Source organism: Lactuca virosa, chromosome 6, assembly GCF_052849685.1.
Source record: "Lactuca virosa cultivar CGN04683 chromosome 6, Lactuca_virosa_CGN04683_v6, whole genome shotgun sequence".
NCBI lineage: Eukaryota > Viridiplantae > Streptophyta > Magnoliopsida > Asterales > Asteraceae > Lactuca > Lactuca virosa.
In genome coordinates this window covers 20,343,779-20,415,867 of record NC_136431.1, presented here as the reverse complement: position 1 = coordinate 20,415,867, position 72,089 = coordinate 20,343,779, and the positions used below count along the sequence as shown (strand labels likewise).

General features: G+C 35.7%; 4 protein-coding genes across 4 annotated transcripts; 2 read left to right on the top strand and 2 right to left on the bottom strand.

The window, feature by feature from the left end:
- Window positions 1-3,443: 3,443 nt before the first annotated feature.
- On the bottom strand, window positions 3,444-5,530 carry LOC145118871 (uncharacterized). The gene is made up of 4 exons (XM_079054529.1): window positions 5,291-5,530; window positions 5,092-5,198; window positions 3,718-3,752; window positions 3,444-3,596 (listed from the first exon to the last, which is right to left on the bottom strand). Exons 1-4 carry the CDS (start codon window positions 5,291-5,293, stop codon window positions 3,529-3,531), a joined length of 213 nt encoding a protein of 70 aa, XP_078910655.1. The 5' UTR covers window positions 5,294-5,530; the 3' UTR covers window positions 3,444-3,528.
- Window positions 5,531-35,804: 30,274 nt separating this feature from the next.
- Window positions 35,805-38,320, top strand: LOC145120649 (Translation elongation factor EF1B/ribosomal protein S6 family protein). The gene is made up of 2 exons (XM_079056453.1): window positions 35,805-36,244; window positions 37,916-38,320. Exons 1-2 carry the CDS (start codon window positions 35,906-35,908, stop codon window positions 38,153-38,155), a joined length of 579 nt encoding a protein of 192 aa, XP_078912579.1. The 5' UTR covers window positions 35,805-35,905; the 3' UTR covers window positions 38,156-38,320.
- A 3,915-nt stretch (window positions 38,321-42,235) lies between these two features.
- LOC145119805 (putative E3 ubiquitin-protein ligase RHA4A) lies at window positions 42,236-44,527 on the top strand. The gene is made up of 3 exons (XM_079055547.1): window positions 42,236-43,396; window positions 43,468-43,550; window positions 43,953-44,527. Exons 1-3 carry the CDS (start codon window positions 43,148-43,150, stop codon window positions 44,296-44,298), a joined length of 678 nt encoding a protein of 225 aa, XP_078911673.1. The 5' UTR covers window positions 42,236-43,147; the 3' UTR covers window positions 44,299-44,527.
- Window positions 44,528-44,801: 274 nt separating this feature from the next.
- Window positions 44,802-49,205, bottom strand: LOC145119804 (auxin response factor 18-like). The gene is made up of 13 exons (XM_079055546.1): window positions 48,777-49,205; window positions 48,293-48,396; window positions 48,072-48,167; window positions 47,934-47,990; window positions 47,707-47,859; window positions 47,537-47,621; window positions 47,343-47,433; window positions 47,092-47,256; window positions 46,906-47,019; window positions 46,761-46,833; window positions 45,963-46,295; window positions 45,256-45,443; window positions 44,802-45,185 (listed from the first exon to the last, which is right to left on the bottom strand). The coding sequence occupies exons 1-13, from the start codon at window positions 48,811-48,813 to the stop codon at window positions 45,044-45,046; spliced, it is 1,638 nt and encodes a 545-aa protein (XP_078911672.1). The 5' UTR covers window positions 48,814-49,205; the 3' UTR covers window positions 44,802-45,043.
- Between the last annotated feature and the right edge of the window lie 22,884 nt (window positions 49,206-72,089).

The window sequence follows — 72,089 nt, the reverse complement described above, 5'->3', positions numbered from 1 at the left end:
TGAATCGACTTCCCAGTATAAAGATTTGCGACTTTTGTCACGGAATAGTTTTTGTTCGTGTTAATTTTCTACAAGTTGCCAAAAGAACCTTTTTAAAACGGAATAATTTGTTGATCAAATAAAGAACAATATTTCACGATCAGTTTTGATACATAATTTGTGTGTTACTATTTTCTCAAAACAAAACAAAGATGTGTTATTTAGTGCATCGAATCTTTTTGAGAAATCTGATATATGACCGAATATTGTAAGCATACGAAAAAAATAATCCTAACGTTTTCATAAAAAATCAGATCCTTGGATTCGATATTTAAAATATAAATTATTTCCAACCCATAATCATCTAGAAATTTCATTATCTTATGAAGATTTGAGTGTAAGGGGAAGGGTTTTACAAATGGTATTCACCCTCACCAGATAGAAACTAGCAACTAGTAAGTAGTAACCCACCTTCACTCATTTTTTTTTTTGTGTCATGATTCATCTATATTATATTATGATAAATTTATGTCCAATAATTATTTTATTAGTAGTAAGTAGTAACATTCTTATTCTTTATATATGTGCCGTGAATAAAAACATTTGATTACTTATTATTTAAAAAAGTATGTACTTCACGTATTTGTAATCATAAAAAATAGTAAACAACATCATCTGAGCGGTCCACATCAACCCGCTCACAATATATTTGAGAGGTCAATCATAAAACACTAATAATATTTTAGGTGTGTCACTTCTTAACCACTATGTTATCCATCGTAGAGGACATGATTTTTAATCATAATATTCATTAGTTTTTGATTGAATTAAATAACTATTGATATTGTCATATGTTTTTATTATTTCTCCGTTCATTTAATCATGTAACATAAGCCATTATATATATTTTGGCTATTTCTATAGTTTACCCACTGTATATCAAAATAGTTAAAGAAATTGTGAAAAGGAAAATCATTCAACTCTTACAACTATTTTTGTTCCGGTCATTTTAACATGTTATAGTCGACTTAATGTTACATACAGTTTCATTATTTTGTATTTGTTTTAATTAATTGAGGTTTATTATTCGTGTACGATATGCGAGGATCAATATGTTGGGACCGTGATAGAAAATTGGAGTGATGCTAAACTCGACATTGGTTTTCCTTATCTTATTAATTATGGAGCTCTTGTCGCCACACAAGCTCAACCCACTTGTTCTGTTGTGGTCCGAACAATGTAATGGGAACCACTTGTATTACCCATGCAATGTCATCCCAATATTCTTTTATTTATTATTTATTATTTTATTTCAATTTTTATATTCATTTTCATATTATAATGTTTTTGCTTTACCTTAATAAAATATTAAATGGAATAATAATCATGTCCAAATTCACCAACAATGTGGAGGTGTGACTTTTTTGTATGTAAAATCTATAAATATATACCATATTAATGTATAGATCATGGTAAAATGTAATATTATCATATACATCACGAGTAGTTTTTTTTTTTTTTTTTTTTTTTTTTTTTTTTTTTTTTTTGGTCGTTTTACATAACTTAAAATTATCGGAATATCAATATTTATTTACCTGGCACGATGCAGTGAAAACTTGAAAGTAATTATTTGAAAAATGGCATTGTACTTTTAATCAATATTATGGAATTTAATTAAAATATTGATTGGAGGCAAAATCAGGAGGTTTGAGATTATTTTATTAATTTGTCTAAGTCGTTTAGTATTTTATACGAATAAATAATTTTTTATTGAATTTTGTATTCTAGTGATATTTTGTACAGAGATTAATTACTAATAACTTACAAAATTATATTATTAAATTTACTGTTCATTCATTTAAACTTATATTATTATGTAGATAAAAATGAGATGGTTTCAATTATATATTTAGATTTATACGGAACACAATGTAATAAAAGTTATAATAGAAACTCAAACTGAAAAACTTGCGTTCGTTATAAAAATAAAAATGTTCATATATTAATATAATTTATATTATCAACTGGAAATTGTTAGTAATATATAAAAGGGGTAATTTGTAAAGATTTGTTTTATATTGTCTCTTCTACTTTGGAAAAATCATCAATTTTTCATGCTTGTGACATTTGCAACATTTGACTTGCATAATTTAAGTAAGGTTTGATTATTTATTAAATAGTTAATAACTTATTGATTAAATGCTATTTGGGTCAAAGATTGTAATGAAACGTTGTGTCCTCAAAAGCATTTATAAAACATACATATAAGTCTATATAAACGATAACGTGTATATGGATTTTTTTTTTTTTTTTTTGCTATCTTATCATATCGTGCTTCACTATTAAACCCGTATTATGTAATATTATTACGTTTATAAATATCATTTAATGCATATCATGCTATTTGGCATATCATGTTATGGATTTCAACTTTCAAGTATAAAACTAGTAAATACAAGGACCAAGTATAATCAAAAGAAGTATATAAAATGGTATGCGATAAGTTAATAAAAGAAACTAAACTAATATCGGTCATAATATAAAATTATACTAAGTAAATAAAAAAATGAACTAAATTAAAAAGTCAATAAAGTTTGGGTTTTCAGTAATTAAACCGAATAATGAAGGGCAATTGTAACATTCACTCATAATCAAATATATAGATTTCGAAAAAAATGTTGTTAAAAAACATCGTGGTTATCTTTTAAAACGTTTGTGAAAAATATGTTTTAGCAGACAAACAAGAAAATTATTGCTCACGATCATCATTTATCCATTTTTTTAATCAAAAGAACCAATAACAAAATGGGAAAATAACTTTAGGATATAATATTGCTAATGACAACAACTAATTTAATTGTTAAACTTTATTTAGACTAGTTAAACAAAGTTAGTACAATCCAAATAATCAAAAATTCAAAACCAATATAGAATCATAACCCACAACTAAAATTATAGATGATCCTCAACCAATCTCGAGATAAAGATACAAATAAAAGAAACAATTGTCGACCATAATTTATTAATGTTCTCGACCCACCCCTTAATTATTGTAATTAGTGCTTAAATTAAACTATATATAGTTAATGGCGATTAGCGCAATACTTATAAGTCAATGATGGCAACCAAATGCAATGACGTTTATGCCCTTGAAAAACCACTTAATTTCATTTTCCACGTTTGGCACCACCCCTAATATTTTTGTATATTTGTCATTGTTGACATGGCCTACTTAGTCTTTTTTTATGTTATAAAATCATGAGAAATATCTAGATTCCAGCTAGGGGTAGCCTGGTAATGTTGCATTTTTTTCTTTTTGACCTTCACCTTTCATTATATTATACAAGCAAATCTAGAAAAAAGATTGCTATGTTTGTATTTAATTTACCATTTTAATTGAACTAGTGGGTTGTAGATAGACTCTACCATTTCCATAAAAAGAAAAAACAAACGTATACAGTAAATGACAATGACATCAACTTTAATAAATCGTTGATTTCGAATTACAAATTAGTTTATGTAAAAAAAATAAAAATAAAATTTGACAGGTTAGAAAAATATGATTGATACGCCCATTGTGAAGCACCCAACCGCTACCCATGGGCTCAACCGTTCACCTGTTTCATGTATATAAATAAAAAGTTTAAATAATTTTAGTCCATCAAAATAAATTAAAATTAAAATCAATTTATAAACTTATATTAATTCAATCAAGAACAATGGCCATAACAATATTACCGATTCTTGCAGCCTTCCAAAAGAAGCCCCGAAATCTACAAAATGAAAACTCCAACAATTACGAAATTAGCCTTGATAAATAAGAAGAAAATGATCCTCAAAGATAAGGAGAAATGAATTCTGGGGACAAAAGAGTGAGTGTGTATTAATATTATCATTGTCTCTAGGAAATGTCTGATTGCTGACGTGGAGCGGGCTTCGGTCATAAATGCCATGTCACGTCACCTAACATGTATAACGTGACATGTGTACAAATGAATGAGTTGGCTTTTATTTTATTTTTCATTTTCTATGTTTAATATACTTTTAGTTATTTATACACTAACTACACTCTAATAACTATATAAGGCATAAGCAACTTTTAGCATGGTTGCATATCTGATTTCAATAGAATAATGTATTTGGCAATTGGCATTGGTTGTTATAAACCACTTGTAAGTATATAATTGAGTTGACCCATTTATATATATATATATATATATATATATATATATATATATATATATATATATATATACACATCCAACTTGCATCACAAACACTAAAAAAAGCATAATTAATCCTGTTACTTGCAAAGATCCTAACATAAACAGCAATAAGTTGCCAAATTAAGGCATCCATATGCAAAGAAAGCAACCAAGAGTATTTTAAGTTTTTTAATTTGGGCATTGCACCAAGTATTATTAACATTAGTTTGTATGCTCTGTAAATTGTAATGTGAAATGTTAATTATACTTTATACTTTATTAAGTGTGAAGAATACTCTAAATTAATAAGACACCTCTTGTGTGTTCTTTATTTTTCTTTGCATCTTATCTGACTTTAAGTGTCGATCATAACCCTAATAGAATATACATTGATAAATACACAGATAAGACACATTTACTAAACTTAACCAATAATGAATTGAACTTTTAACACTTTGAAAACAAATTTCAAGAAGTGCAGCTAGGGCCTAGGGCTATATATCAATATATCATCAAAAGAAAAGAGTAGAAACTTCATAACATAAAGCTTGAATAAATGATTCCATAAGGTGAATTGGTTAGCAGAAGGTATCACTAAGAATTCATAATGTCCACAGTTTTTAAGGGCATCATGTCATTGTCATGTGCAGCTACTCATCATCTAATACTACTGATTTCAGATCCTAAGTAGCTCATGCACAATTGTTCTTCTACAATGAGTATGGAAAACATGGTCGATCCATGGACCACGGGTCCTCCTCCTAAGCTTCAAAGATTGCTGATTTAGTTAGTGGTTTTAATTCAGATTGCAATCGCATCATACAAAAAGATGTCTTTAAATTGATTGTTAATAGACCAAAATTAGGGGTCTTGGAATCATCGGAGATTGGGTAAAAGAGGATCTAACCCAGTTTTCTGTTCAAGGATAGCAGGAAACTGCATCTTCAAGAAAGTGCAAGTGCAGATTACCAACAACACCACCGTCAGAAACGAATAGAAATTGAACAGCGCCGACTGTGCTCATCAAAATTAATCAGAGTTTTCAGTAAGATCACAATGTAGCACAACTGGAACATAAATTGAAGTTGATAATTTAACCAATTTACCATGTTTGTTGAACCTCGGGAACAGATATAGAGGGTTCGGAGTTCTTCCTCTTAGTCGGCTCTGATTCGGATTCGTTTAAGCGAAAGAGTAAAGGCAAGCTGGTGAAGATGAGACGACGGCGTTCCACGTCTGATCCCGAACTGCATACACTCCTCTTGGCTTTTGGCCTCTTGCAGAAGGAAGAAGGAGCGAGTCGAACCTGCGTAGAACTCTATTGACTCAATGAGACAACGACTCGTTTCTTGTTTTATGTTTTCAGTTCGATTTGTAAAGCCCAAGGCAAATGGGTTTGGTTCGTTCAAGAATCAAGATGAAACCAAACCAACCCTATTAAGGCCTTTTACTTTTCGGGTTTGGTTAAGTAATGGATTCCAATTGGGTCATCGATCAAAAAACCCTATTATTATCCCCAATCTCATAAATTTTTTTGTATTTCTTAATCTTTTCATATATTTGATTTGGTTTACGGCGAAGCAATTTTAATAAATTTGGTTTTGGGTTTCTATTATCTTTCTATAGTCGATTTTGTTTATTGATACTAGGTGTATAATTTATGAGTTAAAATAAATCAAAATCATTACATAGTTAGTTTTTTGATTTAGGACCAAAAATTGTTGTAAAAAATTTCGATTAGGTCTCGATTAGTCCTTAGGAGCTATCCGGCCAACTAAAAGACGTCTAGCGATTAATCATTACCTACAAAATGAGTGAAGCAGTAGCAAATGATGAAATTTTAACAATTTGAAAAAGTTATATCTCATTAGAAATTATTTGAAATTTATTATTGTTGTATTAATCATATTAACCTCTTTTGTTATGATATTAGTGGTGTTTACGAACTTTGTTATGATATTAGCATATTTAGTTTTTTAAAATTCAACACATTAGCAATTTAGGGCCTCCGGTTAATCCCTTAACCTCAGTTGGTCGACTAGCTAACATGAATATTTTTTACAACCTTGGCGTTTATATAGATTTTATTTTGGATTCTAATATTTTGCATTTTCGGGTGTGGTTAAGTTATGATTTCGAATGAGAAGCATGAGGTTTTAGATTCAGACAATACTATTATCCATCTTTTAGGTGTTAAAAATCTCTGTGAGACTGACTTTGTAAAACTTTGTTTCATAATATATATATTTTTACACACGTATACATACATACATACATACATACATACATACATACATACATACATACATACATACATACATATATATATATATATATATATATATATATATATATATATATATATATATATATATAGGGGATGATCAAATGAGAACACCAAAAAGGTTGAGAACACGAGAACACTTCTGGACCAATCATATTATAAGAGTATATTAGTAATTATGTATTTATTTTTAAATTAAAACAAATTAAATTGAAATCTTAAATTCCTAAAATTTAGCGATAATGATTATTTACCTAAAATAAAATATTAACCGATTTTTTTATTTCTTTTATTAATAGGTGATAAAGATAATTTATATTAATTTTTCTGTCAAATAATTTTTTTTCTAGTTTAAAATTAGTTTTTTTTCTAGTTTATTATTCATCAAAAAGTTTTTAATCATATATGAATAAAACATTTGTAATTATAAAATATATGTTTCTACTCTTAAATAAACTACTAATCATACATGAATATTCTAACAGATAAATAAAAATCAGTACATTAAAACTTATATTCATAAAATAAATTTTCCATAGATTGAGTTTATACATTTATATATTTACATTCATAAAAGAATATGCTAATACTAGTTTCATACATATATACATAATTATATTCAACAATGATTAACCCACTTCAAAGGAATTTTTTTTTGCAAAATTCATCCGTATATTAACCATTTTCTTGAATCGGTCGCAACCCCTTTCTTCTATTTGAATCAAATAACTTGCGAGCTTGTGTAACGAGCAGGAGCAGGAGCAGGAACAGACACTATACTAAAAAATTATGGCATTCCTTTTTCTTTGATCAATATCTACAAAAATGACAATAACATGTAGAGACAATAAAAAGATGAACAAAATATTAAAATGAATGATTAGTAGAAAAGCATGTGTTGTTATAATCAGAAATGATTATTATCCGTGTCTTTTTATCATATGTACAACCATGTTTATAATCATAAGTGATTATAACGAACACAGCCCAAAACCTACAAAATTGGGTCAAAATTCAGAAAGAAAAGAAAAAAGAAAACAAATACCTTGATTTATGTATGATGTCGTTATGTTCTCTATTTTCAGCCTTTCAGACCCACACAAATGAACACACAAGTTTCCTTTTTGACTATTCAGCTCCATCTACTTGAACTTAGTTGCGTGTACTGATTGCGTGTACTGATAATCAATCAATAGAAACAAAAACAAAATTATTCATTAATGAAGGGATAAGCAAAATATGATTAAATTAGACACCAATCAAGTGAATTTTTTTATTATTGAGTACCTACAGATAACAAATAACTACAAATAAAACATATTCATATGGCTTGGCTTTTGAACCAATAAACAACTTCTTTTTTTGTTTCAAAACCTGTTCTCCTCCGATCAATTATGAAGGCGGGCAAAAGAGGATGACTTTGAAGAATTTAAAGTAAGACCTTTGAGATTTCACCTTTACCACTTTTATACATTCGCACCATTCAATAAAGACAAAATCATTTCACAGAAAATAGGTTTCAACCATTCACAAGGAAAAAACGATATTAAACAACAAAATCGTTCAACAAACATCATCCAACAATAATCAAGAGACATCATTTAACGAAAAAAATAGAGAATAGAGAACAGAGAAGAAAAATCGTGATACAGATCAAGATTTGGAGGCTCCATTTCCTTCAGCCAAAGATCCAACTCTTTCATAGAACATATTTGAAAACTAGTTAGTTTATAAGGTAGTGATGACATGATTTGAAAGCAAATAAGAAGTTAACTAAGTAATCACCCATATTATGTTGGATTTCAAGAGTATTGTTGATGAAATTAAAGCAAGTAAAGAGAAAAGCCTAACCGATCCGTGTAAGTTCAAGGATTGAAGTAGCCAGTTATAGCCATTGGTTGAATTTAAGGGGATAGGGTCAGGATGGAGGTCCTTCTTCTGGTGTTCTCCACAGTATATGCAAATCAGTGACTGTAAGCCTCTCACGAGCTTCCCTTGACAATATTTGCATATCAGGTACGGCGAACACGGGTCTAAGGTGGATATAGACGCCTCAACGGTCGGGGAAGTCGATGTCGCTGCAACCATCTTCGGCGAAGCTTGCATTGGCGGGGCTAGCACATCAGAAGGAGGCGGCGGCGTTGCAGATTGGTGAGAGGTAGATGGATTGTTGAAGATCGAAGATAGAGAAGAAATGGGGTGCTGTATCGATGAGTAGAGAAAAAAAAGTGACTCCATCATCGGCCGTTATCTTCACAGCAGCTTGCAGATCCGATTAGGGCTAGAAAAATCGTTTGAGAGGGGAATGAATAGGAAGACGAAAATCTTTAATGGAAATAAAAGTGGGAATGAGAAATTACAGGATTGACCTAGAGTTTCAATTACTGTTATACCCTTATGCCATTTAAAAAGTTACACTTTACTACCGATAGTTTTAGAATTAACATAAATTATCCATTTGATAATAGCCTTAGATTTGAATATTTAGATGGGCCAGATGTGTTCTCGCGTTCTCAACCTTTTTGGTGTTCTCAATTGATCCTACTCCTATATATATATATATATATATATATATATATATATATATATATATATATATATATATATATATATATATATATATATATATATATATATATATATATATCTTTACTATATTATTAAACATATTGCCCCTTTCTTGAAAATTAAGAGGTACAACATGTATTACATCAGGTACAATAATATTAAACACTACACTCCACGCGGACCTTACCCTAATCTCCTAAACACGGCTGCCGTCTCATCATCTCCACCAAAGATGCAGAGATCTCCACCAACATCTCCCACCGAAGACCGAAGGTCCACGGCTGCCGACCTCCCCCACTGAAGACGTCCCTCTCTCTCTCGCCTCTCTTTCTCTCTCTCTCTCTCTCTCGATTGCCATCAGAATGAAATAATTTCAAATTATCGATGACCTTGGACTCTCCAGCGAGGTATCCAACGTCGGTGTCTCCACCCTTGCCCAACACCTTTATCACTTCGAAATCACTTCCCAGGTACTTACTACTTTCACTCTCAAATTAATCTATGGGTCAAAAATGTTGTTTACAAACCAGCCTTAGCATTGGAGATACTAGGGGTGAACATCTAAACTTGGTCCCCAGGTGTATAACCAGAATTGCTACAGAACCGAAAATTGGAGACCGAAACCTATATAAATAGGATTGGTTCCCTTTCTCAAATATTTGGAAATGATACCCATTGGGTATCCACTTTTATTGATTAAAAATAAATTTTTATTTTTTGTTATATATATTTGTTTTGTATTTATGTTCCTTCTTTAGTTTAGTAGTGTCAATGGGCTTTCCAAAAAAATTTCAATCTTTTTTAGGATATATGCAAAGTAATATCAATATAATTTCCAAGATTTGTTTGATATAACATTGTACTTTCATTTATTCTTAGTACACCATTGTACATTCAAAATGATTTTGTGTAAGGCTTTGTATCAACATACCTTCACCAGTTGGTTTTATCGGAACATAATATTTTCTTTCTTGCATTTGAAAGACATTGATTTTGACTATCTGATAACACAATTTACCTTTTTCGGTAAACACATGTCAACTTTTAGACTGTTGGAATCATTATCAATATTATTTACTATGATGATTCCCTGAAGTCAGGCTACAAGTTGGAAACTTGAAGAAGCCATTCAACTTTTTTATTTAGGAAATGATAGTTGATCAACCAGTTCCGTCATCTTGATATGTCATACCACTAGAAAGTATAGTTCTGATCTTCCTACAGTATGAACAAAATCAAAGTAGAAGATCATGTGGCTTATGGACTTTCAAAGGTGCTATGTTTAACTCCACATACGTGTATTAGTTTGTCTACAGGTCTTGAAATGGGTGATTTTATCTTCTTCATTAGAACGGTCTTGACTTGGTCATTTTGTCAAAAAAAAAACAGGTAAATTGGTTAATATAGGCATTTTTTAAACTATTATATGATTATGCCGGAAATGTGACATGGTGTCATTTAGGTCTAATAAGAAACTGTGATATGGTTATTTTCCAAAAAAATGTTCCAGCACTTTTCTATCAAAATGGTCATTTTAGTCAAGAGTACAGTAAAAATAGTAAAAGTTTGTTGAAAAGAAATCTCAAAATGGTCAGTTTTGAAACTATTATATGGTTATTTGGAACTATGATGTAGTGTCGATTAGGGACAATATTAAACTCCGATATGAACATTTATTCAAAAGCCTTTTGTCAGTAATAAAATAATAAGAAAACAAATTGAAAGTACAATGTTAGAATTTGGTGGATTTTCAAAGTACAATGGCTTAATAACTAATAATTGAAAGTACAATGGTATTGAACTTAATTAAATTGTAGCATACTTATCTTCTACATGCTTTCAAATTCCCGGGATTATTAGTGTAATTCATTTGGACTAGCTAAATGTGTCATTTTTAAAGCATATTGTTATGGTCCCGTGTGTGATGTGTATTATGAGTTCGTGTTATGTATGTGTATGTACTTATTTATGTATTTGTTCAATAAATTTTTACATTTGAATGTTGTCATCGACAAAGCTAGGTTGTCTACCAATGCCGAAGCATTTGGATGCTTTTGTTTCGCCGCATATCTTGGGGACGTGGAAGTTATACAACTAGATTATATTCAGAGGGAAGAAAGGGTCTAGATGGGCTATTTTTAATATTATTGGATTACTTTCTTTTAGTTGGATTTGTTCTATAACATATGCATTATCGTAGAATGGAATGATTTGTTAGTTTTGGTTTTTTGGTTTTAGTTATTTGAACACCCTAAATCTAATAAGAAACAACAAATGGATTTCTTTTGTGATTAACCGATGTTCAAAAAAAGTTTAATAAAATAAAGTTCTTTTTTGTGATTAAACCTAAAGAGATATTGCATAAAGCTTACCGTTTGCTACCAAACATCAAAATACTTTTACTTTTACCAAAACAACAACAAATTTGTATTTTAACATCAAATTTTAACATACTTGCATTTGTTGCACCACCCTTCACACGAGCACAAACTGTGGATTTGCATACAAATATCGTCTCTTTGGTCTTCAATTATCAAGTTGCAACGATAAATATTAGAGCATTAACTGATATATGGTTCTCTAACTTTCTATTACTTGTTGTTCATGGATTAGAAGAAACTGTGCAAGAAAACTTTATTCGCATCCCCGATGATATAGTAATTCCTTTCACTAAAAAAAATAAGAAGTCATTGAATGCTTTGACTGATGCAATCTATGTCCGTCTGAAGATGACATGTTCCCATCAAGCTAAAGAGAAAACAATTTTCAATTCGATATGTTTCGCGATGACAATTCATAAAATCAGGGATAAACAATTCCAAATGTTGGTATTTATCTTTCAAAACCGGTTTTACTGCATGACCAACTTTATGTGATATTATCCAGAGGGATATCACATGTCAATACAAAAGTATTAGTGAAGTCTAACAAACAATTCAACGACAGTGAAGTCTATACATCAATTGTGGTGTATAAAGAAGTGTTACACGATTAATAATACACAATCTATCATGTGGTCATGTACATTTGTAAATATTTCCAACTTTTCATTTTTTAATTCTTATTGATTTCGTTTCTATTAACATAACTCTTATTGATAATTATTTAAATGTAGTAACTATCTACGCAAAAAAAATTACATTTAGAAACAAATTCTGAAAGAAATTATTCGTACCCGTCACTTAGCGCGGGTAAACGGCTAGTATATATATATATATATATATATATATATATATATATATATATGGAAAGGATCAAATGAGAACACCTAAAACGTTGAGAACACGAGAACAGTTCTACACCAATAAATATATAAGGGCATATTAGTAATTGTATATTTTAATTAAAATAAAATTCAATCAAATTCTCTTAAATTTAGGATCACTTATCAAAAACAAGGAAATATTCAATTTTTTATTTTTCTTATTAATGGAATATAAAAAACATTTTTACTCAAATTTATTTTAAATCTAAAAAAAAAATCTTAAAAAAATTATTATTTTCTACTATTTCACGTTTTTGTTTTTCAAAAAAAAAATGAATAGAAATCTAATCACAAATCAATACACTTCCAATCATAAATGAAAACACATCAAATTACAAATAATTCAATGCATTTTTCATCAATCGAAAATAAAAATAGTGTAAAAATTATCATTTCTTCATAAAATGAATACCTCTAATCATAAATAAATACACCCATTCACATGAATACACTACTATTCATAAATAAATACAATCATTCACACATGAATACATTGCAATTCACAAATGAATACACTGTTATTTATAAATTAATACACATTCTATCATATAATGAATACATCCAATCATAAATAAATACACTCATTCACATGAATACACTACTATTAATAAATAAATACAACCATTCACACATAACTACACTGTTATTCATAAATGAATACACGTGCTATTCATAAATAAATACAACCAATCACGCACCCCCCTTCATGATCCGTTTTTTTCCTTCCTTGTCGATCGACTACAACGACATCAATAATGAATCGGTACTGTTGAGTTCATCGTAGCCCAAGGTGGATTGAAGGCTTCCTTCCCGTCACTCCCTTTACTGTCGTTGTCGTATTCATAAATCTTGCCATTGGATCACTGGATAAACAATGGACAGGAGGAGGACTGCCACCACCATCCTTGGACTGTCACCACCACAAACATCTCTATCCTTCTCTTTTCCGTCAAACAAGCAAGCCAAACACCGTCGTTCTTCATCTTCTTCCTATTTATTTCAAGCAACAAAACACCACCAAAATCTATTGATTAAGCTCATCAATTTCTGTTAAAAAGCAAACCCAAAAACCCACCTCAAACTCCACAAATTTCAGTCAAAACAGAAGAAAAAAAAGGGAATCAAACAAACACCCACTTGAGCCTATCGAGTTCTGCCAAATCAAACAAGAACAAAAAAAAGGAACCCTTACCTGTTGTTGAATCGTTGCTGCTCTTCTCGATCACCAAACAACCCAATGTCGGGGCTTTGTAACCGAAAACCAATAGCAAACCCCACATCCCGCTGCTTCCATTCTCTTTTCTTCTTCTCTTCGATCCAGCCAAGCACCAAAGGTGCCCCATCTTCAACCCCCGATCGCATTGTTGCATCCACCGAGACCGACGACCCACCCCTCGCTGCCTCCTCATTTCCTCCTCTTCAGCCTCGTCGACCCTGGAGACGCTCCCCTCGCCATCACGACGGTCGACCACAGACGTCGCCGACTGCCTTCACTTCCTTCCTACGTCATTCATCGACCTTGCTGCTTTCGATTCTTTGTTTTCTCCGGTCCCGTCAAGTGACGGATCAATTAGGGTTTAAAGGTTTGAAATTTGTATTTAGAGAGTGAGAGGCAGAAGGATACGTGAGTGAGAGATAGAGAGAGAATGGGAGAGAGATTCCAGCAACTTGACAAAAATAGGTTAACATGTAATGACCATATTTCCCTTTAGACTATTAAAAATTTACGATCTCATCCCATGACTTTTAGAAATTTACAATTTCATCTCATGACTTTTATAAATTATATTAGCCTTAGATCATAATATTTGAAGAGCTCAGATCTGTTATCGCGTTCTCAACCTTTTTGGTGTTCTCATTTGATCTTACTCCTATATATATATATATATATATATATATATATATATATATATATATATATATATATATATATGCAAAAAAATATCATTTTTTATAAACTTTTTAACCTTTTTTTTTTAATTTTTAGACTATATACAACCCTTCTTAAACTTTTTTTACAACCTGCACAATTTTTTTTTCAATTTTTTATAAATATTTTTTGTAATAAAAAGTTTGAAACGTTATAAACAAGCTTAAAGAAAGCTTGAAAAAACATCACTAAAAAAGTTTAAAAACGTGAAAAAACATTGATAAAAAGGTTTAAAAATAGTTGTATTAAAATTATATGAGAATGTAAAAAAAAATTAAAAAGTTATAATCCAAAATATTGTATTAAAAATATAAAACAAACTTATAACTTTTTTTTGTAAATAAGTACAAATAATAATGTCTTCTCTAAAAAAATGTTGTAAATGAATTATTAAAAAAGACTATAAAAATATTTTTTTAAAAGTCTTTCAAATGGTTGTAAAAAGTTTAAAAAGTTGTCAAAAATAAATTTGTAAAGTAAACTAAAATTATGATTAATCATAATAAAGTTTAATGTTGGATCAAATTTATAATAAAAATCAAAATTTGAGCCAAAAATATAAAATTGAAAAAAAATGTGGCATGTTCAACTTAAGATGACAGGTAAATATATAAAAAATAAATGAGTTCGTTACCTTTTAGAAAAAACAAAATACATTTGTTAACTATTTGAAGACATTTTAAAAAGTTTTATTTATCCAAATTCGATGATGAACTTAAAATTTACGGTTATTACAATAAAATTCATTAGTTTTTACAAATTAGTTTTACAAACTAGTTTTACGATCTAATGTGTTAGCTACTACTATCATATTTAAAATAAGGTGAAGAGGCATGCAATGGAGGGGAATCAAACCCTTAACATGTTGTGTTAAGGTAAGGCGTCTAACCGATTGATCTAACGTCTGGATTGATATTGTTAGGAATGACTATATTACTTAACATGTCCTTGAAAATTTAAAAAAGATAAGGCGAGATCCACTTAGTTATAATGACAGTAACAGTAACGTACTCGAGCCTATTTTCTCAATCGAGAAATGATATTTTTTATGCGCTTTCTCGCTAACAAGCCAAGCAATCCCTAGTATCTGCCATTAACTTGAAGAAGTGCAACAAGACCAATATTGAGTTTGGATTGTTTCTCTTTCAATCTTTGGAAGCTACTTTGTATCCTTTTTAATGCAATATCTTCAATCAGATGTGTACGAGTGACAGTAAGAAGTCAGCTAGTTGTCATCTGCTTTGTCCCAATCTTCGGTAAATGGTTGACTCTGAACTCACCTAAAACGACATAGAAGAGCAAATCTACCTAGTCAAAACTCTTGTTTAGAAGAGTTCCTGCAATTTTGAAAACTTCCTCGCCCAAAGTTGAAAACGCGAATTCAAACCCATGACCTTGAATTAACAAAGCATATATCATTACCAATGAACCATTAAAGGATCTAGTATAGATTATTCTTTATCTATTTATATAAAATGTTTAATTACGTATTATAATGTTTATAACAACAAATTATAATATATAATAACATTTATTTATTTATTTCTCTATATAATATATAACATCCTGAAAATTACAAAGAAAATTTGCATTTTTAAAATATAATAATTGTAACGACCCAAAAACAAGGATAAAATTTTTCATTTTTAAACAAGAGTTACAGTCATAATATTATTCCAAAACCATTACATAATATCAGTTTCAAATCATCAGAGTAACAATATCAATGAGTGCGGAAAATAGTGAGAGGAGAATGATGTGTCATCACGCTGGGCCGTTTCCCTTAGTACCAGAAGTACCTGAAAGCATAAATACAAACTATAATCAAAAGCTTAGTGAGTTTCCCCAAGTACCACATAACAAACATACATAAATTTGGGCTATGGACCAAACCATAGTCTTGCATGTAATTCCTGTCGGAGGCCAAATCCCGGTCTTCCATACAAGTGCCAAGGGTCAGACCCTGGTCTTATATACAGATGTCAGGGGCCACATCCTGGTATTTCATACAATTGCTAGGGGTCAGATCCTGGTCTTCATACATATATCACAAATAGATCTAGCATCCTATATCACAAATAATGGGCCGGCATTGGTGAATTCGACCCATTGATACAATGAGAAAACTCACCTCAAACTGCTGATAAATAACTGACTGCTCGGCTACCGAACCGGAAGATCTCACAATGAACATACACAAATTACCCTAATCATAAATAGGTTATAAAGCATAAATGTGGGCCTAAATCCCAAATCTATACTCCTAAGATAAAAGCCCATTTTACCTTTCCCATAATGGGCCCAACCAAACTTGGCCCATAACACAATAATGGGCCCAAGGCCCAAAAGACCCAACTCATGCAACTTAAGGCCCACTAACAAAAACCTGAGGCCCACCTATTCTAAATAGGCCAAAGTCCAAAAACTAACTAAGGCTCAAAGGTTCAAGGCCCAACCGAAGACCAAAAGTCCACTGAGAGGCGTACGCTCGGCATACTCGATCGCTTGCCAGTACGCTAAGCGCACTGAGCTGCTTTCCACCTTAAGCCATTAAGTGCTTAATCCTTTCAGCTACTCGATCCAACTTTCAGATCTCGAGCATTATAGGGTTCTAAAATATATAGTTGGCAACTTTATGCCTTAGCATGTCTTAATGGAACCCAACATCCATTTTTGTCCAACAAAGCTCATATTAAGGACTTCAACTCATGCATGGACTCATATCAACTACCAAGATTACATTTTTATGCATCTAAAACATCAAAGGGATTGAGATCTAACACCTCTAACTTCTGGAGTTGCCCAAACTCACAAAAAGAACCCATGGAACCAAATAAGCTCATAAACAAACCCTAAACTCTAATAATCAAAATGAATCATCAAGGTAAGAACTTTTTACCTTCAAAAGCTTCCAAAGTTGATGAAGACTCTGGATCTAGAAGCTCAACCTCAACAAATGCTTAGTCTCCAAGTTCATTCTTCTTGAATACACACTAAAATGCCACAAAATCACTTCAAAGCTCAAGAACACTCAAAGGGGGGTGAACTAGGGTTAGATGGGACGTAATGAACAGTAGAGACTGATGAGGGTGAGTGTCCAAAGGCCATAATGTTGTTTAAATAGGGCTCATGCCCTAAAATTAGGGTTTAGTCTTCTGGCTACGTACGCCCTGCGTTACCACGTACGCTCAACGTACGTTGCTAAGCTCCTCGATCCAAAAGCGTGCATGTACGCTAAGTGTACCTAAATGTATGCCCAACGTACGAGGGGACCATTTTTGCAAAAATTTCAAACTTCAAGGACCAAAAAGGAAAATAACTAGAATCAAATGTTACAATAACCAGTTAAACATTTGCTTCAAAAACATTCAGTAACATTTTCTTGATTGAAACCATACATTATCAGAGTTAAAGTTACAAAACTACGGAAACGGACATCTTTGATATGTGTGTAAAGTCCCACCGAGCTCTTCTCACGAACGACCTGCAAAATATTTAATGCACAACTGTATGCATAAAGTTTAGTGAGTTCCCCAGTATACCGCATATTTCATCATACGTAAAATTCATCCACACAAGAGTTCGGATCTAGCGCCGACCAGCCAAGATCTCTTATCCACATAAACATACGTAACAAAGATACATGAAGTAATGGGTATGATCCAACCGCAGGTGAATGCTATTTGCTACATCATAGTCTTACAGTTACATCTTTCCATGGTCCAATCATGGTCTTCTTTGCAATGCTGAGAGCCAAATACCGATCTTACATACAATTACCATGGGCCAGATCTTGGTCTTGCATATAATTGCCACAAGACAGATTCTGGTCTTCCATACGACTGCCATGGGCCAGATCCTGGTCTTGCACATAATTTCCAGGGGCCAGATCCTGGTCTTGCATATAATTACCAGAGGCCAGATCTTGGTCTTTCATACCATAAATAAAGTTATGTGTAGTCAATGATCAGATAACCAGTCGAACATATTACCCACCCGAGAGCGAACAATCAGACAAGAACATCACCATCAAACATTAGACCAAGAGTTCTCAGGCTATCCAACTTAAACTACATAAAACCGAATATATCATTACCACCTAACCATATATAATAGATACTAGCATATCCATACCCTTAGCAACTAGCCTTCCATAGTTACCCTCTCTTGGTCACTTCTCAATTAAATCGTTCGTTGGTCAGTCATACATAATCCTGATAACTGGCCTACCCCAGTTACCCTAACCAAACATAACTCCTAACAGTATCATACAATCAACAGGCAATACCCTACTAGTCTAGCATACCAAGACAACAAGTGTTCCAAACTACATACACATAACAAAGGAGGTATCATATCCAACTAGCATACTTGTACTCTAACAGTACCTCTAGGGTTGTAAACGAACCGAACAAACAAGAACGAGGCTTATTCATGTTTATTCGTTTTTTTAACAAATTATATTGTTAATGTTCATTCGTTTATGTTCATGAACATGCTAAACGAACATAAATGCACAAAGGTAAAAAAAAAACATAATTGAACATATATGAACATATGATATATCAATATAATCAAACACAATTAAGCATATATGAACATAAAAGGATGTTATATGAACGAACATAAACGAACGTAAACAATAAACATAAACGAACGTTCACGAACATAATTGAACAAACGATGCCATTATTCATGTTCGTTCGTTTAATTAAACGAACGAGAATTTGTGTTCATGTTCGTTCATTTATTAAATAAACAAACTTCCCGTCGAACGGTTCACGAACAGTTCGTTTACAGCCCTAAGTACCTCTATCCTACCATGTAAAGGATATACAACGGGATACATGACATAGTGAGAAACTCACATCAATTTGAAGACAATGTAATCCACGCACTTGAGTTGATGATACCGAGTCTCCTCACACTAAACATACACATAATAAACCCTAATTAGAAATTAAGGTAATAACTAACTCACTAAGAGTCTTGGTTCACAATTAATCCTCATTTGGTAAAAAAGACCATTTTGCCCTTCAAAGACCAAATCCCAACACAATTGACCAAAAGTCAAACTGGTCAAAAAGTCAACGATCCGGTGCTACGCTCGACGTAACACATAACTACGCTCAACGTAGCGCATCGCTCTACGCTCAACGCAGAGATCCAAGTGGAAAATGGGAGATTTTCATGCTATGCTAAGCGTAAAGAAAGCTACGCTTAGTGTAGCTCCCCTAATGTCCAAACTTTTCATTAAGCTCTTAACACAGAAGGCCAATCTCCCAAACTCTCATATATAAATCTAATGGATGTCTTAATCGATAAAATCTCTAACTTTATCCCTTTGCATGACCAAGAAGAGCACAAAACCAAAACCTAAGTCCATAATATCACATTTTTCTCAATAACTCATGCATGGATAAATAAGAGTGTCCAAACTCTCATTTTTATGACTCTTCCAACTCAAATACATCAGAAATTAACATTCACATGGTTTGGAGTAACCCATACTCACAAAAACCAAGATTATGGGGACAAAAGCTTATAATCTCAAGACTAAACTAGATCTAACATGAATAAGCATCAAGATAGAAACTTTATACCTTCTATAGATGGATGAGAGGATGTAATTTCCGTATCTACACTAATTTGAGCTCCCAAGTGGTTATACAATACTCCTTTTCCATCAAAAGTGAGCACAAAACACTCCAAAAGCTCAAAACTCGCAAATGGTGGCTAGGGTTTCAAGGAGATCATTTCGGGATGATGGAGGTTGATCATGAGGAGGATCCCAAAAAGTTAGAGCCATTAAATAAGGCTCACAACCTTATGTTTAGCGTTTTTGTCTAATATAGCTATGCTTAGCGTAGCCTAACCTACGCTCAACATAAGCCATTAAATTTGTGTCCAATATTCTTCACCTACCCTCAGCGTAGGGAAAATTTTCCAATTTCCATTTCAACTTTAAACAATAATAACTTCTTCGTTTCAACTTTGTTTTTGATGATCTTTATATCTATGTGAAGGTATTGACAGGCCACACAATTTATTCAATTATTTTTTACTTAAATATACCGAACTAAATTCATAAAATCATGCAAGAAGTCTGAAATATCACTTTTCCCATATTTCCCCTTTGGATCCAAAGCACAATTCAAGCCTTAAATCACTTAACCAACATCATCAACATCCAAAAGGGTCTAAACCATATTCCTTTGAAGCCTTTGCATGATCGAATTACGATCCAAAATCCAGAAATAAGAAACATTCAGAAACTGGGTGTTGCAAAAAGACTTATTTTATATATTTATATGTATAAAAACATTATTACACACATAAATACATATAATACATGGTTATACATATAAAATTCATTTTTATACATATAAATGTGTTTATTGTATTTTTAACATTTAAATACATATAAATATGTTATACTACATAAATACGCTTTATTATGTTCCTCTTTACCCTTTATACATATGTATTGTACCACATTTATATGTATTTAAATGTGAAGAATACAATAAATATGTATTTATATGTATAAAAAGTATTGTATTTGTATAATTATGTATTTTGTGTGTTTATATGTGTAATAAGTTTTTTATACATATATATATATATATATATATATATATATATATATATATATATATATAACAAATTTTTATATAAAGAAATAAATAAATAAACATTATTATATATTTTAATGGGTTTTTATAAACATGTAATTAAACCTCTTATATAGACGGTTAAAGAAGAATGTACATTAAATCCCTAAATGGTTATGTAATATAGTCATACCTAATAGTTTAGGTGTTGGATCAACCATTAGACATCTTGTACAACTGGAATCGTTCCACTCTTTATACAATTAGAGTTTTCTCTTATCTATTGATTAATTCATTATTAATCTCTATTGTTCCAAGGGTTAGTTTCTAACATCAATAATTTGGTATTGTAGGGTGTAAACCATTAGAGGCAATCTACTTTGGTTGATATCTTCATTGGCTTGTTGGAATTCGATCTACATCAAAGGTTCTTCAAACAATTTGGTTTTGCTAAACGTTAGTGTAACATTCATAAAATTCTGTAAAATTTTAAACTTGTTAAACAACCCAAAAATCATCATTGTTTACAAATTGTTTTCAAAATAAGTGTCACATCAGAGAAATCCCAAAACCATGAAATAAAATATGAGGAGCTGCACGATCACGCCTTCGCCTTCTCGCGATCCTCTGAAGTACCTGAAACATAATCCAAAACTGTAAGCCCAAAGTTTAGTGAGTTTCCCCCAAAATACCAATACATAGCAAACAACACAAATATAATAACATCATACAATGGTCCACATCTAACAAACTGGATTACCCCTGAGCCCACAACATAAGTCTGGCCTTCCCCCTGGGCCCACAACTTATGTCTGGCTTGCTCCCCGACCCTCAGTACGAGTCTGGAATGCCTTACCCGGCCATCAGCTTGTATCTGGAATGCTACTGAGCCCTCAGTATGAGTCTGGCATTCCCTACCCGACCCTCAGCTCATATCTGGCATACTCCAGGGTTTGTTGGCTACAACACAAAGCAGTACAACCTTAACCCAAACCATACAATATGTCGACATATAACAGATAATATCACAATCATATAAACAGACAATGTCACAGGTAGTCCTACATATCTACCAGACTAGCATATCAATAACTAGCATATTCATGCATATCTATTCCATACTCAACATATTAGCAATGTCATATTATCAAACCAAAGGGCCGACTTTGGTGCCTTCGACCCGAAAGTATAGTGAGGAAGACTCACATCACAAAGTCGAACTGTACTGAAATCTCCGACTGCTGACTCACAGAAAATCCGGAACTATCACATTAAACAAACACCCAATTAACAATTGGGACACCATTATTGACTAAGGCCCAAACATAGGGTAATTGTCCATTTAACCCTTTTCTGATTGGGCCAAGGCCCAAATCCAAATCTTTGATCCAAATGGCCCAACTTACTTCAAGGCCCATGATTGGCCCAATTTTTCTAAATTGTGCCAAAACCCCTTATTGGGCCTCATCCAAAGGTTCGATCCTCCAATTAGCCCAAAACACACTTATCGAGATGGTCCATTAGGGCCCAAGTATCAAATCCCAACAGATGGCCTAATACCCGAAGCCCAAAGTCTGAATCCATACTGAAGGCGTACATGGGACGTACCCCTGCGGTACGCTAGGCGTACTCTGCCTCACATTGACCACCATCGGGGTGGTTGACTCAGTACGCGAGGCGTACATCAAATTACACGGGGCATACCCTCGCAGGCCTTAAAATCCTTATAAGTGCTTAATGGATTAAGCACCTAAGCTTAAACTTTAGACCTATGACTCAAAAGCACTGTAGAACCATAAAGTCTCAAACTTTAAGACTTTGGTCATCCAAAAAGGGCTTAATGCATGGTCTTAATCCATTAAAACCTCCCACAAAGAACAAGGAACCAAACTAGCTCAAGGGGCATCATTTTTATGCCTTAGGACCTAACCTAGGGTCTGAAAGGACAACCCAACACGATCAAAACAAAGCATACACAATATTGGGACTCTTGGGACAAGAAGAATACCAAAAAGCTGTTGGGTTTTAAGCATTCTAACACTCCTAAGTGTACATGCAACCCTAATAAACCTTGGATCTATGTTTTCTCTAAAATACATGCAAATAATAATTTCCAAGGTTTACATCCTAACTAGCATGGCATGAAGAACTAGAATCATAAAACACTAGAAGAATGACATACCTTTTGATAGTGATTGATTGCTTGGAGTTTGAGAGCCTAGCACCAATAATGTGAATGCCTCAAGTGGAATCACAAATCACCACAAACCTCGGAATCTTGAGAGAATAATATATGTGCTCTAGAAATTAGGCCAACACTCTTGTTCACACACAACTAGTGTCATTTTAAGCATCATAAGCTCCTTTATATAGTGTGGAGGATTAGGGTTATATCCATGTAAACCCTAATACCCATGACTCTTCCTTTCCAAGGATCCATGGGTTAAAAGCTCCATGGACTATCCATGGATTCCCATGCATGCCAAGCCCATTCCAAATGAGTATTAGCCCACACTACATAAAATACAAGAGCCCATATTTAATTAGTCACCTTTTTTATCACAAAATTAATTTATGACCAATACTAATTAAATAATATGATTTAATATTAATATATTATAACTTATAATATATTAATAAAGCATGAACATACTATTCTCAAAAGATTATCCAAACAAATTGTTCGGGTGAAGTGCAACCCAAATGGACCATGCCGGGTCGGGTCAAGTACATCTCAAATATTATTATGGACTTAGACACCTTATCCAACAAAAGCGACCAAAACAAGATCTAAACAATCCAAGCATAAAGGTAGGAGGTTTATACCTTCTGAAGCTCCCCAAGAAGATGATAATCCCATATTTACAAGCTTGCTTCCTTCCTTGACTCCTTTGATGCAATAACTTCTCCTTTTGGCACACAAAAATGACACTATGATCTCAAGATGCTCACTATGGGGGTTAGGGTTCTCTCAAAACGGCTAAGGGACTTGGAGGCTGAAAGAGTGAGTCAATATGACCCATAATGATGCTTAAATACTCACCAAACCCTAAAATTTAGGGTTTCACCTGGACACGCGTACGCCCTGCGTACATATGTGTACGCCCAGTGTACTAAGGCGTTCCGTAGTACGCTTAGCGTACCCACATGTACGCTCAGCGTACAACTCAAGCTCCCAAGAATTACAAATTTGCCACTAGGGCTTCTTAGGGCTAATTCCAACCAATATCAAGGACCAAAATGACATATTAAAATACCAAGGGAAGAATTCGAAAATACCTGAAAAATCGGGATGTTACATCTCTCCCCCACTTGATCTAGAGTTTGTCCTCGAAGTCTGCTGCACCAAACAGATCCGGGTAATGCTCCCGTATCTCAGCCTCTGGCTCCCAGGTCCACTCGGAGCCCTTCTGATGCTGCCATCGCACCTTTACCAAAGGTACTTCCTTGCTCCGCAAAACCTTCACCTTTCTCTCCAAAATAGCTACTGGCCTCTCAACATAGTTCAGGCGTTCATCAACCTGAATGTCATCCAGTGACACAACCACATCCTCGTCCAACTCGCATTTCTGCAACTGCGAAACATGGAAAGTGCTATGGATCTTACTGAGCTCCTCGGGAAGGTCTAATCTGTAGGAAACCTTGCCAACTCTGGAAATAATTCAGAATGGTTCAAAATATATCGGGGACCCAATTTCCCATCTTCCGGAAGCGAATCACACCTTTCCAAGGTGGGACTTTCAGCAACACGATGCCACCGACCTGAAACTCCAACTCAGATCGGCGCCGGTCAACATAACTTTTCTGCTGACTCTGAGCAGTCTGCAACCTCTGCCTAATCTGTTGAATCATCTCTGTAGTCTGAAGGACCACCTTGGTCCGAACCATAACTCTATGACCAACCTCTCCCCAACAGACTGGGGTACGACATCTCCGCCCATACAAAAGCTCGAATGGCGGAGCACCAATGCTGGAGTGGAAACTGTTTTTGTAGGAGAACTCTGCAAGAGGTAGGTAGGAGTCCCAGCTCCCACCAAAATCAACAACGCATTCACGCAACATATCCTCGAGAGTCTGAATGGTCCGCTCAATCTGGTCGTTGGTCTGCGGATGATAAGATGTGCTGAAATGCAGCCTCGTGCCCAGTTCCTCATGGAACTTCTGCCAAAAACGGGAGGTGAACCGTACATCACGGTCTGAAACAATAGAGACCGGAACCCCAGTGCGAGCAACGATCTCGCGAATATACACATCGGCCAACTTCTCGGCCGACGAGCTCTCCCGAATTTCCAGAAAATGGGCACTCTTGATCAATCGATCCACGATGACCCAAATATCATCAAAATCCTTTGCCGTCTACGGCAACTTGGTGATGAAATCCATCAAAATCTTTTCCCATTTCCACATGGGAATCTCCAGAGGCTGTAGCTTTCCATGTGGCCTCTGATGCTCGACCTCGACCATCCTGCAAGTCAAGCACCTCTCAACGTACCAAACGATCTCTCTCTTCATGCACGACCACCAATAACAAAAACGCAGATCCTGATACATCTTGGTGGGCCCGGATGGATAGAAAAATGTGACTTATGAGCCTCCCCCATCATAATTTGTCTGACCCCACCAAACATAGGAACCCATACTCGACCGCAACGGGTCAACAAACCACGACTGTCCGGGACAAACCTGGTGATCTCGCCCCTGATCCTCTCAATCTTCCAATTTTCTTCCCGCACCCCCTCGGCCTGAGCCTCCCTAATCAACCCTACAAGCTGAGAATCCACCGATATCCTCATATATGACGCCTCAACAGACGATCCAGTCGACTTGCGGCTCACGACATCCGCCACCACATTCGCATTACCCGGATGGTAAGGATCTCGCAGTCATAATCCTTGACTACGTCCAACCACCTGCGCTGCCTCATGTTCACGTTCTACTGATCCATAATATGCCTCAAACTCTTGTGACATATGTACATAGTACAGCAGACCCCATAAAGGTAATGCCTCCAAATCTTGTGGGCGAAAACCACCGCTCCCAACTCAAGATCATGTGTGGGATATCTCGTCTCATGCGGCTTCAGCTGCCGCGAAGCATAAGCTATAACTCGTCCTCTCTGCATGAGATTTTCCCCCAACCTGGTGATGGACACATCACAGAAAACCACAAAATCCTCGACTCCCTCAGGAAGGGTCAAAACTGGGGCCTCGCAAAGTCTCTGCCGAAGGGTCTCAAACGCTAACTGCTGCTCAGGGCCCCACCAGAAATCCACCCCCTTCCTCGTCAGACGAGTGAGGGGTACCGCAAGCTTGGAGAAATTCTGAATAAATCTCAGGTAGTACCCTGCCAAACCCAATAAACTCTTGATATCCGAGGGAGATTTCGGAACCTCCCACTGCATCACCGCCTCAATCTTGGCCGGATCGACCAAAATCCTATCCTGGTTAACGAGGTGTCCAAGGAACTAGACCTCTCGTAATCGGAACTCGCACTTTGAGAACTTAGCATAAAGCCGTTCTCGCCTCAAAACCCCCAGGAGCTCGTGAATATGCTCCTCATGCTGCTCTCTGGTCTTGGAATATACTAAGATATCATCAATAAACACGATAACTGAATGGTCAAGCATCAACCTGCATACCCGATTCATCAAATCCATAAATATCGCAGGCGCATTGGTGAGCTCGAATGACATCACCACGAACTCGTAATGCCCATAATGAGTTCGGAACGCAGTCTTCTCCACGTCCTCCTCCCTCACCCTGACCTGATGGTACCCAGACCTCGGAGTCCCTGCAACTGATCAAAGAGATCATCAATTCGCGGAAGGGGATAACAGTTCTTCACCCTTAACTTGTTCAACTCCCGATAATCGATGCACATCCTGTATGAGTCATCCTTCTTCTTGACAAATAGAATCAATGCTCCCCATGGAGAACTGCTCAGACGGATGAACTGCTTTCCTAACAGCTCCTGCAGCTGAGATGACAGCTCCTGCATCTCAGGCGGTGCCAATCGGTACGACGCCTTGGCAATAGGGGCCACACCTGGCACAAGGTCGATCCTGAACTCGACCTACCTCACAGGAGGCACACCGGGTAACCCCTCCAGGAATACATCAACGAACTCCCTAACAACTGGAACATCAGCAACCGACACCTGCTCACCAACGCGCGTATCCAATACATAAGTCAAATAACCTGCACACCCGTGCTGAATATACTACCGAGCCCTGGCTTCTGAACAAAACCCTGAACCCATCTTGGTGCCCTCCCCATAAATGACCAGTTCTCCCCCACTTGGGGTTCGAACTACTACACGCTGACGCTTGCAGTAAATCATGGCACCGAAATAGCTCAGCCAATCCATACCCGCAATCACGCAGACATCCCCCATGGGAATAGGAATCAAATCGATCGGAAAGGATACCCCGAAGATCTCCAAAACGCAACCATGATAAACCGAAGAAACAGAAATCCCGTGTTCGTTGGCGATAGAAACTCGCAATGGACACTCCAACTCCCATATGGGCAAAGCGAACTCCCTACTAAAGGACTGAGAAACAAAAGACCGACTCGCACCCGAGTCAAACAACACTAAAGCAGGCAAGGAGTTCACTAGAAATGTACCTACCAAAGGTACAAATATATGAGCATAAAACAAACATAATAAATAAGATAAGGGATAGAAACATACCAGTAACAACATCCTGTGCTGCCCTGGCCTCCTCGGCAGTAAACTGGAAAGCGCGACCTCAAGCCCTCGGGGGCTCCGCCCTTCCCTGACTCCCGTCAGTGATCCTCAAAGTAACCGCATTGGAGCCTGCGCCAGTCTGGCATCGAGCGATGGACAGTTGGCCTTTACATGGCCAACCTGGTCGCAATGATAACAAATCCTAGAACTGAGTGTTGGAACCTGCTGGCGGCAATCCCTCGCCATGTGGCCCTGTCGGCCACAATTGTGGCACCCAGACGATGATCGACAAGCACCCTCGTACGCTTTGCCGCACTTCCCACAAGTGCGGCCCTTTCGGCCCCCATATCTGACATCAGCGGTCTTAAACCGCTTTGGTACAGGCTACGACTGCGTCGGGGCCGACCTCTGCTCTCTCATCTGCAAATCAATCTCAATCTCACGCCGCCTGGCGGCCTCCTGCGTCTCCAACAATGAACTATAGCATTGAGTAGAAACAAACTGCCTGATCTCCGTCTTGAGCATGCTCAAGTAACGGGTCATCTGAGCCTGCTTATATGCAGCAAACTCAGGGCAGAACATAGCTCTCTCCGTGAACATCTTGGTGATCTCCGTCACCGACTCAGAACCATGTCTCAAATCCAAATACTCCTGCGCTAACCTCTCCCGCTCCACCAGCGAAACATATTGGGAGCGGAGCATCTCAGAAAACCGCTCCCACGTCACAGTAGCCCTCTACTCAACAGACTAAGAACTAGTAGCAAGCATCCACCAATCCTTCGCTCTGGACCTCAAAAGGTTCAGAGCCCACCTGACCTTCTGCTCAGCAGGGCATGAACAAGTGAAGAAGCATCCCTCCACATCAGATATCCACCTCATGGTATGATCGGGTCTTGGACTCCATTGAAAGTCGGCAGCTTCGTATTATCGAAGTCTCGGTACTGAAAGACCCGCCCTGTCCCAACACCTGCAGCCGTCATGGCTGCGGAGGCTGCAACAGTAGCCGTCTCAACAATGATTGCATAGCGATCATCAAAGAACTCCATCATCGTGGTCTTGATAGACCCGAACATCTCCGGAATCTGACTCTGGACAATAGCAACCACCTCCTCGTGAATGATCTCCCTGACGCGGTCCTCTGACAATATTGGCTCACCCTGTCTGCCAGCTCCTGATCCCAACCCATTTCCGATATCAACTCGCCTCGTAGTCACCATACTGAAAATACACCAGAAAGATATCAGATAATCCACATATCATAGTGGGGAACCAACTCCCAATGAAGCCCTACGGGCTGTGACTTCCTTGCTACGCATACAGGTCTTGTGCTTTCAGTAGTACGGGCCCTTACTACCTTCCACACCTACCCATATTTGTCTCAAGGATCATTACAACGCCCTAACAATACTCCTATGCAAATATGAACACTCAATCCTCACTCCCTAGAGGAAAGGCTAAACATTTCATGACTAGCCGACTGACCCTACACGACTCATCCATGAAACTTACACCAACCCTACAACACTCGTGTATGTTAGCCATACATAACACTGGACCCTATATATATATATTTGAATATCTGATCCTACCCTAAGCCCTTCATCAAACAAGAACAGTAAATAAGACCAAACCAAACATTCTCAGGCTATAAGATCTTAGTTACATATAACTATGATGCATACACTAAGCAACTACAATAATGATGTCAATTCCATAAAAGAAAGGTCCTTGGCTATCAGGCATCATATAATCAGGCAATTCTATAATGCAATTCCTGAAGATCCCTAGCCTATCACTAGTATGTTGTTCTAACATATCACAATATCAAATAACAGTATGGTATTTTGGGGTCTACTTACTGGATCCGGCTGATCGTACACATCGCATCCTCCTTGAGTATTTTGAAAACCATTTTCAAAAAAACCATTTTTAAAAACTTTCCTTAGTTTGAGACTGGATTCACACAAGTGTTCCTCCAATTCACTCAAACCAAGGCTCTGATACCAACTTGTAACATTTATAAAATTATGGAAAATTTTAAACTTGTTAAACAACCCAAAAATCATCATTATTTACAAATTGTTTTCAAAATAAGTGTTACATCAGAGAAATCCCAAAATCGTGAAATAAAATAGGAGGAGGTACATGATCACGCCTTCGCCTTCCCGCGATCCTCTGAAGTATCTGAAACATAATCCAAAACTGTAAGCCCCAAAGTTTAGTGAGTTTCCCCTAAAATACCAATACATAGTAAACAACACAAATATAATAACAACATACAATGGGTCCACAACTAATGTACTGGATTACCCCTGAGCCCACAACATAAGTCTGGCTTGCCCCTTGGGCCCACAACTTATGTATGGGTTGCTCCCCGATCCTCAGTACGAGTCTGGCATGCCCTACCCGACCCTCAACTCATATTTGGAATGCTACTGAGCCCTCAATATGAGTCTGGCATGCCCTACCCGGCCCTCAGCTCATATCTGGCATACTCCAGGGTTTATTGGATACAACACAAAACAGTACAACCTCAACTCAACCCACACAATATGTCGACATATAACAGATAATATCACAATCATATAAATAGACAGTGTCACAGGTAGTCCTACATATCTACCAGACTAGCATATCAATAACTAGCATATTCATGCATATCTATTCCATACTCAACATATTAGCAATGTCAGATTATCAAACCAAAGGGCTGACCTTGGTGCCTTCGACCCGAAAGTATAGTGAGGAAGACTCACATCACAAAGTCGAACTGTACTGAAAATCCCGAACTATCACAATAAACAAACACCCAATTAACAATTGGGACACCATTCTTGACTAAGGCCCAAACATAGGGTAATTGTCTATTTAACCCTTTCCTAATTGGACCAAGGCCCAAATCCAAATCTTTTATCCAAAAGGCCCAACTTACTTCAAGGCCCATGATTGGCCCAATTTTTCCAAATTGTGCCTAAGCCCCTTATAAGGCCTCATCCAAAGGTTCGATCCTCCAATTAACCCAAAACACACTTATCGAGATGGTCCATTAGGGCCCAAGTATCAAATCCCAACAGATGGCCCAATACCCGAAGCCCAAAGTCTGAATCCACACTGAAGGCGTAAGTAGGGCGTACCCCTTCGGTACACTGGGCGTACTCCGCCTCGCATTGACCACAATCGGGGTGGTTGACTCTGTATGCGAGGCGTACATCAACTTACGCGGGGCGTACCGTCGCAGGCCTTAAAATCCTTATAAGTGCTTAATGGATTAAGAACCTAAGCTCAAACTTCAGACCTTTGACTCAAAAGCACTGTAGAACCATAAAGTCTCAAACTTTAAGACTTTGGTCGTCCAAAAATGGCTTAATGCATGGTCTTAATCCATTAAAACCTCCCACAAAGAACAAGGAACCAAACTAGCTCAAGGGACCTCATTTTTATGCCTTAGGACCCAACCTAGAGTCTGAAAGGACGGCCCAACACGATCAAAACAAAGCATACACAATATTGGGACTCTTGGGACAAGAATAATACCAAAAAGTAACCAAAACAAGATCTAAACAATCTAAGCATAAAGGTAGGAGCTTTATACCTTCTGAAGCTTCCCAAGAAGATGATAATCCCAGATCTACAAGTTTGCTTCCTTCCTTGACTCCTTTGATGCAGTAACTTCTCCTTTTAGCACACAAAAATCACACTATAATCTCAAGATGCTCACTATGGGGGTTAGGGTTCTCTCAAAACGGATAAAGGACTTGGAGGCTGAAAGAGTGAGTCAAAATGACCCATAATGATGCTTAAATACTCCTCAAACCCTAATATTTAGGGTTCCACCTGGACACGCGTACGTCATGCGTACATATGTGTACGCCCAGCGTACTAGGGCGTGCCCTAGTACGCTTAACGTACCCACATGTACACTCATCGTACAACTCAAGCTCCAAAGAATTACCAATTTGCCACTAGTGCTTCTTAGAGCTAATTCCAACCAACATCAAGGACCAAAATGACATAATAAAATACCAAGGGAAGGATTCGAAAATACCTGAAAACTCGGGATGTTACAGTTAGTAATTTTTATCCCTCTTGTAGTTCTTCATATCATTTAGGTTAAGATCCTTGTAGGTTTTAGTTGTTTACTTGAATTAGATTAAAATTGTTTATTTCCGCCGACATACTCGACCGAAAAATCATGGTCCGTTTACACATAATAGAATGTCCTGCCATGTTTAAGGCATTCTATTTTGGTGCTTATGTTAACATGTCGATAGTTGTAGAAAGTCACCCTTTACTATATCATTACCTTATGTGCAAGGAAGCTACTACTTATCCTCGGGTTGACCCGGAGGATCTTTTATTTCCGGTACACAACTGTTTGGTTTGCTTTGACATGAGAGCTTTCTGCTTTGTTATCGACTTGCAGTTTGGGGAGTAATTCTCGGCTACTTCATCTCCGACACAGTTCAGAAAACGTGTATATCCATTTGTCTTAGCTTTAGAGTTGGTGAAAGTTGCTAACGTTATTCAAGTGTTCAATAATCCACTTCATTTATTATCAGATGTAGATGTTGTGCGAGTCTCTCATTGTATATATATTAGAACATGGATTTTGTGGTAGATACCCTCGACATCCAATTCAAGATGAATATCTTGCACAATCTCTGATTTGGACGAGTTTAACAGGTATAAAGTTATTTATATTATATCAAATGATTCTTTTAATTTATAGTTATTAAATGCTATTTTTGACACAGGTACCCCATGGGGAAGAGCAATATGAGATTTGACTTACAGATAGTTGTATATTGTCTTTGATAAGATTGAGGAACATTTGAACCCCAACCGTCCAAGACTCGGCAATAGACCTACGTATATTGTGTGAGTCTCTCTATTTTGTGTGTGTGTGTGTGTGTGTATATATATATATATATATATATATATATATATATATATATATATATATATATATATATATATATATTAGAACATGGATTTTATGGTAGATACCCTCGACATCCAATTCAGGATGAATATCTTGCACTCTCCTTATGATGATGTAGCAAAAACAAAGTTTATCTAACTGAAAAACATTTTTTTTAAGATTATTTTTTAGAATTTTCTAATTTGGTACAAACATGACTACATGTAATTTAGATCTACTTGAAAATTCATTTTTTTACTAGTTTTGACATTAGATCTACTCTTAGACTTACCCTTACTTTTGACACTCGACTTATTCCTACTTGAAAATTCATTTTTTTGTTGAATATGCGGGGAATTGAGCATTATAATTTCTTCTTGTGTACCCGATCCTTTTACAACGACTGTTTTTTAATAAGACATTCACCTTGGAATGGGATACAGTTATGGTTTTGTGGACATCTTCCTTTTTGTTTGTCCATCAATGGTGCTAATACAACCATGACTTCATCTGGTTGTTCGCATTCAGATGGATTTGGAACATGAAAGACAACCTCTCTGTATGTTGCTCAATATGTTTCCAATGTGAAGTAAGATGACACCCATATATTGTAGTGTTGATATCTCAATTCCTTGAATACCGCCATAGCATGAGAACAAGGTATAATGGATAATTGTCATTTCCCACATGTACAAAACCGAGATTCCAAATTGACTATACCATTTTTCATTTGGTCAGTCACTTCATATATGTTCGTATCAATCTGGTATGCCCCGAAACCGAAGGATCTGTTGATCCTCCTTTTGATAACCTTCTCAGCATACTCAGTAACTTGTTTTTCACTTTGAGTTATAAAAAATACAAACATATTGTCATGAATAATAAGTTCTGGTCTAGTAATTTGAAAGTACTATAATTTATATAAGGGACCTCCAACATTACGTCGCTGACACCACCATTGTTGCATTTTTGCTCGAAAGAAGTCAATCTACAATTTTATTGGGAGTTTTTGTGCGTCTTTTGATAACACATTGATGGACTCAAAAATGAATGATATCAATAAATTATAACGAACCACATTGAAACATGACCTTTCCTATTTTTGATTACCAGTGATGTATATCCATGTACGACAATCATCAGATAGTACACAATGTAGCCTAGCCAATCTTTTTTTGAAATCGGACTCTCGACAAGCTTTTGCAGCCTCCCAAAACAAAATTTCGGTTCTGTCTTGTTTTCCAATCTTTGTTCTCATATTTATCAACAAATTGCAATAGTAGAGTACGTGATATGCATTCAGAAACACGACTTAAATGACCATTTTAATGGAATTGGCTCTATCAAATATGATAGCCAAAGAGTCTATGTCCTCAATACATTCTTTGAGTCTTGATAAAAACCATATCCATGAATCCCCACTTTCTGTTTTTACAACACCAAATGCTTTTGGGAGGATTTGGTTATTAAGGTCCATGCCTACTGCTAGGAACATTGTACGTAAGTATTTCCCTTTAATATGTGATCCGTCAATGATAATAATAGGACACAAACATGTGTGAAACGCTCAAACATACACAATAAAGTAATCGATTAGTCATAAAACCGAATACATGTATAAAAAGAATTGTAAGTACTCATTATATAATAAATATTACCGCACAACCGATAGCCATAAAAAAGTATTCAAATTTGTTGTTGTGACCTGTATTTATATGTGTAACGGTCCCTCGATTCTTCCTCTCTAAATTGTAACAATATAAAGGAAATCTTTGAAAGCTTTCTTCAGGGGTCGCTCTCAACATATTTAAAGCATGCATTTTTGCACTCCATGCTTTCCAGTATGAAATATGCACACTAAGACGATCATTTTATTAGGAGTTTTTGGTTACAATCAATTTGTACATGCGAAATTTCACTTAACACTTAAGGGTACATGCCACCGGTTGTAACCCGTAATCGCCATTTACAAATTTTCGCAAAGCAAACAACTTTAAACATGTCTTTTGTAGAATTTCTCACTCCAATTTGAAATCTTCGGTAACATATTTGAATCCTAAATTAAGCTTTAGTTCTTCTTTGCTTTTGAATAGTTGATAAAGCTTCACATAAGAAGTATAATTGTGGGCCATGTCACTTTTACGTTTTTTGTTAAGTTAATTCGAGCAATGGTTAAGGTCCAGGCATCCCCCAATGAATGGCTTGTGTTTCTTCAGAGTTAGAATAAATAATAAGGAAACTTTTCCGCTTGGGCTTTTCGAGGTTTTAGGGACTTAGTTTCCTCCTCTTCAGGTTCAGTATTATCCCCATCAAATTCAGTAAAACTCTGAAATTGTTCAACTGGCTCTCTATGTGGAATTCTATTACCATCATCAACTAACAACATTAGTTTTGTTTGATCATTTGCAGATTCATAACATCATATGCTGGAGAAGCATCATCAATAGTCTTACCTTTATACCTAAAATCATCCCCATCTACAGGCCCATTGTAAGAAGAAACATGATTGAATGTCATAGGTAATAAATTACAAATTTGGTTACTTCCAGCACCGGAAGACCTATTGCTACCCAAATGATTTTCCCCGGGAAATCGCTGAATACCATTTTCTATAACATTATTAACAACAACAATTATAGTGTGTTAGGAGGCATACTACTAATCAATCTAAGAAAATATCTGACATCATTATCATTAAGAATCTATTAAACTAAATTTGATCAAGGACATGAAAAGATAGACATATTTGATTAGTGTGTAATCTGAACTTGGAAGCAACCAACATGATTAACCCAACGAAGTTGATATCATTGCTTATATTACACCAAAACATGTGTAGTTTGAAACAATATACTACATAAATTCCTCGATTCTGCCATTGCCCACCACTAGAAACTGACACTCGATAAAATTTCTTATACCACTACGGAATCTAATAAACACGACACAAAACCAAAGAACCTTCAAATAACCCAAATTTACCACTCCGGAATGATCGTATATTCCGGAGTACACTTTTCAGTTCGGGGCGTACGAGTGTCAGATTTCGGACTCGAAACCTAACAACCATCACCAACTCCAGAATGGTTATAAATACATTGAAATATCATATTTCGAAGAAAATAGTTATTTTACAAATTTTATAAATGTTGGTTATTTTCTTAATACTTTATTTATATGGATTATGGATTAGTTTACTTAATTTCCCTTTAAAGTATGCAATTCTGGCATTAGAAAAAGGAAAATAATCGATTATAACGAACGAAAATCAAAATATACAATCATAAAAAAAATTCATTACCTAAAATAAAATTAGGTTTAGATATAAAAATAAAAATAAACTCACCGCCACCGGCCAACGGCCCTTATCCACTCCTATCATCTCTTTCGGTCCTCAATACAACACTTCGCGCATCATCAATCGCATCTTTACACCTTAACAAACGACAATGGCCTCTTCTTACTTACTCACCTCATCTCCTTTACTACAAACCCTAGCCCCTTTCCCCAAGAACAAACCTACGCCAATACTTCACTGCCCACATCAAATTGGAAGCCAGGGTTTCTCAATCAAAGCTCAAACCCTTGATTTCTCTGGGACATTCTTTGAAGGAGGATTGGGAGGCGAAGATGACCTCAATAACTCATCCGGGTCGGTTGCCACTGCAATTGAAGAAAAAGAAGAGCCCCAATGCCCACCGGGGTTGAGACAGTATGAAACAATGGCTGTTTTGAGACCCGACATGTCCGAAGATGAGCGACTCTCTCTTACCCAGAAATATGAAGAGGTATTATTACTTGATTTTGCAATTTCATATCGGTTTTATATACATTTCTTCCATCGACGGATTCCAGCACTCAATTGTAAGTAGATTTTTGTGTGTTTCTCATACCTCACTTCCTTCAGTTCTGATACCCAATTTTTTTATCTGAAAGTATTCCCAATGTGACTTTTGTTACTATAATTTATCTGATTTGACTCCATCCGTTTTAGGAATGCAGTTCCAATATGATAAATTTTATGTTTTCATAGACGTAGATAGAGAAGCAATTGCAGTATAGGAATGTATCAAATTGGAGGTGATTAGAACCCGATCAAAATATCTGTTAGAGTAAGAGTCTAGATAGGGTTTATTGCTCCCTCAAGTCTTTTGTCTCGTTAGGGCTAATTGGGCCTTGAATCATATTTCTCTTCAAGATTCATCCTGCAATTAGTTGGGCTTCTTAGCATGATCTTTATGGGCTTTGGCCTTGTTCATTTGATCTTCTCCCTTCAGGCCCAAAATCCCCAATCAAGGTTCATGTTCCTTGTCATTCCTCTCTTCTCAGTCTATGGTTTTAGGATCACTCTCATAGTTTATAGTTTTGAAGAAAGCAAATCTACATGATCCAAATTACCTGGTTATTGATTATCACAAACACACCTTATAATTCTCCCCCAGATTTCTAACAAAGAAATTTTGTTTGGTGCAAGATTCACTCATTCATTTTAAAGTCTTACTTGACTTACTTGCCTGCTATTTTGATTTTTGAAATGTTTCATTTTCAGAGCTTTACTTTTTTAAAGCTTTTTACTTTATTTTGATAAGAATGTGAAGGAAATTGAGACGTAGAGTTTTGTCTCAAAATCAATAAGTAACAACCGAACAACTGATGTAATGAACTATTTTGATAAGAATGTGATGAACTATATCATTTACTAATTACTTGGCTCTTCACTTCTAAACAATTGATATAATTCTATAAATGCAAAAGAAAAGAAAAACACTCCAAGTGGTGAAAACAACAAAAAGAAAACTCCCAACACACCCTTGAGAACATAGAAACTCATTTGTTTAGCATTTTCATTTTGTGGGTCCCATTTACACAATGTTAAAACAAAGAAATATGTTAATCATGATTCCAGATTACTTGATATAATAATGTAAACTAAATTTTAGGTCACTCATATTTGTCTTTGCTGACATCAGCAGTGGCACAATTCAATTCAAACATTCACAGTTGCCTTCTCAAATCTCTGCTAATTGGATATCATAAAAGGTCCTTGCTTTTGTTGTCTGTTTTGGCTTACCATTTTCACTTCTCTTTTTTTTTTTTAATATATAATTTTTATAAAATTTTATTTTAAAAATCATGTTCTGTATGCATATGACATGGATTCCTTTACACAAATCTGTTGGTTGGTTGGTTGGGTTTACACACTTCTGAGTCAAGAACACAATATGAGGACGATGATTCAATTGACTTGCTACACTTTACATCTTAAATAATAACTTTAAATATATATAAACCCAATTAAAAAGTTTAGTGCTTTCTGATGTATGCCATGTAAAGGGGAAGTGGGAAGAACAAATCTTGAATTATTAAATCCATCTAGTGGATTAATTTAATGTGTGTGTGTGTGTATATATATATATATATAATTAAATGAATTCATACTTTTTTTATTTTATTTACAGTTGCTTGTTGCTGGAGGTGGCATGTATGTGGAGGTATTCAACAGAGGAGTAATCCCTCTTGCTTATAGCATCAAGAAGAAAAACAAAGCTGGTGAAACCAACACTTATTTAGATGGAATTTATCTCTTGTTTACCTTTTTCACAAAACCAGAATCTTTGGAGGTTCTTGAGACAACTTTGACCATGGATGATGATGTCATCAGATCATCCACCTTTTTAGTAAGGAAGAGGAAGTATTAGTTCTATTTCTATATATCTTTCGGTATAGGAAGGTTTATAGAGTCGTTTATAAGGAGTTGTTGAAAGTTTGTCATATGAAAACTATGATGTTGCAAGAGAATATGTAGTGTATTTTGTAGAAATTTTACATATATTCATCAACATCAACATTGGCATTCTATTGAATTCGATGTTTATTAAAAAATATATTTATCTTGATAGTATTTAATGAGTAAAAGGAGACATGGGCTAAAGGGATTATCACAATCTTTTATATACAAGAAGACTTGTTGGGTAAGAAAACCAACTTTCATGTCAAAGAGCACTACTCATAAAACTAATAATAATAACACCAAAATTACAAAAGGAAAAGAAGGTGAGACCCATGCCAATGAGACTAACAAGTTCCAAACTCACTTTATGTTAGATTTGTAGCCACACAATGTTGTCGTACTTTATAATTCTTTTTGGTTCTAATAGATGGCTAGAGACCAACCAATCAATTACCATCACTTTAATTTCACATGCCTTGAAAAACCATATATGCATATCATGACTCTAAGGTGGTATTTTTGGGTTTGGGAGCATGGTACATTATGCTCGAGTTCAACAATGGTTGTGTGGGGACTCTTCTAATTGCAATCTTACTCCTTGATGATCGGTCATTTTTCCGATTGGAGCAAACTGTTGAGTGTTAGGGTTAGTCTAATAAGATGCAAAGAAAAATAAAGAACACACAAGATCTGTGTGGTTCGCAGTCTATGGATGCTCAAAACAACTGAACAAAAGCCTTGATGAACTGTATGGAACAACTTGAAATTATGAAAAAAGCATAGCACCCACCAATGGTTTCCAAAGCCAATTTTTAGATCTCGTAAAAAATAAAGAAATAAAGAATGCAAACATTTCATGGACTGTATTGAACCTTGGCACGAGAAGATCTACCCATTGATTAATAGCATTCAAAGTCATTGCTGTCACTTTACACTTCAAAACAAATGATCTAATTCTTCGGAAAAAGTACATAAAACTAAAGGAACACCCCCCCTCCCCCCTCCCCCCTTTGAGGTTTATTATAGTTGGTATGCGATTCAATAAAACCCTCCAAGAGATAATATAAAGTCATCAATACATTTTCTAGTAATATTTGTCGTAAATGCTTCTGAATTATCCAAAATCCCACATCCATTTTTCACATTTACAGCTAGGTTGAAAATCTTGAGGTAAAAGTAACATTCTCACTGGTTGTGTATTTTTGGTACTAACTCTCACTTCACCCCACTAATCCAACGACCACATGTTGTCTATCTAATGTTCTTTAACCTAGAAAACGGGTTTTTAAGGGTGAATTTCATATCGCACATCTTTTCAAAGCATCATTAACCCACCATCTCCAACTCGTTTTCTCGAATTTGAATGAAGAATTATACATTTTTGTGCATCTTGTTAATCAAGCCAATGATCCTCGATCAAACCATGTGTCCTCAGAGCTAACCAAGCCCAAATTATATCCATGTATGGTCACCATGAAAAGAGTTGATAACCTTTATCCAAAGAGCTTATTTTTCATTTACAAACCTCCTTCTTCTTTTTTGGATAACCACATGATTAAAAGCTTTCAACCTACGTAAATAACTAAATATTATGTTACTAGTGTGAGATTCATGTATTATATGAGTTTATTCAAAAGATAAATTAAATATGGAATTTTAAACATTTAAAAAGTTTGAATTTATAAAAAAAATAGTGAAAAAATATTGAATTATTAAAATTAAAGTTTTTTTTTCTCTCTAAAATTTAAACAAATAATTTAGATCAATAAATAAAGGAAACTAATAAGACTTTAATTTAGTAATTTTAAAATTAGAAAGAAAATCCATTAATAAAATTGATATGCATTTATTATTATTTATTACATTTAAATACTATGTAGAATTTAATAAAACTGAAAACCCATAAAATGACATGTGGAAAAAAATAAAATAAAAATAATAAGAAAAAAATAATGTGACATAATGCATTGGAAGATGATAAATGACAAAATTATTTTTATTTATTAGAGATTATTTTCTACTAGGTATGGGACCCATGTATTACATGAATTAAATAACAAATTAAATATCAAAATGTAAACATTAAGTATTTTTTAAAATTAAATTTTAAATAAGGAAGGAAAAAATATACTTATTGCAATTTATGATCATATTTATTACATTTAACACTTTACTTATATATCTATATGTATTATGTGACTTTTTTATTTTAAAAATTAAAAAAACCTAAAAATTGACATGTGGATACTATTAATTTCAAAAATACCATAAAATGACAAGTGCAAAACTTATGAGATATTGACATGTGACAAAATTGATCTTCATTTATTAGAGTAAAGATTTCGTGGTTAATTGATAATTTGTATCGTTCCATTATTATTATAAGAAATAAAGGACATAATAGAAACTACTATTTATATTTACCACAAATCCCATAAATGATTAATTGTCATCTCAGAGAGCGAAACTTGATCAAGAGCACAAGAATCATGTGATTCATCCCCTGCAGTTAAATCAAGGGGAAGTTGATGAATATCTCATAATGTTTAGAAGATTATTGAAGTACGTAAAAGACGACACAATTATTTAATTTTGTTGGTTTTTTTGAAGATGTTTGTTTAAACTTCAATTTTAAATTTATTATCTTGACATTGTGGAAAAATTATATAAAAAAAATTATTCCTATTTTGGAAATTAATTATGAGTTGTTAGTTTTTAAAAATATTCAATCAATTATAAAACGGTTAATTGGTCAACCGGACAATTGAAATGAAAAAATAATTATTTACTGTTTTTTTTTTCAGACTTAGGTTTAGGTTTGGGTATGGACATGAGTAGGAGTGGATGGGTACGTAGGTGGGGTAGGGCGAATTGGTGTTTATATTTCAAAAAAAAATTGAAATTAAAGAAATATGGAAAACAATTATTTTCAGTTTTCTAAGTTATTTATAATTTAAAAAATTAGAAAATTTCTTTTATAGGAAAAATTATATATATATATATATATATATATATATATATATATATATATATATATATATATATATATACTAAATAGAATCTTTTAAAAAACTTCATTTTTTAGGAAAAAATTCTGAAATCCAAGGTATTTTTCCACAACCAAATAAACATTATGGTTTGAGAAAAAAAAAAACAAATTTCAGTTGTATACAAATTTGTTTTATTATTATTATTATTTTATTTTTACAAACGTACTTGAACATTCATTAAACTGTATCAGAGAAATGATTTTTGAAAATTAACAATTGGTATTTAAAATCATTTTAACAAAAGAGTAATTATGAGTTGTAAAGAAAAGGTTGGAGCACTTGGTTTTAGTATATAAAGTTATAAACAAATCAAATATGAGGAATTTAAGACACTCTCTAGATTAAAATGCATGTAGAGAATCTTTATTTGGTGGCCCATTTTGATACAACACTGTTTGAGAGAGACATGACATCAAGTCATACTTCCTTTACATACTATTTTATTTGTCTAAAATTAAATGTGAAATCCGTTTTAACTTGGAATTGTGTTTTTCTTTAATAACAATCTTTACATGTGATTTGATAGAACTTTAATTCATTACATTACTCTCATGTCACAATGGAACTAGTAAATGTATACGACCTATGTTGTTATACGCAAACAACAATTTGCAACATTATATAAACATATTTTTACTTAAACTTGATATGACAACATATATTCAAACTACTGAATATAATACATCTAAAAAAAGGGTATAAAATCTTTTGTCCAACTCGCACAAAGTATGCCAAAAAGAGATTGCATGCTCTATTATATTGCAAATTAAATACCTACCCAAGATCAAGCCTTTTCTAGTGAAATTAAGCATATTAGTTTAGTGCACCAATATGAATGATGTGATGTTTGTAATTAATATATATATATATATATATATATATATATATATATATATATATATATATATATATATAATGTGTGTGTGTGTGCAAAGTGTTGGAGGGTCCCTTGGTCCTTAATGCCATGTTATAATGAGCTTGTGATGGGAAGGAATAATCATAATGTTTCCCTTTGATCAATTCTTGCTTCATGTCAAAAGCCATTACTTATACCGATCATATTTGTTTTTGCTTTTTTCATTGTCGTTTTCATATCTAACTCACAACCCATGTAATCTCCATCAAACATGATCCACTATAGTTTGTTCCATATATACACCCCATCCCTTGGTTACTCACTCAATTAAGTAATCCACTAGGGATTCGGTTATGTATTTTTCATATATAAAACCAAACAAGCTAGGGCCGGGTCTTTCAACTATTCTCATATGAATTGATCAGTTGGTTACTAGAAACAAGCACAGCCTTCTTTATCTCCCAAAAGATTCTAACTTTCACTTTCTCATTCAGCTTCATTTATAGGCTCATGTCTTGACTCAATCAAGTAATTTGACATCCACTAGGGTTTCTTTATGTTTCATGCATAAAAACGGAACAAGCATCTTTTCACTCTTTTGCTTGTGAACTCTGAGTTGGTGTTTATAAACACAAACCCGTCTTCTTTTCCACTAAAAGATACTAACTTTCACTTAACTTGCATCCGTACACTCGGGTTCCCATTCCATGAAGAAGCAATCAATCCACTAGGGTTTCTTTAAGTTTCGTGTACAAAACCCATAAAAGTATCTTTTCTCCCTTCCTATATAAGCTTCGAGTAGGTGTTCGAAAGCACAAACCATAAGACACCCTCCTTCTCTTTCTGTCAAAAGATTCCAACTTTATCTGTTTACATTCACATCCATATAAATTCAGATCCTAGCTTGATCAAGAAATCAAGAAAACACCACAAGGGTCTATTTTAGTCTTTATAATAGAAACCGATCGAAGAAGGATCTTTCTTTTCACTCTTGTGATATATCTAGACTAATTTTGGTTGGTGACCAGAAGAAAATTAAGTAGTTAAAAAGGCAATGGGGTACCTTCAATCTTCAAGTACAAGTGGTGGTGTTGGCTCTCACTTGTATTCTCAAGCACTTCAAATGAAATTATACCAAGCATTCATATTTTCTATCCCAATACTCTTCTCCATAATACTTTTCCTCTTGTTTTACTTGTTCTACCTCAAAAAAACTTTTAGCAACACCAACTCTTCGTCTTCTTCATCTATACTCCATCTAAGAACCTCAAGGAATCAAGATTCTTCAACTCTTCATCAATATGTATGTATAAGCCTCTCTCTCTCTCTCTCTCTCTCTAATCTTAATTCTTATGGTGTCTATTTTTCTTATAGAGCGATATGGGATCGAAGATAAACCTTGAAGACAAGCTCAGTGTGATCTTGTTTGATGAAGATTTATACACAAAGGATTCAATGTACGTATCCCATACTTGAGGCTAGATTTTTGAGTGATCGACTAGTTCTTGAATCATTGCATATAGTTTTTTATTACAAACCAACCATAGTGTCCTTAAAGATGTGAAAAACACTAATTTTGTAAGTGATAATTTGAAAAGTAACACATTCTTATAAACTAAAAAAGGTAAGGCCACTCTGGTCCCTGGGTCCCACCCACTCTTACTACCAACATGAGATACTAAAATCACAATATTAAGAACATTCTTGTGGGAATGAATTCTTAATATGAATTATAAACTATAGTATATCTATTCATTTCCACAAGTATATCAAAATTCTTCATAAATTGTTTTAAAAAGTCATTCATCAATGGATTGTAACAAAATCTAATGGAAACTCCATGAAAATTGAATTTGAAGGTGTTGTGTTTGTCTTGGAGACTTTGAGATGAATGAGAAGCTACATCAAATACCATCCTGCCATCACATGTTCCATGGTGATTGCATTAGAAACTGGCTCCATTCCAACACCACATGTCCACTCTGCAGATGCTCAGTCGTCAATGCCGCCAAAGACAGCCACCAAGAGCCGCCAGTGGTTCCTGAACCAGCCACCATGACCAACATGAGTTCGAGCTTACAAAGAGTTCCTTCAGAACATAGTGTGATCATAATATTTGATGAAGGGTCATCATCTAGTTCAAGTATGGACAACAAGTCACATCCAAATCAAGAATCTGTTGTTATTAATGTTCCTTATCCATGATGCTTGGATTTGCATGAAAGTAATTTTGCTAGAAGGGTAGAATAGTCATTGCTCTTTAGACTAGATCAATAATACATGCATCAATGTTGTACCAAGTGTCATCCAAGTTGTATGTACGTACAAGATCACTCATGACATTGGTACTAATAGTTAGGCTTTAATTACAAATAAACTGTGATCCATGAACTACGATAGAAAACAAGATATGAGATTTGGCCACCTTTTGTCACTTTTTTCATCTTAACTATTAAGTCAATGCAAAATGACTATTTTGCCCCTATCTTCTTTGTCTCTTTCAAGAACCCCAAAATTAAATATAATTACAAAAAACATGGATGCGTTTTTTGTACTTGAATCATTAGACTTTACACCATCAGCTGGTCCTGTTAAGTCTACCATTTTGCCCCTTGTATTTTTTCTCTTTTAAGAACCCTCAAATCAAATATAACAAAAAAAAAATGACCAATAAGATGAAAACCACTTGAACAGAACAAGATCAGACAGAAGTGAATTTTTCGTCCCCGGATCATTAGACTTAACAGCTGGGCCCTTAAGTTCATGCGAAATGACCTTTTTGCCCTTGTCTACATTTTTTTATCTAGACAACACCTTATCCAACATCAGAGGAAAAAAAAAGTCTTAAGCAAATAACATAAATTACAACCACAAGAAACTACATCAAACACCTGATTTCAAGAGACTAAAACATTAATTAAAAAAAAAAAAAAAAACAGGGGCAATTTTGTCAAAGTTCAGCAGCCTCCAAGCTAAACCCAGAAAGCTCATTGTCTAAATAGGAAGAAAGTTGCAGTTTGCTTCCACAACTCATTTTTTTCACATCTTGACACGAACATATTAAAATCCTTTTCACCATTTTACAAAACTCCCTGCATTTAAACTTTCATTAATTAGTAAAATTATATATATAATAATATAATAACAATAATGGTTACTTACTGCCATGGATCATCACCCATGAGCATCATATCTCCTTCATCATCAGTAAACACAATTTCCCATTGACTTTTTGACCGAAGCTTCCCTTTGATTTCAAACATCTCTTCAAGTTCATCTATGAGATGACTGTACCCTTTTAGCATCGTTAAATCCACTGCACGACCCACTGCTACTCCTTGCATTTGAACCTTCAATCATTAACAAGTAAATTACATTTTTAGTCCCTGAGTATAGCTGATTTCTGCAATTTTGGTCCTTATTTGACGTTCTTGTAACGATTTTGGTCCATGTTCGGAGTAAAATGACGGATTTTTGGTCTCTGGGTATAACTGATTTTTGCATATTTGGTCCCAAAAATAATCATTTTACTTAGAACAGGGACCAAAAACGTTATGAAAAAGCTCAAATAAGGACCAAAATCACAAAAAACAAAATATGAGACCGAAGATGTAATTTACCCTATACATCTATTTTACTTGGAACAAGAAGCAAAAAACATTAGAAAACATCAAATAAGGACCATAATTGCAAGAGAAAACTTTTTCGGACCAAAGTTGCAAGAGAAAACCTTTTGGGAGCAATATTGAAAAAATCAGCAATACCAAGGGACCAAAAATGTAATTTACTCTACATACCCATTTAAATTTTAAATGCAGGCGAAACAAAAACATACTAGCATATAAAAAGACTTGAATTGACAACTGTACCTTAGTGCGGGTCCGGGTGAGGGTCAAACCACTTTGTTTGCAATCTTTTTGGTCAGGTTCATGTCTTTCAACAGATGGGACTACAATCTTTAAGTCAAAACCAAATAATCTACAAGTAGAAACCTTTTCAGACTTGTTTAATAAGTCAACATTAGGGAGAGGGAGGTTGACCGGAGGTCGAGGCCTTTTAGTTTTGTTGGGTCCCACTCCCATGCCCACGGGTTGACCCGAACTTGTTGGAATAAATGTGGTGGCGTAAGTTTCAGTTTCAATCTCCCATGGTGAAACCCTGTCTGGTCTCACTATTGATGTGGGGGGTTCAACCCATTGGACCTGTCATGCATTTAAGTCAAAGGTCAAATCTTTGACTAATGTACAAAAACTGAAATTTACAAATTTGACCAAAATGGGTGGGGTTTTTTTTTTTTTTAAACAAAATGACATTCTCTTTTGTATTTTTTTCACAAATTTCTCAATGCGGAAATCATTTTATGCTGCAATATTGCTTTTGGAATGTTGCAGAGTATATGAAGAACAATTTCACAATATATATATATATATATATATATATATATATATATATATATATATATATATATATATATATATATATATAAAGTTATATTGTGGTGGACACCATTAAAAAACACATTTTGCAGCATAAAACAATTTTTGTAGTGGGCCATTGCACAAAAAGCCAAAAAGTTGGCCATTTTGTTAAATGTCACCTCTAAAAGTGGTTGTTTTTGTGTTTTATTCTAAAAAAACAACATTTTGAAATGATTGCAATTAGTTTACCTTCAATGAGCGCCATTGAGAACATTCCCATTGGTGAGAGAGGTCTTCTACTCCAGTAATCATACCCGTAAACCTAATAAATATGAAGAAATTTTTCATGGAAAAGTATATTTTTATATCAGTTGTTTATAAATATAATGTTTACCTTCTTTCTGGAGAGTCTTCACACTCAAACCGCATACTAAATCTCATGCCAATGCTAAATTTATTTTTTATAGATTCAATATACTTGTTCAAGCCTATGATAAACTGACTTGTCCTGTAAAAATGTTTAATACAGTAAATATTCACTTTTATGGAATCAAGTAAAAAAAAGAAAGAAAAAAAAAACCTCGGTTTGTAGTAAACAACAAATCTGGTTTGTGTAGAAACTGCATGTGAAGCAGTTGCAAGAACACCAAGGCGCATGCTTCTGCTTGAAATCACTGAAGATGGCATGGAATTATGTTGTTGACCAACACGTTTGACTCCAACACGTAATTCGCCATTTTCGCCCCTATAAATGATCACATAGTAAAACAAAGAAAAGGGTATGTTAGTCTTTTAGATGTTTGAAAAACATTTAAACATTGCAATTAATACCTAAGGAATACAAATGAATCCCCAGCCACCAATCTTTTAGCAGTAACAAAAGTACTCCATCCTGTTGTAAGCAAATGCCTTCGCGGTTGACCTGGTCAACCAAAAAAATATCTTACTTTTAAATTAAAAAAAAAAAAAAACACAAATATATATGTTTTGTACTAACATATAAACATGAGAGCATAATGAATGACCTCTGAATATATGCTTAAATCGCCACTCAGTCCCATGAAGATCTTTAGCTACAAGTTCTTGAGTAGGAGTAGGCTGAGACATGTCCTGAACAAAAATACTTGAAAAAAATTAGAACATTAAACTGTTGAAAACATATGAAATTAGAAGAAATGAAGGAGAGTGAAATTACCAATGTAGGAAGGCATTCATTTGCGTGTTTTCTGAGCACTGAAAAACCACCATGAGTGCTTGTGTCTGAAGCTGTTAAGACTTTGCAGAAAGAGTGAACAGTTGCCTTTGGAGGGTCATCAATGCATTTATCAAGACTAGTAGGATCACTTTGCTATTCATTATTACAAAAGAAAAACAGTTACAAAAGGTAATAAATTGTACAGAATTTAAGATATGAACTCTTACATCTGCTTCTGGAAGTAGAGTGATTTGAGCATAAACTTCATCTGTATCTTGTTCGGCCTGTAATGGTAACAAAATCTAGATTCTAAAACTTCATAATCCAAATCACACACTGTAAGAACAACATGTTTACATACTTACCAGAAGCTGAGTATAAACAACACGACAGAGAATCTTTGATTTGAGATTGAAGTGAGGAATACTCTGATCGATTTCCTGATTGTTGGATTCCTCTAACTGAGCAAAAACCGTATATAATCAAGATTTAAGAAGAAGAATAGAAGTTGAAGGTCAAAAAAATGTTGGAAATATAAACGATATGAGAGATTTTGAAGGAAAATTAACAAGTTTATTATACTTACTTGCTCCATGTGACCTTGAGGAAAGTAGAAAACTCTTTCTACATCTCTTGGAACATCTACTAGTGGACCCGCACATGCCTTCCATAGCTCCTTATACAGCAGATCTTCCATTGCTCATAATCGAATCAAACGACAAATCCACAGAGAATATAACACTTTCAGCATAATAGATTATAATAGAAAACGATATATCAATATAAAACAAAAATCATTGAATCTTCCAACACATTATCAGAGTCCAATTTTGATTTTGAAATCGTATTCTTATTGTTCAAGATTTCAACCTTGAATATTGATATTCAAAATCAATTCATTGAGGATTTGAGTCGTGAGTCAAGAAGACCAAGTGGATTCGTGACCGAGGAGAATCATCCCCATGAACACGTCAATAACATATTCAAACAAAAACTCGAAGAATAATATTCAACAAAATTATCATAGCCCTGAAAATTATCAAAAGAATAAATAGGCGAAGAAGTTTCACCTTCAGGAGAGAGTGATGCTGACCCCCGATTCTCCATGGTCAAAACGCAAATTAAACGACACAAGCAACTCAAATTCTTGTATTACATAAATCTCTATAAACATAAACCTCCAAAACCATTAAATTCGCCACATTATATGCATACTTACGATCATAACATCCCAAATAAATATATCAGTTTATAACACTTCAATCAGCTCAATCGAAACCCTGAACCGCCAATCTTCAGTTACAAATAAACAGATTAGAAAACCAGAAGAACTGATGATGCTGCTGCTTCAGGTTTCAGCTCCAAGACTCTCTCTCTCTCTCTCTCTCTCTCTCTCCAGAGTCCAGGATATGATCGAAAACGCCGTTACTTAACCCAGAAATTGATTTATATACTACGCCAGTAGACGGCGCGTAATGAATTCCTGTTCCACGAGCAGGCAACAGGATTGGCCACGAAAAGTCAGGTATAGTGTCATTCTCCTTTTCTCTTGTCTTCATTATCTCTCCTTTGACCTTCTAATTGCCATTAATTACGGATATGCCACTTGTAGTTTTCGGTTTTGAGTTAACATAAAAGGAAAATCTACAAAACTTTCAAACTTTTAAGAAAATTTTCAAAAAAATTTTAAATTTTTTTTGAACAAAAAAGTATTATTATTTTAAGAAAAATCAAATAATCTGTCTGTACAAATATAAAAAATAATTTTTTCGTTAATTTGGGCAAAATGTTAAATAATCGGGACTTTTTTATTCAAAAAAAAAAAACTTTACGACTTTATTAAAAAATTTCTCAAAATAAAGAGACTTTTCTACATTAATTCCAACATAAAACTTAATCAAATGTGAAACTAAATAATCATATTTGCTGCGATAAACAAAATTACAAAAGAAAAAAAATCATATTTGTACCATATAAACCAACAAATATGATCTCAGTTAAACAAAAAAATTTGGTTGGTAATATTGTATCCAAGGCCGTCCTGAAGCAGACGATCTCATTAGGTTTCGTCAAATTTCGAAGCCCCTAAAAGTTACAATTAGTGTATATATAGTTTTGGCCTTTTAGATAATATAAATGTAAATATCTTTTTTAATAAATGAAGGTTTTTTTGCCACATGTCATCTTATCCTTCATTTTGACATTTGTCATTTTGTGAGAATTTTAGAAATTTTATTTTCCACTTGTCATTTTTTAGGGATTTTCATTTTCTTAAAATAAAATTCATAAAATTATAATGGGTTCTATAAGGAAATAAAATCATCTATTAATTTAGCAATAAATTCTCATAAATACTTTAAACGATCTAATTTCTTTTGCAAATTTTTAAAAGATTACATTATGTTATGTAAAGTATTACATTATAAAATATTTTATATTTATATATTGATATTAGATTTTTATTTTTAATAAACCCGTGTAATACACGGGTCTCGCACCTAGTACTCTTATAAAATAAACTCACTTGGAGTTGAGATGGTAAGACTTTAAGTGTTACAAAAAAGACTTGTGTTCAAACCTTGTAACCATGTTTTTACAAAGAATTTTTATATTTTACTTATTTTTTGTATTTCTCTTCCTTAGTCCCCTGGTATGTCTTTGCCGTTGTTTCTACTTCCCCATTAGGCTTCTCCTACCAATTGTTATCATTTTTACTCTATATTTTACTTATTTTTTGTGTTTCTCTTTCTTAGTCCCCGGTATGCCTTTGCCATTGTTTCTACTTCCCCATTAGACTTCTCATGCCAATTGTTATCACTTTTACTCTCGTATAATCGGTATCAAATATTTTGTTCTTCATAATTTTGTTCATTGCAAAAAATATGATTATTTAGAATTATCTTATTTTGATGATACATTTCACATTTGATTAAGTTTTATTAACTCAACATCTTTATAAAAGAAAATGAAAAATACAAGTGGAATATCTGTAATTAATGGTGATTCGAGGTCAAAGGAGTAATAACGAAGACAAGAGGAAAGGAGAATGACTTTATGCCAGAGTTTTCCTGGCCAATCATGTTTCCTGCTCGTGGAACATGAATTCATTACGCGTCATCTACTAACAGTAACGACAAGTGACCACTCTTGACTTATTAAAAAATATCTGAATATTAGGCATCATCTGCTCACAATAACGACAAGACCCCCATTGACTTATTACTAATGGTAACGACATTTGATTAAGTTTTATGTTAACTCTCTCTCTCTCTCTGTGTGTGTGTGTGTGTGTGTAACATCCTGAAACTCCAACCATAATTTTTTTTTGAAAAATTAGAGTGTATGTTTTACTAAAAGGTTTTATTCATAATCATTAATAAATCCTAAAATCATATTTTCACATCACATCTGTTGAATTAAGTGTCTAATGTCATAATTAAATTAGTATAACTTTATGGAATAAAAGCAAAGTCCTTTTTGGGTTGCCCTCAATAACTAGAAATATCTAGAAACGACTTTAAGAGAGTGAGGAAATGATTTGTTAATTTATTATATGATTAATAAATTAGTTAGAAATCGTTTAGAATTAAATTAGAATTAATCATAATTAATTAAGAATTAATTTTGGATTAATTAGAATTAATTAAAGGTAAAATGGTTGAATTGTAATTATTCATAACTGAACCAGGAAGGCAATTCTAGAACCATCCTTAGTATGGATGGTTCTAGGGGTTCCAGAAGGTTCTGGAAGCCTCCTGGTAACTGATAATGGTAACTATTTTGAATAGATTAAATTTTATTATTTAATTATTCAAATTAGGGTTTATCATATAGATTTACTAGCTATAAATAGGGACCATTGGGAAACAAAATTCGACCCTAGCCTTTTAAAGGCAAAAATCAAAATTTCTCTCCTCCCTCTTTTCTACTATTTCGTTCCTACTTTTCTAGGGTTTAAGGTGTGAGCCATTAGAGATATCCATACTATTGGTGTTTGTTTTCCAATGAAGAATTGAAGATCAAGGTTTCCTATATTTTATTGTAGCAAAAGGTATGTATTCTAATCTGGTTTATTATTGCAAATAAGTAGACTAGATCGATTGTTTCATAGTATGTTGCTACAATGCGAAAATGCCATAGATTTCTAGGTTGCATGTGTCCATAAATAGTTTTATGATTCCGCTACGTAGATCTAATTGTTTCGTAAACTAGAAAACCCATCAACATTAACATAATCATAGTAAAAATGTGGAAGCTAAGTCTTGTTTTGAAAACCATAAAGTAACATAGAATGGATAAACTAGATGTCATTCCCCTCCGAGAGTGTCCAGATATCCCAATCATACCAGCTTCTTGCCCTTCGAAGCTGAAGGACCTGCAACTAAAAACATAAAGTAACAACTATAACCCTAAGGCTTAGTGAGTAATCACAACACTCACCCATTATATAGATCATATGCATTTAAGATCATACACATAAACATCAATAATAATTTCATACAATTTCACATTTAATCACATAACATATGCTAGCACATGTAACCCAATATAACTAGATTCCCTCCAAGAGGCGTTTCTTCAGTTGACCTAACATTGACCACCTCCCTCCAAGAGGCTTTTCGTGATCTTACATCCTTTTAATCCAACTAGATTCCCCCTGATATGTGCATATTTAACCATATATTTCATACACATCTTAATACGTTTACCTATCTTGCGGGCGTTACAATCTAGTACTTAATAAATTAAGTACTTAATCTAAATCTTCATTTGTTAACATGTAGGTATTTACCACAATACACTTAGCAACTAATCATACATTCATATTCTATCTTCATCTAATATAATGTGGGTATTTAATACAATACCACTAACATCTACCGTGCATACATTCTCATGGAATAGATTATAATTCATGTAATAATACTCTATCTTCATCTATTATCTTTGAGGTATTTAACATAATCCCACTAATATTAAAACATGCATATATATATATATATATATATATATATATATATATATATATATTCCTACATAAGATTGTATTACAGATAATCATAATCTAGTGAGAGAGAAAGTTATAACTCACCTTATTAGTTAGTGAAAACTAACTACCCTTGGCTTCAAATCTTCAATTGATGCTCTTGATCCATCTTCTTTGCCCAAGACCCATTAATACATGTAACTTTTGAGAATTTGATATGTTTCCCTTTTAGCCCCTTAATGCAAATTCATCTCATTATAGTCCCTAGCTAGTATGTGGGACATACTCCATGAGTACGCTGAGCGTACTATCCCGCTTCCAGATCGTGCATGCACCCATGTATGTTGGGAGTACCTTGGAGTACGCACGGCGTATGCAAGGCAGGGGCAAACCCTCATTTTTAGGGTTTACACCCTATTTAATCAACTTATATCATCTTTGAACATTATATTGATCAACCTCCATCACTATCTACCCTAAAAACAAAACCCTAAGTGTCATTTCTGAGTTTTGAGCTTGAAAGTGAGTTTTGGTGGTGTTTTTGGTGAAGTAGAAGAAGAAGAACACTTGGAGATTTCTTGGAAGTGGCTTGATCTTGTAGATCCAGGATCATCTTTATCTTAGCAAGACATTTGAGGTAAAAAGCTCCCATCTTGATGATTCTTTATGCTAGATCTAACTTAAGGTGTTATTTATGCAGTTTTTGGGTCTTTTGAGCTAAAGTTGAGCTTTTGATCTACTCCAGAAGCCATGGATGTTAGATCTTCGCTACATTGAGGTCCCTTGTCCATAAAAATGTAGTCTTTATGAGAGATATTGGTCCATGCAAGTGTTAAGATTCTTATTAAGCTTCTTTTGAGTGTTGGGTCCCATTAAGTCATGCATGGGTGTAAAGTTGCCAACTTTACGTGTTAAGTCACCTTCTAGGATCAGATCTGAGAGTTTGGCATGTTGGCTTAACCGAATAAGTGCTTAATAAGTTAGGTTGGCTGTTTGCCGAGTACGTGGGCGTACTTAGCTCGTACGTGAGCGTACTGGCCTTGGAAGGAGTACGCTAAGCATAAGTCTGAGTACGCTCAATGTACTCAGCTGTTTGACTTTTAAGTTAACTTCCTCGAATTTGGGTCATATTTTGGGCTTTTAGGGTTTGGGATTTGTTGGGCCATTGGACTTCTGGCTTTGGGCCATGGATAGACTATGGGCTTTCTTGGAATTAGGTCCATGATAGTTTTTGGGCCCAATTTGGATGTTGGGCCTTATTGAGCCTTTGGGATGTCATTTAGGAAATTGGGCTTTTGAGCTTTTGGGATGGGCCTTAGTTATGGGCTAAGTAAGCAAAAGGGTAAAATGGTCTTTTAGTCTGGATATTGGACAAGTAACTTGGATTCTTAATTATGGGTTGAGATTCAATTATTAATTGGATATTTATTTGATGATATTAACACGGGGATTTTCCGGACCAGCAGACTGAGATTTTATCTGAGAGATTCTGCAGCTTGAGGTGAATTTCTTCACTTTGTTTAGCGGGTCGAAGGCACAAATGTCGGTCCATGGTTTATTATGTTTAGGCTTCTAGTTGGCTGCGTGACTCTTGCATGTGTTATGTGTTATATGTATACCGGGCGGGGCCCGATGTTGGGCGAGGCTTGATGATTATATTATATGCTCTTTATCTTTGTGATCTTTATGCATGTGTTTATATGTTTGTATGTATACCGGGCGAGGCTCGATGCCAGACAGGGCCTGATGACTGACAGATCTGTTCCGAGCGGGGCTCGATGCCGGGTGGGACCCGATGACGAGCGGGACCCATTATATGTTTGATATGTATGGTATGTGGTATTTTGGGGAACTCACTAAACTTTGTGCTTACGGTTTTCAGTTTATGTTTCATGTACTTCTGGTTCGAAGGGGAAGAGCCCAGGATGATTGCAGTGCACACACCACATCGTTCCTTATTTTATATTACTCTGATGTATTTGGATGTTATTGATACTCTTTGATTCACCATGGTTTCTATGCTGTTTTGGATAATGGTTTTATTAATTTAAAATTTGAAATTTTTAGTCTTAATTTTTGGGACGTTACAAGTTGGTATCAGAGCCTTAGTTTGAGGGATACGGGGATACTCTCGGGTGTGTCTGAACTCAAACTGATGGTTTGGTAAAAAATTTCAAAAAGAGATGTTTTATAAAAAGGATTTTCTAATAAAAGAAAAATGGTGTGGTGCATGCAATCAACGGAGCTCAAGTAAGTTTTCCCAAAATACCCATGCATGTTTTATGGTATGCTTTGATTTGTGAATCAGTGAATCAGTGAATCACATGCTAGTTAGGGCTAAGGATCTGCTCAGGATTTGCATGATAGAATGCTAGGAGAGATGCCTTTATATGCCTACTGTATGAGCTTGTAAACTTGCATGCTAGTACTGATCAGTCAGTGATAGGATGGCATGTCTAGGTTATGCTTGTTTCGATTACTTGATGCTCGATTGCAGCTTGATTTGTTCTTTTAGGAGTTCCCATTAGCTTCAGCTAACTAGTAAGTGAATATACCAAGTTACATATTGTTGATATTAAATAATTTTAAAAGGTTAGGTTTTAACTCTATTGCGCAACTCTTGTTTGAGTCCAACCGTTGTGTGAGACCTTTCATTCGAAGAATTATCTAGTGATGGCGATATGTAATTGTATTCGTGAGCTAGTTAGAGGATGATTGGGGGAGTTCCTTCTGCAGCTGATGGTGGGGGAGTAGTGCGATGGTTGCCCTAGGAAAACCTAGGAAGAGATTTAGTGCTGGGAGCCTTGTCTCGTTGAGGATTGTATGTATGGATAAGGAGTGACTTGGGGGATTCAAAGAAATTCTTGAGGAAAGTACGGATAGATGTGAAAGGTAGTATGGGACCGTACTAGTGGAAGCAAAGGATCCTTACTCGAGTCAAGGAAAGTTGCAATGAAACTAGGAAGCTTGTAGAGTGTGAGACTCCTCGATATATATTTATGTGTGTTCTGATGGTCTGTATGATCTATTATCAGTATGGTGACTCTTCGAGCTAGACCGGTTAGTGTTTATGGTGCTGGTGAGGGTTTAGGCTCGGGTTCTGGAGCCGGGCAATTGGATGATTAGACCCGGGAGTTCATTTCATCTGAGATTACTTGCAGCATACTTGAGCAGACCCCTGTGATCTTTGGTACGGTCAAGGAGGGCATTCTGGAGATTTTGGATGAACGCTTGAGTGCTTTTCGGTCTGAGATGGTGGCATTGATGGGAGCTCGCACATTGACCTTCTGCGAGTTTCGGGCATGTGGGGCTCCAGAGTATTTCGGGGTGGAAGGACCCGATAGCGAGCAGGCGGTGGTTAGCGAATGTCGCTAACGTCTTCCACACTAGCAGTTGTCCCGATGGGGGCAAAGGTCAGACTTGCATCTTGTCTTCTGAAAGACAGAGCTCGGGATCGGTGGAAGGAGGTTGGGCGCTCCGTGGGTGATAAGGTGGTTGATTCGATGACATGGGATGACTTTGTGACCAGATTTTAAGCTGAGTTTGCACCGGTGATCGAGGTGCAGCAGTTGGCGAGGGAGTTCTAGGACCTTTTCCAGACTACTGAGACGATAGCTGAGATCACCGCTATGTTCCATGAGAGGGCACTGTTGGTTCCGCAGTATGTGGCGGATGAGGAGACGAAGAAGGCGAGATACTATAAGATGCTAAGGAGTGATATTCGGCAGTTCATGAGCCAATCCAGTTGCAAGACACTGAGGATATGATTGCGATAGCCAAATAGAGGGATATTGATCTAGAGATGGAGAGGAAGAGGAAGTTGGATCAAGATCAGGTTTCAGGGGGTTCGGGAAAAAGGCCCAAGGTATTTGATTCGAGATCGAGAGGGCAGCAGGTCCGGAGTCGTTGTGGCAAGTGCGACAAGACGCATGATGGGGGGTGCAGGGTGGGTGGTTCTAGCTGCTACAAGTGCGGCCGGACGGGTCATATTAGCAGGTATTGCACTGTTACTACCACCACCACCTTGGTATCTTATGTGATTTGCTTCCATTGCAATCAGAGGGGCCACAAGAAGACCAATTTTCCGAGTTTGACAGCAGCAGGACCAGTGGTAGCACCCGCTCCAGCGACTCTACGGATTACTGATGGCCGCCAGGGCAAGGCGGATGCGCCTGTGGTGAGGAGCAGGGCTTTTCAGCTGACAACCAAGGAAGCTCGCACAACACTTGATGTGGTGATGGGTATGTATCTTCTCTTTTTCTTTTTATTTATATTGAATTGTCTGCTTATATTTGTGTGTTTTATTTTCGGATCGTTCCTCGTGAATGATATCGCTGCATTGATATTGTTTAATTCGGGGGCTACCCAATCCTTTATATCACTTGTGCTTAGCAAGAGGTTTGTTGGAGCTCCAGGGGAGCTGGATTGCCCCTTAGATGTTGAGATTTCAGATGATCGATTTGTCTGGGTATCGAGGGCTCGTCGGGATTGTGTTCTTGATATGTTCAGTGAGCAGTTTCCGATTGATTTGGTTCCCATTCCTTTGCGGGGGAACAAGGTTATCGTAGAGATGGTCTGGTTGAGCCCCAATGGGGTCGTGATTGATTGTGAGCATCAATTGGTACGTATTCGGACCCCCGAGCGGGGGAGAGTTAGTGGTCATGGAGAGAGAGCTCAGCATGGGCCGATTCTATGTTCAACAACTAGGGCCAGACACTACCTTCATCAGGGTTGTTCCAGATATGTCGCCTATGTAATGGATACCCAGGATAAGGGTAAGGAGACTGTGGAGGATGTGCCGGTTGTACAAGAGTACCCGGATGTGTTTCCGGAGGATTTTCCTGGGGTACCTCCAGAGAGGCAGGTGGAGTTTAGGATTGATTTGGTCATAGGTGCGGCTCCGATAGCTAAAGCATCGTATCTGTTAGCTCCTCCAGAGATGCAGGAGTTGTCTACACATCTGCAGGAGCTGTTAGACAATGGGTTCATCCGAACGAGCAGTTCGCCATGGGGAGCGTTGATCCTATTTGTGAAGAAGAATGATGGGTCTCATCGGATGTATATTGATTACCGAGAGCTGAATAAGCTAACGGTGAAGAACCGTTATCCACTATCGACGATTGATGATTTGTTTGATCAGCTTTAGGGTGCATCTTGGTTTTCCAAGATTGATCTTCATTCGGGTTATCATTAGATGAGAGTCAGAGAGGGGGATGTGTAGAAGACGGCCTTTCGGACTCGCTATGGTCATTATGAGTTCGTGGTGATGCCCTTCGGGCTCATCAATGCTCCAGCCGTGTTCATGGACCTCATGAACCGCGTATGCAGGCCGATGTTGGATCGGTCTGTGATTCTGTTTATTGATGACATCCTGGTGTATTCTAAGACCCAGGAGCAGCATGAGGAGCACTTGAGGGAGGTGTTGGAGACCTTGAGGAGGGAGAGACTTTATGTGAATTTCTCCAAGTATGAGTTCTGGTTATGCGAGGTGTAGTTTCTGGGGTACCTTGTCAACCAGAATGGTATTCTGGTTGATCCGGACAAGGTGAGGCCATGATGGGATGGGAGGTTCCGAAGTCTCCATCTAAGATTCTGAGTTTCCTTGGGCTGGCAGGTTACTATCGGAGGTTCATTCAGGAATTCTCCAAGATAGCCGTTCCTCTGACTCGGTTGACGAAGAAAACAATCACTTTTCGCTGGGGGCCTGAGCAGCAGGCAAATTCTGAGACCCTAAGAGAGAGAGACAGACTGTGTGAGGTGCCGATTTTGACCTTGTTGGAGGGTGTTGAGGATTTTGCGGTTTATTGCGATGCGTCGATCACGGGTTTGGGTGCAGTTTTGATGCAGAGGGGTCGCGTGATTGCTTACGCTTCGAGACAGCTGAAGCCTCACGAGGCGAATTATCCGACGCACGATTTAGAGTTGGGGGCTGTTGTGTTCGCCCTCAAGATTTAGCGACATTACCTCTATGGGGTCCGCTGTACTATTTACACGGATCACAAGAGCCTGAGGTATCTGATGGATCAGCCGAATCTGAACATGAGGCAGCGCCGATGGTTGGTTGTGGTGAAGGATTATGATTGTGATATCCTTTACCATCTAGGGAAGGCCAATGTGGTGGCCGATGATCTTAGCCGCAAGGCGGTCGTGGCTCTGATCATGGATATTTTTTAAGGATGACCGTGATTACTCCACTCTTGGAGCAGATTCGAGAGGCTCAGGTTGAGGATATGAAGGAAGATCACCGGAAGAGTGAGCGCATAGTAGGTCAGGTGGATTCCTTCGATTATCATAGTCGGGGGTTATTGACTCTCCATCGGAAAGTGTGGGTCCCTTATTAGGGTGGTGCGCGTCAAATTCTGATGGAGGAGGCGCACAAATCGAGATTCTCCATTCATCCCGGGGAGACGAAGATGTATAGAGATCTTCGTCCTGATTATTGGTGGCCCTGTATGAAGCGGGATGTAGCTTGGTACGTGGAGAGGCGCTTGACTTGCAGGAAATTCAAGGTCGAGCATCAGCGGCCTCACGACAAGATGCAACCGTTAAACATCCCCGTTTGGAAATTGAAGGATATTACCATGGATTTCATTACGAAGTTGCCTCAGACTGCGCACATAGTGGATTACATTTGGGTCATCGTGGATCGATTGACCAAGAACACGCATTTTATTCCGATTCAGGAGAGTATCTCTGCGGAGAAGTTGGTCGAGATATACATCAGGGAGGTCATGACACGACATGGGGTGTCGGTTTCTATGGTTTCAGATAGGGACGTCTGGTTTACTTCCAGATTTTGGAAGAGGTTCCACGACGAGTTGGGTACATGTTTGCATTTCAACACAACCTTCCACCTGCAGAATAACGGACAGAGCGAGCGGACTATCCAGACCTTGGAGGATATGCTTCGGGTGTGTGTTTTGGATTTCGGTGGGAGTTAGGATACGTATCTCCCTGTGACAGAGTTTTCGTTTAACAACAGTTATCACGCCAGCATTGATCGACCTCCTTTTGAGATGCTCTATGAGAGGAAATACACGACCCCAATATGTTGGGGTGAGGTCGGTCAGCGAGTCATGGGGAGTACCGAGGTGGTACTCAAGCCTACCGAGTTGATCCAGCAGGTTCGGGGTAGACTCCAGACAACACATATTAGGCAGAAGAGTTATGCCAACAAGCGCCGATCAGATCTAGAGTTCCAGGTTGGGGATATGGTTCTCCTGAAGGTATCACCTTGGAAAGGTGTCATCCGATTCAGGAAGAGGGGCAAGTTTGGCCCTAGGTATATTGGTCCTTTCAGTGTTTTGGCTCGGGTGGGCCGGGTTGCTTATCGCTTGGATCTTCCTGAGGAGCTTAGTCAGATCCACAACACGTTCCACTTCTCTCAGTTGCGGAAATGTTTAGGGGATGATTCCGCGGTGGTTCCATTGGAGGATATTCAGGTGGATGATCGCCTAAATTATATCGAGAGACCGGTGGCGATTCTTGACCGGAAGACGAAAACCTTGAGGAACAAGGTTGTTGAGCTGGTGAAAGTTCAGTGGCAGCATCACAAGGGTTCAGAATGAACGTGGGAGCCAGATGGCGAGATGAGGGAGCACTACCCAGAGTTGTTTGGGGAAGCGGACTTCGAGGACGAAGTCTAATTCAAGTGGGGGAGAATTGTAACATTTTAGAATTTGGTATGTTTCCCTTTTAGCCCCTTAATACAAATTCATCTCATTATAGCCCTTAGCTAGTACGCGGGGCATACTCCATGAGTACGCTTAGCGTACTAGCCCTCTTCCGTATCGCGCATGCACCCACGTACGATGGGCATACGTGGAAGTACGCACAACGTAAGCAAGGCATGGGCAAACACTAATTTTTAGGGTTTTCACCCTATTTAAGCAACTTATATCATTTTTGTACATTCTATTCATCAACCTCCATCACTCTCTACCCTAAAAACGAAACCCTAAGTGTCATTTGTGAGTTTTGAGCTTGAAAGTGAGTTTTGGTGGTGTTTTTGGTGAAGTAGAAGAAGAAGAACACTTGGAAATTTCTTGGAAGTGGCTTGAGCTTGTAGATCTAGGGTCAACTTCATCTTAGCAAGCCATTTGTGGTAAAAATCTCCTATCTTGATGATTCTTTATGCTAGATCCAATTTAAGGTGTTATTTATGCATTTTTTGGGTCTTTTGAGCTAAAGTTGAGCTTTTGATCTACTCCAGAAGCCATGGATGCTAGATCTTAGCTCCATTGAGGTCCCTCGTCCATAAAAATGTAATCTTTATGAGAGATATTGCTCCATGCAAGTTTTAAGATTCTTATTAAGCTTCCTTTTTAGTGTTGGGTACCATTAGGTCATGCATGGGTGTAAAGTTGCCAACTTTACGTGTTAAGTCACCTTCTCGGATCAGATTTGAGAGTTTGGCATGCTGGCTTAACCGAATAAGTGCTTAATAAGTTAGGTTGGTTGTCTGCTGAGTACGCGGGGTGTACTCAGCTCGTACGTTGAGCGCACTGGTCCCGGAAGGAGTACGCCAAGCATAAGTCTAAGTACGCCCAACATACTCAGCTGTTTGACTTTTGGGTTGACTTCCTCGGATTTGGGCCATATTTTGGGCTTTTAGGGTTTTGGCTTTGTTGGGTAATTTGACTACTGACTTTGGGCCATGGATAGACTATGGGCTTTCTTGGGATTAGGTCCATGATAGTTTTTGGGCCCAATTTGGAAGTTGGGCCTTATTGGGCCTTGGGATGCCATTTAGGAAATTGGGCTTTGGGATGGGCCTTGGTTATGGTCCAAGTAAGAAAAAGGGTAAAATGGTCTTTTACCCTGGATATTGGACAAGTAAATTGGATTCTTGATTATGGTTCGAGATCCAATTATTAATTGGATATTTATTTGATGATGTTAGCATGGGGATTTTCCAGACTAGCAGACTGAGATTTTATCTGAGAGATTCTGCAGCTTGAGGTGAGTTTCCTCACTGTGTTTAGCGGTTCAAAGGCACCAATTCCGACCCATGGTTCATTATATTTAGGATGCTAGTTGTCTGCGTGACTCTTGCATGTGTTATATGTATATCGGGCGGGACCCGATGTCGGGCGGGGTTTGGTGATTATATTGTATGTTATTTATCTTTGTGATCTTTATGCGTGTGTTTATATGTTTGTATGTATAACGGTCGAGACCCGATGTCAGACGGGGTCTGATGACTGATAGATCTGTTCCAAGCGGGGCTCGATGCCGGACGGGGCCCGATGCCGGACGGGGCCCATTATATGTTTGATATGTATTGTATGTGATATTTTGGGAAACTCACTAAGCTTTGTGCTTACGGTTTTTAGTTTACGTTTCAGGTACTTTTGGTTCGAACGGGAAGATCCCAGGATGATTGCAGTGCACACACCACTTCGTTCCACATTTTATATTACTCTGATGTATTTGGATGTTATTGATACTTTGTGATTCACCATGGTTTCTATGATGTTGTTTTGGATAATGGTTTTATTAATTTAAAAATTAAAAGTTTTAGTCTTAATTTTTGGGACGTTACAATACAAAATATCAAGCTCCATAGAAGTTGTCTTAGCCAATTAAGAGCTTAATCACTCTCCATACCAAAATGGTCACTTAATTGATCATAATTCTAACATTTTACTTTCTATATCAAAATCTATTATACCCCAATGAATTAAGCATCAAATACTAACTAATGCATTACACTCTAAACTCTATTGCATCAACTCGTCTTCCTCACTAGTTAGGGTTTGAAACCCTAACTTATATATATATGGATATGACCTTGGAAATCACATAAAAATCTTGTTCAAATCTTTTAAACACTCTCAATAACATATTGATTGTGTTATAATTCTATTAACTCAAGCAATCTAGTCAAAATAACAATTTCACCATTGAAGCTTAAAGCTTCAAAAAAGGAAGAAATCGTTACCTTAAGAGGGATAGCATGTTAATCCTTACAATCCTCTATCTCTAGATCGTCTTGGAATGATCTTGGCAAATCGCCCTCTTGCAGCTCTCCAACAAATTTTGGGAGAATGGTTCGGAAATGAACCCTTAACAGATTTAAGTTTGTTATCTGATCTTCGTAACCGCACTGTGACACCATGTCTACCACATCGTGGTGCGCTTAATTAGGAAACGTTCCCCCTCTAACCGAGTCGTGGTGTATTTCCCTTATGGCATCCTACTTTCATCACTACGTTGCGGTAACACATATTACCAGGCCACAGTGCAAAGTACATATCCCTCTACTTACGACGAGACTTTTGTCCAATTTACCGCTTTGCCCACTGTGTCATGGTAAGCCCTTACCGCACCATGGTAAGCCCTTACCATGTCGTGGTGCATGCATTTCAACAACTCCTTAGCTGATTCCAGTATTGGGATAATTTTTCTTCTAACTTCTAACACTCATAACTTCTTCGATTCAAACCCGTTTTTAATTATCTTTATATCCACACGAAAGTGGGGATGAGTTCTTACAACTTCATCAAGTCACTTCAGACTAACTACTTACGAGTCTTAATCTATTAAGTCACAAAATTGTCCCAAAAACATAAAATTCCTATTTTACCCTTTATGGCATAAATGCACCATTTATGACATTTCTTCTATTGAACTCACTTATCTCATCTTATAAAAGTGACTTAGACATATCTTGACTCATTTCATGAAGTTACATCTTCTCAATTCATGAAATTCCTCTAAATAACCAAATTGTCCATTTTGGTCAATTATTCAGCCAAAGTCAAATCTTTCTAATTTTTGAGTTCTTACATAAAAACTCCTCCAAAAGGTTAGATCTGAAGTAAAACATGATTCAAAGCCCTTGTAGTTTTACAAATTCCAAAGATCAAGCCATAAAGGGACCAAAACTTCACTAAAATATACTAAGGTGTTGTTTGTTTTTTCAAAGCGAAAATGTCTGAAGTCTGCGGACCACCTCTGCAACCCTATGTAGCAAAAGAGGGGGACCAAACGGGTGTAACATGTAATAAAAAGTTTGTTTGTTTTTTAACCTAACTGTTGCAATAAGTTAAAGTAAGGTGTGAAGGGGTTTGAAGCAGAGGGTCCAGTGATGTGCCACGCAACACACGCACAACAATTTTTAAGTCAGAAGTCTTCTGAAAAACAAACAGCTGCGAAGGGCCAAGTGCTGCGCGTGTGCTGCGCGACGCAACAATAAGTGGTCAGAAGTGGTTTTTTAGAAAAAACAAACAACATCTAAAACACTAATATCTCTTAGATGAAAAGCAATAAAGCTTGGATCTTTATGACTTACAAAGGTCTAGAAGGTGAATGAGGGCTGATATCTTCATTTGCAAAGCTCCAATGACCAATCTTTCAAGAACACATCACTTTAAAACCACCAAAACACACCAAAAATGGATGAAAAGAGAAATGATGAGCTCAAAACCCAAAAAGCGAGGCTAGGGTTTCATAAGATTCGTTCAAGGGTTGATGGAGGCGGAAAATGACAAACCCTAAGGGTTAATGTTCCTTAAATAACCCCCAAAACCCTAAAAAGACGTTCATCCCATGGGCATGGACACTCCGCGCCCATAAAGGGTCGCTTTGCGTCCCTTTCGATAAATTCCAGATTTCAATTTTTCAGCGAATTAAGCAGTTAATCTTCATGATTCGGTTCGTACTTCTACCTTTCCTTGGACTTTGAAACCACCACTCAAATAATAGAAAAACACAATCGGAACTCGGGTGTTACACATCATTTTGCCACTCACGCTTCACATTGAAGAAAATGACGTTAAACTCCATGACAACTTTGTTGGTGTTCCCCCACTTTAAGTAAATTTGATTTTTTTTTCGGTGGTCTTCACGATTCATTTCGGAGAGAAAACACATTGTAACTTTCGAGTAGAAAATTATTGTATTTTGGGTATTCTTCTTGGAGTTTTTAGGTTGGATCACGAATTGGAGGAAACAATTTTCACCAAATAAGAAGAATGTTTGAGTGAGTAATATGGAGAATATTAACCACTTGGGTTGTGGTGACTTGGTAAGGCATGTGGAAGATATGGTGGATAACCTATTGACCCATGTTCAAATCCTGGCACCACTCAACCCTTGTGGCCATGGATGTTCGCCTGCAGTGACTTCAGGGCATGAGATAAAGCCTCATGTTTGCAGCGGGGGATTAGTCGGTGCGCGAAAGCTGGCCCGGAAACCTTCGTTAGGGAAGTTCCCTTTCAAAAAAAAAATAATATGGAGAATATTGAATGTTGTTATGTGATATAAAATTGGATAATTGTTAGTATTTATATTAGTTGAAAGATGGTTAAAATGTTGAATTTACGGCGAAAAAGTGTATATATTTTTAAAAGTTAGAATATTTTAAAATTTTTGAAAATTTGTACTCTTTCATCTGATAGCCATTGTCGAGAACAACTGTGTAGCTTGACGTGCCAAACTCAAAGCTCCGTGTACGATGAGTCAACATAAATTTGGTAAGGCAAACTTGGTGGCCGTTAGGATTTCACGGTTTCACCCATTATGTACTAATATATTTTTTAATAAAAAGTTATATGTTTTGTTGGTTTGCAATTAAGAAAGAACAATTAAAAGGCAACAATAATAATTGATTATTTAATTAAATCTTGAACAAAAGCTTTGCATCTTCCTGTCACTAATTAAATAATTTAAGGTACTCATTGTCCCATATCGGAATATAAAAGAGATTCCATACCCAATACCCTCATCTCAATAAAATATTAATTTTATTCCCATTTTCAAATGTATTAATAGTTTTACTTTTAAAAAGTAATTATTTCTCCTTATAAAAATTTAGTGTTTTTTTCTCTCATGGAAATATCTTGTTCGGATACATGTACACCGATTGTTTATCGATAGATTTTGATTACTATTTTTATTATAACTGTTGGATTATTATAATTCGATGTTTTAGGATCATTTTTACATTCTTGTAATACTTATTATTGTTATTATATGATCATAACTCTGTAATATTTAATATTATAAACTCTGAAAACAAATGAAAAAAAAAAAGATTGCAGCATTATAGAAATGGGAACCCTAAATTCGTCCACATGGACATGGGCGAAATTCTAACAATTAAAGCACACAAGAATGGTTGTATTTGTTAAATCAGAAGAAGTATAATGACCATTCATCATCACCTTTCAAAAAAGTTATAATTTCTTGTTTCATTTTTAAAGAAAACAAAGGACGGCAGCTTGTTATCTGTGGTGCCTGTTTCCCTCTCCAAAAATGAGAGGTCATAAGATTATAAGCAATATAAATATAAAATTTTAAAATAAATATAGTGCACTCCCTCCTTAACATTTGACTAAGAAGACAAGTTTGAGTGGGTTAGATGAATCAAATAAAAAGTATAAAACCGGTGAGAATGTGGGAATTAAAATGGTGGATAAAAAAAATCAATTGAGATTGAATAGATAGTGGTTAAAATGGTTGGCTCTCTACCGATCACAATTATCGGACGATTTGGATCCAACGATCGTGATTGTTTTTTATACTATTTCTTATAATCAACATTTAACTTCTTACCGGATCATACACGCGTGCATGCACACACAAATGCGAACTCGGATAAAATATGAAATATAAATATAGTGAGCAGTGTAAAAAGCAATCTGATAAAAAAAATCAATTATGGAGATTAATTTTTTTTTAATAGGAAATACAAATATATATTAAATTACTCCTAAATTATTTCACATATTTCCACAGTGGGACCTGAACCCTCGACCTAAAGAAAGAAAGACAACATCAGATACCGACAGGCTAGAAGCCATTTAATAAGATTAAGTGGTTTGTTAGAAAGTTATGGATGTTTATAAAAAAACTGTTAACCTTACAAATGTCCACAAGATGATACACAAATATAAAACAAATTTAATGTGTATGTTATATAAATATAAACAATATACATTAAGAAAATGAAAATGAAAGAGAGATGATATTGTAATTTATCTTAGTGTAGATCCTATGTCTTGTGTTGCTTTTCGAACAATTTTCAGATTTCAAAATCCAATAAAAATATTTTCTATCACTTATAACTAATATTATAGTTTCATATTGATATTACGAATATGTTTAGACAAGACCGTTCAATGATTCTAAAGAAATTGATCGATATTACGAATATGCCTTCTAAACGTGTGAAGAACATACTGAAACTCTACAATAATGTAAACATGTAATTAATTATTTTAGAGTTTGACTTTATATTATTCGCCACCACCACCTTATCACTACTTTGACTCATCACAGACTTTGCGCAGAAATCAAATTAAAAACATAAAACTGAAACATCTCATAAATTTCTAACAAAGCATCATATATTAGTCTTTACTGAAGTCTCATTATTTTGTTTACCTCTAAAAAACCATATTGTGGAACTTATAGGAAAAAATAAATTTAACTAATAGCAAAATAATTAATTTTATCTAAAAAGATACCTGTGATCAAATTAGTTACTGTATTACATATTCGGATAAAAAAATATAAAAATGGGTTATATGATTATATAGAAATTAGAATATATGTTTTATATATTTTCATACATTTAGAGTAGGTTTTAGTTATTAATTATTAATCTAATATACTTTTTAAATCAAATCATGCACGAATTCATTTATTGTTATTGATTATTCTTTATTAATATAACTTAATTTAATTTGTATTTTAAAATTTATATTCTGTTAACTAAAATAGGTAATATGCCAACCAAAACACAAGTATACAATTAAGTAATGGTAAACTCAATATATTAGTCTTAAAAGTTAAAACATTCACAGCTAAACATATCCTAAGAACCTAAATTATTATTATAAAACAATCTGATCTTCCCAAAAAAATGATTTGAAAATTAAAAATGGTTATTAAATGAAAAAAAAAAAATATAAGTTGCCTAATATGTGACTTTTAGACAAGAAATCCTTAATAAATACTATTATAGAAAGAAGTCAGATATATCCTCTCAAAAAAAAAAAAAAATACATTTAAAAATAAATGCTACAAATGTTTTTATATATTTTTATTAAGGGGAGAAAAGCTATGTCTATTTTAGAATATTCCAAAAACAAAATTATTTCTTAAAGAGAGTAACTGATAAAATATTAATTTTGGTTTATAAAATGTTTGGCAACCAATGTGTTTTTCTATTAAGACATGATATGATTAATGTGGTAATTATTTTAAGTTTACACTCCATGATTAGAAGTACCAATCACATAAGTTATTAAGATCTAAATTACATGAGCATAATACTATGTTATTTTAAATGATGTCTTTAAACAAAATATATATATATATATATATATATATATATATATATATATATATATATATAAGGAAATCGAGTAATATAACTCATATAAACGACTAATTTAATAATCATAATCAACTTTTAAATTTTTTGAAAAAATAACCACTATCTTCGTAATAGGGCATTTCGGAGAAGCAATATTTACTTCGGGATACTTGGTGCTAGGTGTAGCTGCGATTTCAAAATCTGACACCATACATTTCGGAGTGACAAAGTCAACTCTGGAGTATGGTAGTCAATATTGTACATGTAGAACTGATATTCCGGAGTCATCGACAAACATTCCGGACACCAAAAAACTAGGTATGTATTCGCTATATAACACGATATTCCATTTAGTTATTCACTTACTTCGGGTCATCCATAATTCTATATTATAACTGCTTGAAAATAAGTTTCTCAGACAGTGAGCGCGAAGAAAGCTTTACCAACTTCCATGTTTACCTGCACAACCTTCGACGGACGAACCCTCATAGTTACATGAACATCAAAACTCATGCTATGGATTGTTTCCAACTGTTTTTTTTGTGGCTATTGGATGTGTGGTAAATTAATTTAGTTCCATATTTTAATTGTTTGTTTAACTTTATAATGTTTTTACAACTAGTTGTTTTGTTTTCCCCAAACAATACAACTTCATATATTTATAGGTTGCTTGTTGTTTGTCATCTTTATAGGCAATGTCCGTCTAAGAGGGTGCTACCTAAAGACAATGTTTATAGCAGTTTCCATGGACGGAAACAATCAGACACTGGTTATAACATTTGGTCTAGGTGTGGCAAATAATGTCGACTCTTTTACCTAGTTCCTGATGAGGTTAGAGGAAGCTCCCAGGGAGGCTAGCAAAGTATCGTTCATAACTAATATGGAAGATGTCACTATTTCTTGCATATGTATGTGTTAAATGTGACTCGAGCATTTGGAGCATTCTCATGGAGAATGTGGATCATGCTCATGGAACATTTGGATTACTTGGAACTAAATAGAGCAATTGGGGTTCATGGAACATGTGACAAAGAAACAGATCATCTAAGAAAGGAATGAATCATCTGGAAAAGGAAAGGATAAAGTGCCAAAGGAACGGATCATACAGAAGGGGGTTTGGAGCACCTGTAACAGGTTTGGGGCACTTGGGAGTGATATGGAGCAACAAGGGGACCTTGTTGTGCCATCTGTTGAAGGGATGGGCCAAGAAGGATGTTGTTGCGCCAAGGGCACTCCTTCTTGCCCCAAGGTACTCCCTCTTGGGCCATAGGGTATCCCTCTTGCTGATGGGTTTTGAGCATTCTAACACTCCTATGGTGTACATGCAACCCTAGAAACCTTGGATCTATGTTTTCTCTATTATACATGCAAACTTTCATTTTTCCAAGGTTTCATCCTAACTAGCATATGATTGGGGTATATATAATATAAAAACTAGTAGAATGACATACCTTTCTTATTGCTTGGATTCCTTAAGACCTTGTGAGCCTAGCACCCCAAATGTGATTCCTCAAATGCTTCACACAACACCACCAACAACTTGGAATAACTTGAGAGAAGATTGATATGCACCAAAATCGGCTAGCCCTCACTAGAATCACTTAAGTGCTGATTTTACAAGGATGAGGCTTCTTTATATAGTGTGCATATTAGGGTTACACCATGTAACTCATGTCTTTCCATATTCCTCATGATCCATAGGTTTTAGACTCCACGGAGTATCCATGGGTAACCACATGGGTTTAGCCCAACATGAAGAACTATGGATCATAAGCCCACTATATAAGAATGAATGATTTACCAAATCAATCCCCATTTATTTAATTAGTCTTTTTTTATCACAAAATTAATTCCAAATTAATTCTTGATCAATACTAATTAAATAATTCATATTAATATATTAGAACTTATAATATATTAATAAATCATAAATATCCTCTTCTCACAAAAGTCTATCCAAATTGTCCCGATGCCATGCAACCCAAATGGACCATGCCAAGTCGGGTCAAGTACATACCAAATATAGTTATGGACTTAGACACCTTATCCAACAGTCTTCCATTTGGATAAGTCTAATAACTATAGCTTGCAAGTACGACTTCAGGATCCGACCAACAATCGTAGCTCTTTCAAAGTCTCGCGGAACTAAATTGTGCCATTTTAGATAAGTGATCACATAATCCTCTGTTCAAGATATCAGCCGGACAAATACCTGGAACAATGTCGTACTTATTGTCCAGCAGTTTGTTTCCCGATTTCTGATTTGTTTGACATAGAACTTAATCGAACACATCAATTCAGTTCTGACCGGGCCCGACACATAAGTCAAAACAAAATCATAGAGGGGCCCAAGATATCGCTTTTAATCCTCCATAGACTAAAAGGAACAGATAAACTTTGATTCATATGCTTGTACTGACTAATCATCAAATTGTACACAACAACACGTTTTATAACATCATGTTACTGATGCGTTTTCGTACTATCAATGTATAACCAACTCATAGTTAACAACTCATATCTCTTGGTTTGAAGACTTACATGATATTACCGTCTCACGATCACTCGAGATAAATTCCATGAAGTGATACAAGTGAACGTGGGTTGATTCCAATGTTCAGAACTTATGAGCACTCATGAATGTTGTAGCAACAATTGCTATGTCTAATACAATTCACACAAATCTACAAACCTAATTCATGACAGTCTTATTTCAATACCTACTTCCAAAGTATGATCGACTATGGATAGTTTGAATAATATGATATACCATAACATAATTATTCTGGAAGTCAAAACATGCAAAATGAAACAATAGTAAATGATTGACACAAGACAGTACCATACTAATAAATAAAAACATCTTTTATTTAAACATCAAATGTCAATTACATTTTAACTATTACAAGTTTCGAAAGCTATCTAACTACTAAAACTAATATCATCCTTCAGACCAATGCGCCGCGCATGGTGTAAATGCTTAACCCTACACAGTCCCTTCGTGAGGGGATCTCCTGGGTTCTCATTCGATGATACCCTCTTTGCCACGGGGAGTCCTTCTTCTATTCGATGTCTAATGAAGTGGTATTTTCTATCGATGTGCCTGGATCTGCCGTGATCCCTTGGTTCCTTGGCTAAGACAACTGCACTCTCGTTATCACAGAAAATCTCCATAGGCTCCTTTATAGCTGGTACAACTCCAAGGTATCCAATGAAGTTCTTCAGCCATATTGCCTCCTTCGTTGCCTCGTTTGCTGCTATATACTCTGATTCACAAGTTGAATCAGCTACTGTCTCCTGCTTGGAACTTTTCCAAGTAATTGCTCCTCCATTTAGGGTAAAAACCCAACCCGAATGAGAGCGGAAATTATCCCTGTCTGTCTAAAAGTTGGAATCACTATACCCTACTACTCTCAAGTCATCACTTCCACCAAGGGTAAGGACCCAATCCTTAGTCCTCTATAGGTACTTGAGAATGTTCTTTACCGTTGTCCAGTGAGCCTTGCCAGGATTCCATTGATATCTGCTGACCATGCTCAAAGCAAAGGCCACATCAGGGCGAGTACAAGTCATAGCATACATGATCGAGCCTACAGGGGAAGCATATGGTACTCGACTCATCTCAGCTATCTCAGCCTCTGTACTCAGGCTCTGAGTCTTACTCAGTTTGGCGTTACTCTGGATCGGTAAGTCACCTTTCTTGGAATCCTGCATGCCGAATCTTTTCAGCACCTTATCCAAGTAGGTAATTTGACTAAGTCTAATTAGTCTCTTACTCATGTCTCTCAATATCCTTATCCCTAGAATATAGGCAGCTTATCCAAGGTCCTTCATAGCGAAACATTTCCCAAGCCAGTACTTAACCTCCTGCAAGGTTGGGATATCATTTCCTATGAGTAGTATGTCATCCACATACAATACCAAAAAGCTAACTATACTCCCACTAGCCTTAACATATACACATGACTCATCCTCGCTCCTCGAAAAACCAAACTCTTTGACTTTCTCATCGAAACAAAGATTCCATCAGCGAGATGCTTGTTTTAATCTATAGATGGATTTCTCAAG

Excerpts from the sequence above, each read along its gene's own strand:
- LOC145118871 (XM_079054529.1), bottom strand. Across the intron at positions 3,753-5,091 it reads ATCCTTGAACAGAAAACTGG|ATTTCGGGGCTTCTTTTGGA; the intron begins GTTAGATCCTCT and ends TTCATTTTGTAG. Across the intron at positions 3,597-3,717 it reads TTGGAAGGCTGCAAGAATCG|GTGAACGGTTGAGCCCATGG; the intron begins GTAATATTGTTA and ends TACATGAAACAG.
- LOC145119804 (XM_079055546.1), bottom strand. The coding sequence starts at position 48,813 with ATGGAGAATCGGGGGTCAGCATCACTCTCTCCTGAAG. Across the intron at positions 48,397-48,776 it reads AGCATCACTCTCTCCTGAAG|ATCTGCTGTATAAGGAGCTA; the intron begins GTGAAACTTCTT and ends GAGCAATGGAAG. Across the intron at positions 47,257-47,342 it reads GATTCATTTGTATTCCTTAG|GGGCGAAAATGGCGAATTAC; the intron begins GTATTAATTGCA and ends GATCATTTATAG.
- LOC145120649 (XM_079056453.1), top strand. The coding sequence starts at position 35,906 with ATGGCCTCTTCTTACTTACTCACCTCATCTCCTTTACTACAAACCCTA. Across the intron at positions 36,245-37,915 it reads TTACCCAGAAATATGAAGAG|TTGCTTGTTGCTGGAGGTGG; the intron begins GTATTATTACTT and ends TTTTATTTACAG.
- LOC145119805 (XM_079055547.1), top strand. The coding sequence starts at position 43,148 with ATGGGGTACCTTCAATCTTCAAGTACAAGTGGTGGTGTTGGCTCTCAC. Across the intron at positions 43,397-43,467 it reads CTTCAACTCTTCATCAATAT|AGCGATATGGGATCGAAGAT; the intron begins GTATGTATAAGC and ends TTTTTCTTATAG. Across the intron at positions 43,551-43,952 it reads TTATACACAAAGGATTCAAT|GTGTTGTGTTTGTCTTGGAG; the intron begins GTACGTATCCCA and ends TTGAATTTGAAG.